The following is a 65,848-nucleotide window of genomic DNA, read 5'->3' as shown; positions in this document are numbered from 1 at the left end:
TTTCTCTTCGCCAATATAAATCAAAAAGAATAATAAAAACAGCTAGTTTTCTTTTTAAAAGAGAAACGCTATATTTGTTAATTAGTTCGATTTTCATGGTTTAGTAATTTACTTTTTTTAAAGCAATTCATGAGCAAACCAACATTAATCAATCACATTTTCATATAATTTAAAAACATGCCTATATACTTTATCAATCAACTTCATTTTGACGAATGATATGCCTTTTAAAAAATATTAATTTTATATTTTTTATACTCTATTTGAATTTTAAAAAATTATTATATTTTTTATATTTCAGTAAATATATATGTATCTTTAACGTTTTTTTCTAAAATATGTATCTTTTTGACGGCATGTATTTAATATTATGCAAGAATCATATCTTAAATTAATTTTTAGAATTTTTTTATAAATAACAATGATTTTATATTTATTCTGAAATATGTCCATTGAAATAAATTATTTTATCGGTCATAGAGATCTGACTAAACAATTATTTTTTTTTGTCTTTTCTTGGTTGAATAGTTATTATATATTTTTATGTTTAATTTTTACGAATAAAAAAAATTAATCAATCCGACCCTACACTTACTTGGATAGTAGTCACACACTACATTTGGACATTTGCAGTAGATCGATCTTTGACAAAAAAAAGTTACGCAAGATTTTAATTTCTATAAAGAAACCATATAATTTTGTTGATTAAATAATAATAAAATTAAATTTACGAAATTCATTTTAAAAATTTAGTTTAATTTTTAAATGTTTACCTTTTGAATTTATAATTGTTTCTTAATTATTATATATTTTTAATTAAAATATAATTAATAACGCAATATATGATTTTTTTAAAATATATAAAAATTAAAAAAAAATTTATATTAACATCGGTTTTTCAAAAACCGATGTTAACTAATGATGTTAACATCGGTTTTCCAAAAAACCGATGTTAACTAATGATGTTAACATCGGTTTTCCAAAAAACCGATGTTAACGTGTATGCATTAACATCGGTTTGTTGGAAAACCGATGTTAACATATTACACGTTAACATCGGTTTTTGAAAAACCGATGTTAACGTGTATGCATTAACATCGGTTTTTTGGAAAACCGATGTTAACATATTATACGTTAACATCGGTTTTTGAAAAACCGATGTTAACAAATGATGTTAACATCGGTTTTCCAAAAAACCGATGTTAACATCATTAGTTAACATCGGTTTTTTGGAAAACCGATGTTAAGAATAATACTTTATTTACAAATATGCCACCGCGTTTAACTTAACATCGGTTTTGTAAAAAACCGATGTTAATAAGCCGATGTTAAAACTACTTTTTGTAATAGTGAAATAACCTGTTAATTGTAGCTTTGATGTTAATATCAGACTTCTTATGCAAAGAACAAAACCAAACAACACTTTTGTCCTATGGACACAGAACAACAAGTTGCCAATGTGCCCTGAAGTCGATGTTTATAATTAGGTACTTATAATGCAAATATTTTTTGAATGTACTACATAATTTTAACTTACTAATTCAAGTAAGCTCCTAAGTACACTTCTCGTTGTGATTCCTTGACCCATGCTTCAATGTAATGCCGACATTCTTGACATCTATCCTTTGCATTGTGTATAGACTGAGGCTCAAGGAAACCATAGACTGAACCATGACCGTTGCTTGTACTCTAGTCATCCATAAACCTATTCGGAACATTTGACATGAATATTGTTAACCATATATCATAACACATTAATTATTAATTAATTAAATAGACACCTTGTAATTCGATTTACTTATATCATCCACAGTTGTAGTATAGATATGTTCAAACATTTTGCCACTTGATATTATTTCATTTACATCTGCATGTGTGACAAAAAAGGATGCTTGTACATTAGGAATCCAAAATTTCATCCCATCCCATGGCTACTCAACAAGCTTTTGGTAAACATCAAACAAGTTCTTCATCAATTCTCCCAACGGATCAACTCCAGCAACTCCAACTGGTTTCGGCACACGATTGTGTGAGTCCTATATAATTTATGAAAATAACAATTAAGCTAATTTGATGAAACAAGTTTTAACAATGTCACATTTATTCATGACATACAGAGGGAAACAAAATACCTCATCAGATACAGCTTTTACAAGATGGGTCAGCCATCCAATGAATGTGTTAACAACCTCCCTCACAAACCTAATCTCAGACGTTGGAAAAGGGATCTGAGCGTCACCATCATAAACTATTACAACACTCACCCTAACCACATTATCTGCATAAGAGACATTGTTTATCATGGTGTCACTATCATACACATTACGCAAGGCCACTAGCCGTGTACACTACTCAACAACTATGTACAAGCCCATAGTAGCCACATCAAATGCAGAAGGCTCTTCACCTAATGGATTTGCAACAACTTCAACACAACTTCCCTTGGTGTTCACCAATGCAGCTAATACATGTACATCTGGCGCCTTAACTGGGGGTGAGTGTTGCGATATCATTTTGGATAACTCAATCTTTATCGCCTCCTTAGACTCTTTCTCATTATCTCCAAATTGCATTTGTTTTCCTCTTCTACTTCTCTCCTCCATGCTTTCTTAAGATTTTTGTTTTCCTCTTCCACTTCTTTCCTCCACTCTTCCTTTAGGTTTCCAATGATGTCAACAATTGTTGTAGACTGATTGATGCTGAGGAAGTGTTGGAGCCATGCGAGGCCTATCCAAAGTACTGACTGATTGTCACACCGGTCCCAATTACATGAACACGACCTAGATGCTCCGGTCGACCAATCGCAATATTCAATATGTCATGACGACCATCGGGAACAAAATTGCTATGCGTCATCTATTCCTGTGAAGAGTCCTGTGACAACCACAACAATAATTTAGATTTCAACTTTGGTCATGGTTTTCATACAACAAATAAGGGCTAAAACTCAGCCTTAACATGAACTCACAATTTTGTCAGAGATTTCTTGTGCCGCCGTAGACGTCATCTGCCCATATCGCTTTGTGCAGGTCGTCTTCCACTTGACATGCCTTGCAATCTGGGATGAAGGGTCTCGATGGTCATTGCTGAATCTTCAGTAAACACAGCTTGATGGAGTCGTGTCTTCTTTTTCTCATCCATAATTTTTTTCCCCAAAAGATCATAACCCCACGAGACAATAAGTGGTGGGTAGTCATTCATTTTTTGAATTTCCTACGCCTTTTTTTGTATTCCCTGTCATCAAGTATAAATAATTTCTACAAATTAATAAATTTAACAAACATAATAAAAATCAAATTTAAAGAAATACCATGGCTACATTAAACCTGCCAACTAGGGGTTTTTCGGCTTTTTGCAAATTCCTCCCAAAGTTTTGGGTCCATACCATACTTAGTAGAAGGATCAACTCTATCTTTATCCTTATTATTAGCATATACTTATTTAGTTGTGATGGAAGACTTAAATTGCCTCCATCTAGTGGCGACCGTTGACATCACCTTCTTCTTGGCATTTGTACCTTGAGTAATATCAAATTTACCTTGCAATCAAAATTGTTATGTAACACTTACTCAACGACGACCTTTTGAAGTAAATAAAACAAAATGAAACCCAGATGGTTAGTTAACTACACTTACCATAATGTCATCCCATATTAGGTTCTTTAGAGATTCTGGGACAACTTTCCAATTTGAATACACAATAGGAATTTTTTCTCGCACTACTAGCCCCAGGTAACTATGGAACTTATCTGTATGGGGGCTTGATTCTCTGCCAGTGGCAGGATTCACGTTAACAGTCGGTCATGGCTGATCCAAGCTTTTGACAGTCAACCTTCTGAGCCGGGTGGTTTGTCTAGTCCTCCTTGACGTAGCCTCCGAAGTAGCATTTGAATATGGAGGGGACCTTGGGAGTGTTGCCATGAGTTTGTGCAAATTAAAAAAAATAGTAAGCATACACCAATTAAAACAACATATAACTATGAAATTGTAAATATCCACACTTAAAAAATGTGTTATAGTTAATTTAATATGATAAACATTACTTTGGTAAACCGTTGTTACGTAGGCGTATTCTCCCATAAACCTTCACCATGATCATTAAGATTTGCATGTACATCATCGTCCTCATTTTTAGCATTTATGGAAGGCATATGTGGGTAGAAAGCAGGCATCTTGTTCACATCAAGTGTTGAAACATCAATTTGGTGACCGATACCACTTGTTTTTCCCCTATAGACACTACTAAAATAAATGTTTTCAACGATAGCAAATCTATGACGATTATACAATAACTGTCTTAAAAAAAGGGCAGTGACATTTTTGTAAATAATTATAACTTTTCAAAGACGGTTTTTTTTTTAAAACTGTCTTTGAAAATGTATTACTACATCGGTTTCATGAAGAACTATCTTTGAAAACACATCTAGCTTATTTAAAAGGCATGTGTCTCTCTCACTCGTGTCTCTCGCTACTGGAAACCCTAAGCCCCAATCCAAACCCCATTCTCCCTCTCTATTCACCGCAAACAACACTTCTCCGGGGCAGCACCAAGATGGTCTCTGAAAAGTGCGAAAACCTCAAAAATACGTTTGTGTGGTCTAAAGGAAGGAGTGAGTGGCAACTCTCAATTTTGCTGATAACCAAGTCATTCATAAATTTGGTTTCATGCGCCCGGATCTACTCGATAATGTCGTTTCCCCTCTCCCTTTTAATTATCCCCATTCACGTTCGCTTCGTGATTGATTCATGACCTCAACCCCAGCTAAAATCTTCTTAAATTTTCACCAACATCCATTCAGATTTCGTATGTCATTATAGTGTATAATATTTTATTCCAGGTTAAGGTATCTTTTCTTATGCCGCCTTTACTTTTGGTTTACTATATAGTACTCGAGGGGTTTGGAGTTTTATTTAATGGAATGAAATGAAGGGATAATTTAATTCTACCCGAATCCCTAAATGGTTGTTTTTGTCTCTTATTCTTCGCTAATTTTGTCTCCATGCCTTGTTTTTTTTACTAAACAATTCTTCTTTTTGATCTCTTGCCGAATGCCTTGAAAATCACAACATGTTTTCCATAATTGCAGTCTATCAGGTTCAAAATGAACCCATAAAACTTGGAGCATGCTCAAATATCCTCTCATCATTTGATTGTTGATGATTCTTGAATCGTAGAAGGTTAGGTCAGTTAAAGTGACTCATTCTTAAAGTTGCATTTCTACTCACTGCACTAGAGCCATTTGATTGCTTTTTGTTCTCTCCTACAGGTGGTGGTCTTAGTGGTAAGAAGGAATCGGGACAACTTCATTTTAGGGGCAAAGAAAAACCATTTTGTGCACCCTTGTAAATTCCAGTCCTCTTATATCTAAGTTATGTATTTTTTTCATTATTTATGATACATCTAATAGCCTACTTTCCAAAGATGTGTGATAATCTTTATTGTGTTTAATGAATAAAGAATATTGAAACCATTATGTCAAGTGATTGATTATTAGAGTCAAATTATATTAACCTCCCTTGAGATTTGCCTAAATTGCTCTTACTGCTTTTTGTGTCTTTTACTTGTATGGAGGGATGTACAAAAGGGGAATAAATTTTGTTCTTGAACTAGTTGGTCTAAAATGAATAAGTTGATAGTGACTTGAATATAAAATAGAAGATGGATAAGAGGATGAGTAGGATTGAAATGTAGGCATCCATAATGGAAATGATTATGACTACATGTGTGTTGAAGTATATATACCTCCCTAAAATGATTTATTGCCTCTACGTGGTGAACTTTGTGATAAAACGGTTGTTTATGCTACCTATCAACTGAAATTCTTGGAAGCTGCAAACCTCATTTTTGTAAGCTATTGTATTGAACACTAATCTTTAGCTGATGAAATTGCTTTACAAGTGTTTTGGCCCTTCACTATTAAAATACTTTTTGGCAGGTAATGAAAGATAAAAAAATAGTGGAGTCAGGAAGCTTATAAAGGATCACTTGTTTCAATTATTCTTCTTTGCCAAATTCTCTTTTAGGTTATGCAGATGGGAAGCAATTATTGGATTTCATAGGCTACAGAGCAGAAAGGCATGGTCAACAACAAACAATTTATAGGAACATTTGCTCTTCTATCTTTTGGTAGCACTATCTTCATACCGGGAAGAACTGTTTTAATGGCAGCTATTGTTATGGAAACTACTCAATGCCTTTTTCTTGGAATGATCACATAAGTTTTAGGGCACCTGTTTCATTTTTTGACACCACACCTTCAAGCCGAATTATGAGTAGGGTCAGTTTCACTATTATTTCTTTATTTGATAGATTATTGCTATCTTTTGATTATTATCAGCTTTAATCAAATTTCAACCATTCTCTTGTTCATGATTACAGTCATCAACGGATCAAAGTACTGTAGACACAGACATACCATACAGATTAGTTGGACGACACAGACATACCATACAGATTAGCTGGACTAGTGTTTGCACTTATCCAGTTATAGAGTATCATTGTGCTAATGTCCCAAGTTGCATGGCAAGTCATTCTACTTGTTTTTTTAGTGCTTGCAATTTCCATTTGGTATCAGGTAAGAACTGTATGAAGCTTTGACAATGTACACAAACTAAATCATATCATTTTCCTGTCAAAGTCTTATCAGCATGAACTAAAAAGATAATAACATTAGCTTGTGTACTTGTCATATCAATTTCCTCTTCAATTTGGTCTTCTATTTTGTACTTGTCGTCTTTGTTACTCTTCCAAGGTCTACCATTGATCTAAGTAAGCTCCTTCTTCCCTTATTCATCTTATCAGTAGTGGTAGCAGTTACATGCATGCATGTGAGAACCACTTTTCTACTGCATTATTTTAAAAAGCTCTAAAGAAGGACACTTACAGATTTTTGATTAAGCTTGGGTTACAACTTTAAAACCAAAAAAGAAAACTAATTTTGCATAAAGTAGCTTGTTTGTATTAGATCCTTCTGGTTGTAATTGTGATGCCATGATACTTACATACTAGTGGTACTTTAAGATTGATGCATCTGGCAGTACTTGGTAATTCACATATGCTTCTTTTTCCTCTCTCACCAGTCTCCGTAATTCCCCCAAACAAGATACACTAACAAGTATATGGAAATGCTAAGTTGCTTCTTCTGATTTTCAGGCTTGGCAGGTCTAGTAGCTACTTATGGTTTGAACTGGAATGTCCTTTAACCTTGAAGGTTATTGATAATGATCGGGTTTTGGTCCTTGATGAAGGTATGTACTTCAATATATTTGGTCATACCATTAATGATAATGAAAACATTATCTCAGATTGAAGGCTATCTTCCAAAAGAATTTTATTACTATTTTTTCTACAGAAATTTTATTACAGCTTATAATATTTCCTACTTAAGTCTTTATACATCAATCAATTGAAATTTATTCTCAACTAGATGCTAAGATTATCACTTAAACAACTCTATTAATTTGATGGACATTAGTCAATATTATACATTAATAAAACAAAGAGTTTGCATATTAGAGGACACAAGCCAGCAAAACGTACATAATATGAAAGTTATATATATTATATGCCATAAATATTATATACTATACTATATTATACGTTACGAGCTTCAACATTTTTATATAATCTATATTTATGCATTTATACATTTTATTAAAAATTCGACTACAAATTTTATATGTGGTTTCTAAAAAAATGTTTTCATTTAACTAATTATGCTTTTGGTCAATAAACTCTTTTTAAAAATTACTTTAGCCCCTAAACAAAATTTTCAACATTTTCGATACCTATATTTTTTTCTTTATCAACCGTTTTAGTCTCTCTTATTAAATCTTAGAAAAATCTTTGAACTAATCAGGGCATTCTAAATATATTTTTTGTACACATTCTAAATAAATTATTAATTTTACTTTTATAATGACTCCATTATTACTATAGTAAAGATAATTTCTAATTAATTAATTAATCAATTAGTAGTATAAAAACTCTTACACACTGACAGTCATACCTTTAAAACGTGTATAACATTATCCATTTCTTAAACTCTTGCAATTCTATTTCCATATTACTTTTGAAGTAGAAAATACTGTGTTCTAAATTTTTGAATCATGACTTACTTTTCAGGACTTGTTGTTAACTTGTTGCAGTGCTGCAATTCAGTTTCTTTGCAAACACAATTGAGGTAGGCTTTCCACCATATTCTCTAAATCTCAAGTTGCAAACAACAAGCATGTTACATGGACTTTTTTTTGTATATGTCATGTATGCTTTTTTTTTTCAATGCTTATTATATAGGTCACTTGTATTTCAAAAGTAATTTACATATTGAGGTTGGTTTGGATTTTCCGTGCATGTAGATTAATGCATATCCTTTTATGCATTGGTTTGCTTAATTTTTGGGGCATAGTGAAAGATTTGGCTTGCCAGCTAAGATTTTAGGGTTAGGGAAAGGAGATTGATCAAATCCTTACAATGTCTAAATTAGTTGTTTTAGTTTGAGGTCTAAAGTTTTTTTTTTCCTTTATTGTTTCTGTCATTGGAATGCTAGGCAAGTTTTCAATTTTGAAAGCCATAATTATGTTTGTCATTTATTTGAGGTTTTGACTAAATTATGCATGTGATTCAATTGTGGTTAATTTTTTTTTAAATTTCTATTTTTTAAAAAAATATTCTAAGACGGTTTTCTGGAAAACCGTCTCAGAATCCTCAAAATATTTTAATTTTTTTTTAAAAAAATATATTTTAAGACGGTCTTTGAAAAATCGTCTATAATGTAAAGACATTCAAAGACGATTCTCTCAAATAACTGTCTTAAAATCATCAAGTATTTTTATTTTTTTAATTTTAATACATTCTAAGATGGTTCTATGAGAAAACCGTCTTAGAATCTTCAAATATATTTTAATTTTTTTAAAAAAATCCACATTCTAAGACAGTTATCTGAAAAATCGTCTTACAAAGTCTACCCTTCTAAGACGATTTTTAACTAACTACCATCTTAGAAATGTATCATTCTTAGACGATTTTTAACTAAGAACTGTCTTAGAAGGGTATCGTTCTTAGACTTTCTACGACGTTGCGTATGATGATGGTTAATAACCATCATAAAAAGTGTCTTTTAACCGACATAAAATAACTTTTTCTAGTAGTGAGAACAACTGACCATCTTAAGTCACACGAATCTTCCATGTAAAAGACCTATCTAGCTTGTGCTGCTATGATGAAAGGCTAATCCTTTTAACCAAACTTTTCAGGATCAACCAAAGTAAATCCCATTTCGTCTTGACATACACCGATATTTCCATTAACCCACAGACACTTGAAGACATGCACTGTAAATTCACCGTAATCAAGCTCCCAAATTTCTTCAATCACTCCAAAATGAGGCATGGATGCTCGAATCGGATTGTTATTTGATGCACTACAAAAGTGATTCAAATGAGCATCAACACTCACCCCATTGTTCTGCACACTACTTTTATCATCTTATGTCTTTGTGTAGAAGGAATAGTTATTGATATCATATCCCTTCCAAGTGGGGACATTGAGATTAGGTCCAACAGCTAACAATTTCAATGTTTTGGAAGCACTGTCATCAGCAATGATAGTTTTTCTAAACCAGTTGATGAAACTTCTATTGTGCTCTTGCAACACCCTCATCATGTTCATTTTTGGGTGACTTGTTGTGACATTTTGTTTGTGAGCATTTATGTATGAGATAATCTCTGTTGTGTTGTTTTAGACATATAGATGCGCTTGTGAGACCTTATGGCGATCCATGATTACAACACTGAATCCTCGTGCACCCTTACCTTCTCGTGTGTAGTCATGGCGACTTTCAGGAAGCCTAACAGGTGTAGCAGTTTCTATATCCTTTGAACAAAACTCAATAGCCTCTTAAGCAACGTACCTTTCAATAATGCTTGCTTTGGGTCTGTATTGATTCTTCGCATAACCTTTCAAGACCTTCATGTAGCGCTTAACCGAATACATCCATCGTAAAAAGATGGACCCACACAACTAGATCTCCCGTACAAGATGAACAAGTAAGTGAATCATAATGTCAAAAAATGATGGTGAAAAATACATCTCTAACTGACAAAGGATAATTGATGCCTCATTCTCCAAATCATCCAACTGTTGAGGGTCAACGACTTTGCTACATATTGCATTAAAGAAATAACACAAGTGAGTTATGGCAACCTTAACTTTGTCACGCAAGATACCGCGAACGGCTACAGGCAATAATTGTTGCATTAACAGTGACAATCAATTTCAGATCATCACATATACAAGGCTCTTGATATTTGAAGAGTATCCTTGTGGGACTTTAACATTTTTTAGACAGTGGCAAAAACTTTTTTTTCTTTCGTTGACATTGTGTGACATGCTGGGGTCAAATATGTTCGACGGCCTTGTGATATCGGATGGAACTGATCTCGTATACCCATTTCAACCAAATATTGTCGAAACATCAAACCAGCCTTTGTCTTGCCTTTAATGTTAAGAAGGGTGTCAATTAAATTATCAAAGACATTTTCTCGACATGAATTATGTCTAGACAATGACGTACATATAGATCACACAGTAAGAAAGATAAAAGAATATTGACCTTTTCTTCCAAATGTTTTTGTCAGACACCTCCTTTTAACGGTTTGGGTGCACTTTCAGTCTACTGGGTTCTATTAAATGTTTTCTTCAATCGTGAATGCGTGTGATAATGTTTTAGAAATCTTCGATGCCTTGTATATACTGTCTTTTTTCCATGTTTTAGTTGGATGTAACTTGTCTCTTTCTCATTTATAGGACATGCGTGGTGTCCTTTGACATTATATCCACTCAAATTGCCATAAGCTGGAAGGTCATTAATGGTGTAAAATATCATTACACATAACCTGAAGGTATGTTGAAGATTCTCATTGTACACATCAACCCTATCTAGCCATAATTTTATCAAGTCTTCAATCAAGGGAGTAAGATAGACATCAATATGATTTCCTAGCAGTCTTGGACTCACTATCATCATACACAACATAATGTATTTTTGCTTCATGCACAATCAAGGAGGAAGGCTGTAAATCATCAACAAAACAAGCCATGAACTATAACTGGTGTTCAAGTTACTAAAAGGATTCATTCTGTTTAAAGCAAGACCAAGCCTTGGGGTTCTATGATCCTATCCAAAATTCGAATACAGGCGATCAATTATCTTCCATTGTGGAGAGAATCAACGGGATGTTGGAGCAATCCATCATTTATTTTGCCATTTGCATATCATGTAAGGTTTTTGCATCATCTGCATTAGCAAACAATCGCTTAAACCTTGGTATTATTGGAAGATACCAACACACCTTTGCTGGATGATCGTTTTTTATGGATGCATCACCACTGTATTCATCATACTTCACTTTATAGCGTGATACCCACATGTTGGGCACTTGCACATTTTGGTAAACTGATTCCTATACAGAATACAATCTTAGGGCATGCATGTATTTTTTGGTATTCCATCCCTAGAGAACATAAAATTTTTTTCGCCTCGTAATGATTCTTGGGTAATGTGTTATCTTCAAGAAGCATATTCTTTAATAGCACAAGCAATTCAGTGAAGCTTTTGTCACTCCACCCAAATCTTGCCTTCAAGTTCACCAAACCTAACACCGCCGGTAACCATGTGAAGGTTGTGCATCCCAAATACAATGGCTTCTTAGAATCAGTTTGTAATTTTTCATAATAAGGTGCATAAGCTTGCCAAAAACCCTCTTGCCCAAGATTGAGTATCATATCTTCTATACGATCTCCGATTTGTACATTAATCGCCTCAGTCTGAGGGATTGTTGACATTTGTGGCAATTCACCATGCCATATCCATTTAGTATAAGTCGGACTGATCCCCTTACATATAAAATATGATCTAATGTCGTTCAATGACTGTCGTCTCCCATTCACACATTTAATACATGGAAAAAAATATTTCCCCCCATTACTCGTGCATTTTGTTGAGCAAATTGCAAAAATCTTTAACCCCCTTCTCATACTCGTCACTTATGCGTGGTGCCTTCATCCAACTTCGATCCATGTTTCATGTTCTGTGATACCAGGTACATTATCTCATATGTGTAAAAATCTCACTTATTTGATAAAAAGGTGTGGCCCTATCCCATTCAGGAAGACATATTTTTACTTCATTCATGCTTACAAGTTAAGTAGATTATGTTAAATTTCATGAAATTTCAGCAGCATTTCGCATTGATCTCCAAGTACACCAAATGAAAGCGGTGACATTAATGCACCATGATCAAGTATGCACCCGAAGAACAAAGCAATATGCACTAAACCAAAAATTCATAAAATTTAACACAACATACTTAACCTATAAGTATGAATAAAGTAAACAAATGACTCTTCCCAAACTGTCCAAATGAACAATTCAAGATTCAATACAATGATTAATCCAAACTGTCTGTATTAATTGATGTATTGAATCTCAAACGAGGAACTATGGTTCACTCACAATGCAGATAAATTTAATATTACACAATACTCATATATGGACAACAAATGTAATAACAACAAGTGTCAGAATGACATACATACCTCGAAAGATGTTAGTAACAAAAACTATAAGTGCAGTGACGGTAGTCATAATTAGACTAGTTTAAGTTGAGTCAAGCAACAAGAAGTTTTCCGGTAGCCTTAACTTCTTAATCAGTCAAATAGTAGTACCTACAAGCAATACAAATTGTTTAAGATAAAAGTAGGAATACAATTGTGATATGAAGATTAATTGAAACACACATTATATCTGTATTTTTAAATGACGAGAAAGATTACATATGGCTTTTAAACGAAAAATATTTGTGTAAATGCTCATTAAAGTACAAGAAATTATCTTAATAAGCAATACAAATGAGCTGGCCATTAGTTGGTTGGCTTTATTATGTACGGTTTGTGATTTTCATCCTAAGGTTACACATTGTTTGTTAACAAAGACAATAAGTATGCATGTTATTTGATTTTTTGTTTGTTTCATTTCATTGACCCATTTCTTTCAAAAGAGAAATTAAAAGAAAAGAGCTTAAGGTCCAATCAACCATTTAGGTATTGTTTTCATGAAACAAATTGTTAAACCAAAGTATCCATCAACCACTACCTTGTATTGATGTTTGTCTTTGATAAAAATAAAGTCTAACCAAATATTACTTGAGCTATTAAAAAACTATGTCCAGTAATGTATCTATACATAAACTTACATTTAAATAAGTAATCAAATATGTTTATGTTAATCTCTAAATGGCTTTCACATTACAAAGGCTATAGTTTTAAAATTTTCTTTTGTAGAGTCTTTCTTGGGGCTATCCTACCTCAAAAGAAGTGTTTTGATGATTATGAATTATATTCTCTTTAAACCCATTTACAATCACAAAAGGACCCTCCATGCATGGTAGATTTGGACAAAGTTACAACATCTAAAATTTTTTATTATTTCAAATTGATTGAAACCCTAAATTTGTTGGGTGACACGGAAAAACTTCAAGAATATGTATAGTAGCTTGCTGTGAAGTGGTTTACAAGTTCCATCCTTGTGATAGACTAACAAACAACTTTGAAAAACCTATTAGAGTATACAAAATGTAACTCATATCTTATTGATAATCAGAGAAAGTATATATAAAACCTAATGAAACAAAAAAAATAACCATCTAACTAAGTCATATTTGGTTGACACTATTAGAACAAAACTCATAGGGATTTTGCATGTAGCTAACAACCCCCACAAGCTATAGTATGAATATCAACCATGGATTCTTGTTGCCATACTTGTGATAGCAACTAAAACTAAATCCATGTATAAGCAAAATTGTCAGACAAAGTGTGATCCAACCAGCGTTCCCATCCATGACCCAGGCTTGTTCCCTGAACACCTTATTTTTAGTCACATGCAACCGTACATATCCAAGATTCATGCCATTATTAAAAAATATTGTCAGAAGAGTGTGGGCGGATGCGCTACACACATGAAATGTGGACTAACATGTCTAGCACACACTTAGATAACTATTTTTCAACAATGCAATGGCTGATGAATAAGTACATGGCTGCAAGTGACTAAAAAAGAGGTGTTGAGGAAACAAGTCTAGTCATACCAAATGGGAAAGGCAATGGTGACTTAACCACATTTCTTGGGCAGTTTGTCTTTGACATATATTGATTTTTAGTTGTTGATGCTTTGACTTGTTTGATCTAAGGAAGAACTCAGAAGTTGTGGGCTGCCATGGGTGGCTGTAGCTAAATGGTTGGGGATATGGGTGATGACCAATGACGGAAGATGATGATTCTTAAATCAAATAAATTATGAATTGGGATTCATGCTTTTGTTGTAATAAACTAGGGCAAAGAAGTTAAGTCAGAAAGGGGAATGTATATAAATTAGGCAATTCAATCTTGGTAGTTGTAGATGATAACTTTTAATTTAAGTTGGCTGGGTAGTGGAGTCTGGATTGGGTAAATTTCTCATTTCAGTTTTACAGAATTTATTTAATTTTAACTTTACCTGTATTTCATGTACTAATTATAACTGAAAAATGTTGTACAAGCATTTCATTTAACTTTCATGATCAGTATGAAAAAAGTGAAAGTTGATAAATTACAACAATGATGACAAGGAGCCTTATTTCATGAATGGAGTCGGTTATATTATTCAGCTGACACCATGATTGACTTCTATCAAAACCAAAAACCAAATCTTTTTAAATAAATAAAATCAACGCAACCATTTTTTTTAAATAGTGATAATAGTATTAAATAAAGGTTAGCATGCTCGCCATTATCTATATGAACTTGTAATATCTAAGCATATGACTTATGTGAGGAAGTAGAGCTACCAATGGTCATGATATATAAATTATAAGATCCACGGTGGCATAGAGAATAGAGACAAAAAGTATTTTTATTATTCTTTCCTACCAGCAATAGGCAAGCAAAGACAATAGAGAAGCTGCCAAATAATACTAAGACACAAAATCAATACTAGAATTAGATACAGGGTAGGCTGGGACAGGAACTTTTTAACAAAAGTTAATTGTCAAATTTAGTAAATCAATGCTATTAATAATTTTTTTTATAAAAATAATTTATTTAAATCTAATGATTTTAAAAGATACATTCTTATAACATAAGTTAACTGTACAAAATTTAAAACAATTCTGACCCTTGGTGTCATTTCATGTAATCTGTATATGTGGGGATCGACAAACTTCAAATAAACGATGTAAAAGAAAAAAAACTTCTTATATAATAAGTTAAAACTAATTTATACCACTCAATTTTTCATAAAAAATTCTTATTTAACTTGATCTTTTTTTTTTTTTGGCAAACTTAGGGTTAAAACAGTTTAAGAGAAGCAACTTTATTAATAACCACGTGAAAAAAAATACCAACAACTTCAGCGAAATCAAAGCTAGAAAAAAATGAAGGTAACCAATCAATAATTATGTCCTGTCCCTCAATGAAAATCCCAAATTTGGCAAGCACATCAGCAAGTTGTTTTGCTTCTCTATAGACATCAGACCAACTGAATTGGCCACCTATAGCAGTAAACCCATTAATATTACCACTTACAAAATTAATTCAGAATTACTAATCATAGTGATTCTTTGACAACCTTATCAATTGAAATGAATGTATAAACCCTTGGTTATTGTTTGACAACCATATCAATTGAAGATCCTACTATTAAACAAATTTAGGCCAACATATTATACATGATAAAAGCATCATATAAATTTCTTCCTCCTTAAAAGGCCTTTCCAGCCAACCTGTCATATCAAGAGAAATGATGTAAATATCCCCATGGATGCCAACATTCTTCGGCCCCAATATTTTTATTAAGCTCTTCCTCCATCTACCTAAACGCATGCTAACAAATAACTTTGAATTAGGATCCCCATTCCTGGGCCAGTGAAGCTTCTATATTTTTTTTTGTGTGTTTAACTTGTTTCTTCCTAACCAAAACTTCTAACCAACTCTCAGTTTCTCCTTCTAACACTATGGTTCTCAAAACACATATTTAACTAGCTCCATTGAAAATGATAATCAAGTAAATGAAGATGAAGCAATCCAATGAGTAACAACAATTACCTTTTAATAACATTGCCAATTAACCTTAAATGTATCAACAATTTTTGTGACTAGCTTTAGTGGTATTAAAGAGGCTAAGTTTATGGCAACGTCAAATCTATGCCACTATTTGGTACAGTTACGTGGACTCCCATATGCAAATGAATTTCTACATGTTATAAATTTCCTATTTTATAAAAAATAATATAACAAAAAACTGTGTTCCTAGCAGGACCATTGGCAGGAGCATGTAAGACAACCACTGCACTTACTCCTAGCTGCTCCACAGACTGATTAGGAGCAAATTTAATCCCTAAATAGGTCTTGTAACCTTCCCAAACTTTACCAACTGGTCAACAATACCATTTACTTGAATATATAAAGCAACAAACATATTAGCGATTTTATACACATTTTAAAGGATATGAAAAACAAGTTTGTGTTTCCATGGAAAGTTGTTTCTTCAAGACACATAGTTTAAAAACAGGTCAAAGTAAAAACTCAGTGTCCACATGAATACAAAATCCAACACCAAAGGATGCACGAGATGGGGAATATATGCTTGTATTTATCCCAATGAGCTTTCCAGAACTATCTTAGAAAGGCCCTCCACTGTTGTAGCAGAACTTAATTCTTTCTGAAGTCCAGTGTTGAGGAACTATATATCACTCCAACCTTTTCCTTCATAATACAGATATACTCATTAATTTAAAAAATAATATTAAGCCACACGTTGACTAAACCATTCCTCTTCTGAAAATGGTGACTAAGCTACATGTTCTTGTTCGGTTTTGTGGGCTCACTTCCTATGAGGAGTACAAACCTAAATGAGAAGTCCCATTTTGTCTCACTTATTTAAGTGAAGATGGGTCAGATTAGAGAGAGAGACACAAAGAGAGAGTGTGCCTCATTTGAAAGGGAAAAATAGTTACAAATCATTGAGAGAGAAAAAAGAGGAAAAATCATTGTGATTTTTGCATATCCATCAGAAAATGTTTTTCAGATTGCAACTGCGAATTTGTTCACCGTTAGATCAGGCAGATTTTTGGACAGCAGGTTCTACACATGTGATTTTTCAAATTGTACGGTTTGATCATGAAATAAATATCTGGGGAGAGAGATAAGTGTTTCGTATTTTATGCTCTATATTTTAGAGTTTCATCTTCTTGTCTCTATTGTACCAATTAAGGGTCTATTTTGATTTGGCTATTTATAGCATATTTTAGTGCACTTGTTGGAGACTCTCTTGTATCTTCATTGATTATAGTGAAGTTATTTCTTTGATCTGGATGACCCGTGGTTTTTACCCTTGCATTGAGGGATTTTCCACGTTAAACAAATTGTGTCTCTGCTTTCTTTAATTTCTATTTTGTGCTCTATACTTCATTGGTGCTCCTCACAGGTTCTTGCAAGTTGGGGAGAATTTATTTCTGCTGCCTATTACTCTATTATAGAGTTTGTTATTGTGTTGGCCTATTTCCCCATCAGAGTGGTATTAGAGCTCTAGGTTAAGGGACTGTTTTTCTACTTGCTTGAAATGTTGGAGGCACATATAAAGGGTGATAGAGATAAGAGTAGAAACAAGTCCAGGTCTCGGTACAAGAATATTGAGTGTCATTATTGTCACAGAACGAGGCATATCTAGAGGAATTTTTTTCTATGGAAGAAGGAGAATAAAGACAAGAAGGGTAAGCCAAAAGAGAAGGATCATGATGATGATTGTGTGACTACTGCTATCGGTGATGATCTTGTTATTCTCCATGACCTTGATTCGCTTAATCATGTATCTGATGAGAGCATGTGGATAATTGATAGTGGTGCTACATTGCATGTTACAACGAGGAAGGAGTTCTTCACATCTTACACTCTAGGTGATTTTGGAGTCTTGAAGATGGGTAATGATGGCATGTCCAAGGTGATTAGTGTTGGTGATGTTTTTTTTTTTGCAAACCAACATGGGAATGTAGTGGCTACTTAGAGGAGTGAAACAGGTTCCAGATGTCCGCTTTAATTTAATCTTTGTGCATGTACTTGATGATGTTGGTTATGATAACCACTTTGGTTATGGAAAGTGGAAACTCACCAAGGGTAACCTGGTTATGGCCAAGGGAAGAAAATTTCAAAGCTGTATTGGATGAAAGCTTTGGTTGCTAGAGATAGTGTGAATGCTATGGATATAGAGGCATTTTTGTGGCATCGAAGGCTTAGTCATATCAGTGAGAAGGGGCTGAAGTTTTTAGCCAAAAAGGATATGCTTTCAAGATTGATAAATGTAGATTTGGAGAAATGTTCTCATTGCATGGTTGGTAAGCAAACCAGAGTATCCTTCAAGAAGCATCCTCCCTCCAGAAAATTTGAATCACTTGAATTGGTGCATTCAGATGTTTGCGGTCCTTTGAAGGTGAAATCCTTTAGTGGTGCACTTTATTTTGTTACCTTCATTGATGTCTGTTCTAGGAAACTTTGGGTCTATGTTTTGAAGACAAAAGACCAAGTTCTTGAGAAGTTCAAGGAGTTTCATGTCTTAGTTGAGAGACAATCACTCAACAAGCTGAAACACATTTGTACTAACAATGGTAGTGAGTATTGGCAGCGATGGCACGGAGGTAGCAATCTTGAACGAAGCCGAAAGCGGAGGCCCAATCGGCACCCTTGTTGTGGGAGAGGGAAGCTTTGGCGGTAACGTCAAAGAGATCGACATCTTCCTTAGTAGGATGTCTTCAAGGAAGGGAGAGGGCATGCGAGAGAGAGTAAAGGCAGAGCCTAGAGTGGCGCTGAGGTGGTGGCTTGGGAACCTTAGAGAGAGAGAGAGAGAGTCGAATGGGAAGTCGAAGAGTGAGAGCACAAGAGTGTGGAGGGAGAAATGAATTAAAAATAATATAAAATATTCTAAGCCAGTTTTATAAAAACCGTCTTCGAATGACAATATTTTAAGACGGTTTCACAAAATCGTCTTAGAATAACAATATTCTAAGACAGTTTTTGAAAAACCATCATAAAACTATTGTATATATTTACAAAAATATCACTGTGTTCTTTCTAAGTCGGTTTTTGATTAACCGACGTAAAAGTAACGTCATAAAAAGTGTTTTTCATGCTAGTATTAGATAATGAAAAACACCTAAAAGTATAAAAATATAAAAGATAATATACTATAAACATTATTTAACAAAAACACCTAACTATGGAGGAGTAACACAATGCAACAACAATAGTGAAAACTAAAACTTTTGGATAAACAATGAGACGGAATCTAATTTATAATTATAAAAAAATAATGTAATCATGTTGCGTGATAAAAATACTTTTTGTAGGTTCCACCACGTGCATGCGTTTTGTAATATGATCTAGGGTAGGTATATATAAACCGTGGGACACACCTGGAAAATGAAATGTGACTAAGTTCCAAAGCAATCTTTCAAAATTCAAACACATCACCGTGTTAAAATAAAACTGAGTTTGGAGTTTTATCCTATCACTCTGCCAAACAAATTAGGCTAATTAGTGCATGTGCGTGTGCGCATTGAGCATGAGTCACTTTCATTTATCCTCTAGTCGGTTATTTTTCTTTGTTCACCAAACGTTAAGAAATTAAATTAACTTTTCCACCGGAATAATTAAGTGCCTAATATTGATATTTTGTGTTTTACTTTTTATAATAATAGATAAATATCTCATTTAGGTAGGTTCTAGAATAAAGTTTTTAAATTTTTGTTTGAATGTGATCGTTATAAATATATTACATCCCTCCATAGTATGAATAAAGAATCAAAATTATTATTTTTATCTTTTTTAGTTGTAGAATTAAGAATAATGAGAAAATAGTTTTTCCTTCACCTATCAATGGTGCTTTTATAGGCCTACTCACCTCTCCCATATACTCTCCCACCTCACATGAACATTCCGGTGCTTCACATTGAAATTTATTGAAAATATTTTTTTTATAGGTCTCACATCTTATGATATTATGCAAGAGGACACATATAAGTATGGTTTTACTTTTTTTCTATCACCTTGTCAAATTAATTAGGGCAAGTGCGTGCACTATGCACATTGATCTTGATCACTTAATTACATTTATCCTCTTCTGGCTACACTTAATTTGCCGGAGCCCCTCATTAAAGTTTACTGTGGCTATTCTTCATGGAAGCATATTTGATGAATGTATATATTATTACGTGAAAATGATAATCATGCACTTGAGATTTATTTTTCTTGCTTGCCAAAGACGAAAAAGCAATTAGTGCACACACCAACCAACTGGTTCGAGAATTCGTAAATGATTTCGTTTTCATTTTCCGCAACAAAAGTGGTCTACGTCTGTTGCATGGGAGGTAAAGCCGTAAAGCTAACTCTATATAAGACCAAGGCAAACTTCAGATTATGGTACATCCTTCACGATCACATAATTAAGCAATTACGTTTAACACTCTAAAACATCTCTCGTTGGCTATATTATATATCCTGAAAAGCTCACTCATGGCAAGTATTTCTACTGTCTCGGTTCTTGATAGAAGGTAAGGAATTGTAACTTCACCTCATTTTTTTCACACATACTTTGACACTTTAGTATATTTTAAGAAAATATCTATAATTATAACTTTAACACATTCATACTAAAAATAAATAAACTAATATTTGTTACATACACATTTCTTTTTTAGTATGAGTAGCTTAACAAATTTTATCTAATGCATTCATACTAAAATAAAGGATTATATACGTTAACAAATACCAATTGTCTTAGATAAAATTATAGAACTGTGACAGCTGTCTTCTTGCTAACCTAACATGTCATACCCAAATATTTATAAGGCTTGAAGGGAAAGTGGCTCTTATCAGTGGTGGTGCTAGCGGTATAGGTGAGGCCACTGCAAGACTCTTCTCTAAGCATGGAGCACACGTTGTGATAGCTGATATTCAAGACGATTTGGGTCTCTCTCTTTGCAAACACTTGGAATCCGCTTCCTATGTCCATTGCGATGTCACAAACGAAAACGACGTTCAAAACGCCGTTAACACAGCGATTTCCAAGTATGGCAATCTAGATATCATGTTTAATAATGCTGGCATAATTGATGAGATAAAAACAAGCATACTTGACAACAGCAAGTTTGATTTTGAGAGAGTGATAAGTGTGAACTTGGTTGGTCCTTTTCTGGGAACAAAGCACGCTGCTAGGGTTATGATTCCTGCTAAAAGGGGAAGCATAATTAACACTGCTAGTGTTGCTGGAACCTTTAGTGGAGGGGCTTCACATGCCTACACAAGTTCAAAGCACGCACTAATTGGACTGATGAAAAACACTGCGGTGGAGCTTGGACAGTTTGGTATTAGGGTAAATTGCTTGTCCCCTTATGTGGTTGCCACACCATTGACTAAGAAATGTTTCAATCTTGATGAAGACCGAAATGGTGAGATTTATTCCAACCTAAAAGGTGTTCATCTTGTGCCAAACGATGTGGCCGAAGCTGCTCTATATTTGGCAGGTGATGAGTCAAAGTATGTTAGTGGTCACAATCTTGTGTTAGATGGAGGGTTCACCAATCTAAATGTAGGATTTTCTGTGTTTGGGCAGTCTGAGTAAAAAATGTCTTTTAATAATTATAGTGTTGGTGTTTTGATGACTGTGTTTAGAGGGCACTGCAGTTCCGAAACTTTATCTGCCAGCGTATGTGAAGAAAAGCAATATAGGGTATTATAAGCCTCATTCCACGTACACTAGCCGTTTTTGTATTTGTATGTAAAAATTGGATGAAATTGGTTTCATATATATGCCTTCCTCCACCCACACGTCAATATATAATCACGCTACTACCTTTTTTATGAATAAAATCGTCTAAAATATTCTAAAGATTTAAAACAAACAACAAATTCTTAAAAGAAATTAAATTATTTTTTTCTAATTAAACTAAAGATATTAAACATATTCTCAATAGGTGATGGAATTATTTATAATAGGCCATCTATATAAGTGTTGAATTTCCGATATATTATCACCCTCTTTTCTTGAAATTTAAGTATTTTACGGTGTGTCGTTTTTCATCGTGGAGTATGTATATAATCCAAATAATTGTAGCTGAACACGCGAGATAAAGACTTAGATTAACCTATCACAGCCAGAAAATTTGTTCGATAATTTTAACTGAGGTTTTTTCTTCTTCCAGAATTATGTTTTATAATTTTATCATGATGGAGAGAATAAATGAATTGGACATGGAAGTAAATTTTTGGCTTATTCTTAATTAAAAAAATGGCATTTAAAAAATAATTATGATATATGCATGGCGAATATATATGTGATCAAGCTTTGAAAATGATTTTATTACGCAAGAGGACAAACTGAGGTTTCAGGATATTTTCCCTATTACCTTGCGAGACCAAGGTTATATTTGATCAAATTGACTTATAAAAACTTATAAATAAGTTAAAAGATCGAGTTAAAAAATTAAAACTAGCTAAGAACTTATAAGTTAATTGATAAAAGTATTTAATAAAATTAATTGATAAATATCAAATGACATATTCAAAAGTGTATAGGTTTGGTTAATAAAAAAAGAAATTTTGTTTTTATGAATTGAGTTGATAAAATAAAAATCATGTAAAAAAGAATTAAGTAATATAATTTTAGAAGAATAATTTAACAATAACTATAAAGTTAATATAATTTAAAGAATTTTTAATAAGGAATGATACAGTGATTGACAATATGTAAAAACATAAAATTATATAGAGTGAATTGAATTAAAGAATAAAATGAAATTTTAAAAAAATAAAGATAAAATTGAGAATAATTAAATAAATTTAATAACTTATAGTTAACTTATTTTTTATAAACTATTTCAAATCACTCATCAAAATAAACTATCTAAAATAATTTATAAAAAAATAAACTATTAAAATAAACTCATATTTCAAACAAATTTATTTTAATCAAATAAGTTTATAAATTAGTCAGAAAAACTTATAAACTCGTCAAATTTTTTACCAAACATAATAGAGTACGAGTCACTTACATTTATCCTTTCTGGCTACAGATGGAGCATGACATCTTCTTGTTATTCTTGGAAAAATAACCCACGGAGGCATTACTTAGACAAAGATAATCATGCACTTCTCATATTTCTTCTTGCTTGCCAAAGACCAAAAAGCAATTAGTGCACAAACCAACCAACCGGTTGAGAATTCGTAAATGATTTTGTTGAGAGATCATAGTATATCATAATACCGTTTGCTAGAAAGTACAAAACCAATATGTATAAGAGAAATTTTAACACGGCTTGCAAACTCTGTTTCTTATCTCAAAAGTGAGAAACTACAACCAGGTGGCTATCTTGTGTTGAATTACGTAACACTTTATAATTGCTTTTTGTAGGGTCCATCACGTTTTGTAGTATGCTCTGGGGTATAAACCGTTGGACACACTTGCAAAATAAATAAAAAATGTTTGATAAACACTTATATGCTATCCTATACTTAGAGATAAAGAGAGCTAGAAAGAAAAAAACAATATAGGTACACTATCTTTGGGTTGGATCGGAATCCGAACCTTATAATTTAGTCTTTGCATATCTTCATTACTACAATAAAGTGTTTTAACGAGGCAAATTTACGGAGGAGGGATGGTTTTAGAAACTATTTACTCAATAGGGTCTAATTTATAAGAAATTACGGGGGGGGGGGGGGGGTTTGTTTTCTACGTGGGTGCCACCATTGACACTGGCGGGAAGCTTGAACCGCCAGTGGCAATGGCGGGATAGGGGCTGACTAGGAGAGAGGGGGAGGGGTGCCGCCAGCAGCAATGGCGGGATGGGAGAGAGAGAGGTCCCGCCCTTGGAGCTGGCGGGACAGGTGAGAGAAGCAGGCGGTACCGCCACTGTTGGTTGCGGGACAGGGGGAGAGAGAGGCTTGTGGGTTACGTGAATGAATGAAGGCTTGGTCTGCACCTTTTTCTGAAAAGCCTGCACACCTATGTTCACGTGAATGAAGGCTTGGTCTGCACCTTGCAAGCAATAGGTTTCAGGTTCTGAAAAGGCTGCATATATAGCATCTTAACGTTAAAAAAAATTTGAACGTTGGGGGTGGGGTTTAAGTTTTGGGCTATAAAAAAAATGTTGAAGTCATTATTCTTTACGTTTACGTTTACACAGCTTCCTTAGTTTGCTTTCTCTTTCTTTCTTCTTCTGGAGTTTGAGAGATTATTGTGTTTGTGTTCTTCTGTGCATTCATCTTTCAAGTGTGCTTCAAGTGTGCTTCAAGTGCCCTTAAATTTCTGGTATGTATTTTCAAAGTAAATATGCTAATATATATTATAAGTTTAAGTTAGTTAGTATTATAAGTTAGTTAGTATGTAAATAGTAGGTTAGTTATTATTAACAAAAGTTCTAAGTTTAAATTAGTTTGTATGAGTAGCTATTGTGTTATTATTTTTTACTTATTAATAAATATTCCAATATTAGGTTAGTTAGTATGAAAATATTATTTGGTTAGTTAGAATTAAAATTTTATTTAGTTATTCTTATTGTATATATTGTTAGATGTTATTTGGTTATTGTGTATAATATTTTAGTATTAGTAGTAATTGTTATTTGGTTAGTTAGAATTAAAATTTTATTTAGTTATTGTTATTGTATATATTGTTAGATGTTATTTGATTATTGTATATAATATTTTAGTATTATTAGTAGTAATTACAGCATAGCATAGAATATTATTATTAATTTTTTTTATCAAAGAATGAGAATTTTATTATGAATTCTAGAAATATCTGTAAAATAAAATATATTCTAACTCAAGAAATATAAAATTTTCTAAAATAATTATTCTTTCTTATCAACTTGTTTCAATTATTTTTGTAAATTTATTTTATTTGTGTACTACATATATAATTAATTGTATTCTTAATTATTCGTAGAATTAAAATATATGATGCAGGGGTTGACAAACTAATTATTCTTATGAGTTTTAAATAAGAAATTATTTTATAACTTAATCTCTAGTAAAAAAAATTGTATGAGTAAGTATAATTGAAAATAATATTATATACTTGTTTAGTTAGTATAAAAATATTACGTGTATATATATTTAGTTGTTGTGTATACTCTTAAATTTTATACATGTGATATTAGCTTTGTAGTATTAGGTATATATTTAGACGGATGATAGTTTAGTCTAATAAATATATATACATGGATGATACTTTAGGATCAAATAAGTAATATTAGATTTTTTAGTATTAGGCACAAGTTAATATTATCTTTAGGTATATATTTATAAATTTTAGACACACCTAAATTTTTAGTTTTTGTAATATTAAATATTTGACACTTAAATAAATAATTGTAATATTAGACACTTGACACACGTAAATCTATCTTTTTAGTATTATAATTTTGTATTTTAAATAAATGAGATCATAATTTAATATTATTTGAGTTAATTATTGTTTAGTTAGAATGATATATATATTATTTGTTAGTTTTAATTTGTACGTTATTATTATTTGTTTTAGAAAATTTAAGTGATTAAATATATGATACATTGTACATTATTATTATTATTTTTGTATATATATTATTGAAAAGATTTTTTGCATTTCAATATTTGTTTGTATTATAAATAATTTGTTAGTCTATATTTTATTCAATTATTTATTTGTTAATTGTAGAAAAAAAATTACTAATAAATTAAAGTTTTCTTCACATATATTTTAATTTATGTATAGAATATATTAAAAATTGCCGAGTTTGATTTTTTACAAATTTATTGTTATATATTTAAAGTTTACTAATAAATTAAAGTTTTCTTCACATGTATTATATTTTATTTTGCAGCAGCAATGGCATCTTCATCATCATCTTCATCACACATTAACATTAAATCTGGCCCCATCGATACTGATGTATTATGGATGCAACCTAAGCATGTTTCAGAACATGTTTAGAATGAGGAAGAAGAAAGGAAATTGCATATCAGACGAGCTGTCCCCACGTATCAAGGGGAAGAACAAATTCCAGAACAAATTTTTCCTTTTCTTCAACAATCTGGTTTCGGGTGGATTATCAAGATGGGTTTCTTAAAAATAAATGCCTCACTAATTAGTGCTCTGATAGAAAGATGGAGGCTGGAAACACATACGTTTCACATGAGATGCGGAGAGTGTACTATCACTCTACAAGACGTCTCTGTGTTGTTAGGTATAAGTGTGGATGGTTTACCATTAATCGGTCCAACAAATCTTGATTGAGCTGATTTATGTGAGGAATTATTGGGAGTCATACCACAAGAAGGTGAAATTAAAGGTAGTGTAGTTAAATTAAGTTGGCTGGCTCACCATTTTGATCAAATTAATAATGACGACGACGAAGAACAAGTACGAAGGTTTGCCCGTGCATGGATACTGAGATTTATTGGAGGTGTCTTGTTCGTTGACAAAACCAGTAACAGAGTTTCGGTAAGGTACCTTCAATTTTTATGTGACTTTGAAGAATGTGGCAGATATGCATGGGGAGCTGCCGTACTTAGTTTTCTATACAGAGAGATGTGCAGTGCCACCGATTATAAAACTAAATCAATCGGAGGTATGTGCATCTTACTACAATTGTGGGCATGGGAACGATGTCCCACCTTGGCTCCAAAGAGGACTCCTTCCCACATAGAAAATACACCACTAGGGCACATGTCAGTCATTTTTAACAGCGTCTTTCATTTTAATAGAATAAATGGTTTTAGGGTATATTAAATTTTATTCTTTGTAGGTGGCTGCGACGTGGAAACCAACATATCGGCAATGATGATGTGAAAGTTTTTTGTCGCAAGTTCGATATTATGAAACGTCATGAGGTAAGAACCATGCTATTGTATTTGTAAAATAAAAAATTATATGTCTTATTTTACTACAATGTTCACAACTATGTTGTTATATGCAGTTTGTGTGGGAGCCTTACCCATCAACCGTTATGTCATTCTTGCCTCCCGTTTGTTTAGTCGGAAGTCTTGCGTGGTATGCGGTGGTGCCACTAATTTGTTTCCAAGTTATTGAGTGACACCAACCGGACAGAGTCTTGAGACAATTTGGGATGCAACAACCAGTTCCAGAGTCTCCTTCACAACCCCTAAACATTCATGGCATAACATTAAAGGGGAAACATGACGAAAATTGGGGGCAATTGTTCGCCCCAATGATTCAGCAGTGGAATAATCGGCATGCATTTAGGGTCGACGCTTATCCCCGACAAGAAGGCCTATTGAGTTTTAACTCGGACTACATGGTCTGGTATAGGCGAAAGACAAAGATGTTTGTTGACCCAGAAAATGCAAAGACGACTACATTGGTATTTTTTAATTTTTTTTCAAATTTTAAGTTGAACTTTTATTTAATGATGGCCATTAATTTTGTTACCGTTACAAATGCAGGGTGAAGTTGCAGAGGCATTACAATACATGGTGTCTCCTCAAGGGAGGAAAACATGCACATTTGATGATCTCGTGCCTTATGTGGAAAAAATTACAATTTTATCCGAAGAGCAAGAGAGAGTCACTGAGCCAGTGTCACATGGTCCCGCATCAGAGCGTCAATTTCCCGCACAACAGTTTCACATGCTTCAGTCAAGTATTGAAACTCAGGGGATAGACAGAAGAAGGGACACTGTTGAAGCAGAAGAATATTCCCAACAAATGGCGGAGCGTGGCCATGGAATGTATTACACGCCACAAACATTTGCTGAGTATCCGACACAGATGTATCAGTATCCTTTTCAGGGTCATGACACTGATACTTCTGCAACCCAGCATTCGTTCGGTGGTTTTGCGGAAACACAAGCTCAATTTTCATGGCCCACAATGACCCCTTCACAGCAATATCATGGGCCAATTCCAACACCTAATGCCCCGTTAGGAACACAATGGAATGTACCGGGACAAATACCTAATACAGGTGACTTATTCGGTGTTGATTTGCGTAACGCATTTTCTGCGGAGGCTGACGAAGAAGAAGCGGGGAGGCATCGGGGCAGAAGAAATCCTGATCGCCAAGCACGAAGATGGGATCGACCATGTGGCACATCCTCACGACATCACGGACACCAAAATGAATGATTTGCATGTCTCTGTTGATTAAGGCTTTGTTGTATATTTGTAATTTGACATTCATGGCGTAATGTATGATATTCAGTTTATTAAGGCTTACTTATGGATAGAATTTATGTCGCGTATCAAACTATAATAATCAATGAACCCTAAACCAAATAACAAAGGTAGCCAAAGGGAAAAAACTAGTGTTTCTAAGTAACGATGAATTTCAATGTGAACTAAACCCTAACCCATAAAACATAAAAAGTATCCCATAACCCTTAAATATGAAACACTAACCCTAACCTATAAAATATAACCACTTAGCCCTCAATTGTTCCGAACTAAACCCTAATCCTAAAATAAAAACCTAACCCTAACCCCTAAACATTAGCCCTAAGTAAAAAATGTTCAGCACTAAACCCTAACCAAAAAATAAAAATAACATAAACCTCACCCATAAAAATTAGTCCAAAACCCTGCTATTTTCATAACTAAACCCTAACCCTAAAATAAAATAACTAAGCCTAACCCTATAAAATAAAAACTAAACCCTAACAATAAAATAAAAAACCTAACCCTAACCCCATAAACATTAGTCATAACCCTAAAATGTTCAGAACTAAACCCTAACCCTAAAATAAAAAACCTAACCCAAACCCCTAAAAATTAGTCCTAGCTCTAAAATTTTCATAACTAAACCCTAACCCTAAAATAAAAAAAACCTAAGCCTAACCCTATAAAATAAGAATTAAACCCTTACCCTTAAAAAAAGTTATTTTATTTCAACTTCTAAATGTAATTGTATTTCCCTAAAAAATAAGAACTAAACCCTAACCCTTCAAATAAATAACTTTGCCCTAACCCTAAAAATGTTCAAAAGTAAACCCTCACCATAAAAAAAACCTAACCCTAACCCCTAAAAAATTAGTCCTAACTCTCTAACTCTGAGATTTTGACAACTAAACCCTAACCCTAAAAACAATAAACCCTAAACCCTAACCCGTAAAAATTAGTCCTAACTCTAAGATTTTCATAACTAAACCCTCACCCTAAAATAAAAAACCTAACCCTAACCCCTAAAAAATAGTCCTAACTCTATAACTCTGAGATTTTGACAACTAAACCCTAACCCTAAAAACAATAAACCCTAAACCCTAACCCATAAAAATTAGTCCTAACTCTAAGATTTTCATAACTAAACCCTCACCCTAAAATAAAAAACCTAACCCTAACCCCTAAAAAATTAGTCCTAACTCTATAACTCTGAGATTTTGACAACTAAACCCTAACCCTAAAAACAATAAACCCTAAACCCTAACCCGTAAAAATTAGTCCTAACTCTAAGATTTTCATAACTAAACCCTCACCCTAAAATAAAAAACCTAACCCTAACCCCTAAAAAATTAGTCCTAACTCTATAACTCTGAGATTTTGACAACTAAACCCTAACCCTACAAACAATAAACCCTAAACCCTAACCCGTAAAAATTAGTCCTAACTCTAAGATTTTCATAACTAAACCCTCACCCTAAAATAAAAAACCTAACCCTAACCCCTAAAAAATTAGTCCTAACTCTATAACTCTGAGATTTTGACAACTAAACCCTAACCCTACAAACAATAAACCCTAAACCCTAACCCGTAAAAATTAGTCCTAACTCTAAGATTTTCATAACTAAACCCTCACCCTAAAATAAAAAACCTAACCCTAACCCCTAAAAATTAGTCCTAGCTCTAAAATTTTCATAACTAAACCCTAACCCTAAAATAAAAAAAAAACTAAGCCTAACCCTATAAAATAAGAACTAAACCCCTTACCCTTAAAACAAAGTAATTTTATTTCAACTTCTAAATGTAATTTTATTTCATTAGAAGTACACATTCAAAAAAAAGTTATTTTATTTCAACTTCTAAATGTAATTGTATTTCCCTAAAAAATAAGAATTAAACCCTTAACCAAATAACAAAGGTAGCCAAAGGGAAAAAACTAATGTTTCTAAGTAACGATGAATTTCAATGTGAACTAAACCCTAACCCCTAAAACATAAAAAGTATCCCATAACCCTTAAAGATGAAACAATAACCCTAACCTATAAAATATAAGCACTTAGCCCTTAACTGTTCCGAAATAAACCCTAATCCTAAAATAAAAACCTACCCTAACCCCTAAAAATTAGCCCTAACCCAAAAATGTTCAGCACTAAACCCTAACCCAAAAAAAACCTAAACCTCACCCATAAAAATTAGTCCTAAACCCTGAAATTTTCATAACTAAACCCTAACCCTAAAATAAAATAACTAAGCCTAACCCTATAAAAAAACTAAACCCTAGCCCTAAAATAAAAAACCTAACCCTAACCCCCTAAACATTAGTCATAACCCTAAAATGTTCATAACTAACCCCTAACACTAAAATAACAAACCTAACCCTAACCCCCTAAACATTAGTCATAACCCTAAAATGTTCATAACTAACCCCTAGCCCTAAAATAAAAAACCTAAACCTAACCCCTAAAAATTAGTCCTAGCTCAAAAATTTTCATAACTAAACCCTACCCCTAAAATAAAAAAACTAAGCCTAACCCTAAAAAATAAGAACTAAACCCTTACCCTTAAAAAAAAGAAATTGTATTTCAACTTCTAAATGTAATTGTATTTCCCTAAAAAATAAGAACTAAACCCTTACCCTTAAAAAAAAGAAATTTTATTTCAACTTCTAAATGTAATTGTATTTCCCTAAAATAAAAAACTAAACCCTAACCGTTATACATGAGTTAGCCCTAACCACTAAAATAAATAAAAAAGTAACCCTAAAACCTAACATAAAAAGAACTTAACATGAACCCCTAAACAATAAGCACTAAACCCTAAAATAAAAAAAAAGAACTGAACCCTAACCCCTAAAATATAAGAACTAAACCCTAACGCTTAAACCAAAAAACTAACCCTATCCATAAAATATTAGAACTAAACCCTAACCCCTAACAAATAAGAAGTAACCCCTAACCCCTAAAAAAATAAGAAGTAACCCTAACCCTTCAAATTCAAAAACATAACCCTAGACCTAAACTAAAAAAAATTAGCCCTAACCCATAACATATAAGAAGTAACCCCTAACCCCTAAAAATAAATAAGAACTAACCCTAACCCTTCAATTTTAAAAAACTTAGCCGTAATCCCATAGTTCTAAACACTAAAACCTAAGGCTTAGACCCTAAACACTAAACCAAAATACTTAGACACTAAACCATAATGACTAAGTCCATAGTTTGTCATTGTAGATAGTTAAAAAAACTAAGGTAGACAAAATACTTACACACTAACGTTTCTAACTAACGATCAACACCAATGTCACTCAACCTCGATTGATCCACTCCATTTATTTCAACTTCTAAATGTAATTTTATTTCATTAGAAGCACACATTCAACAAAAAGTAACTGACGATTTCATTGAAGACCAACAAGTAAATACATTGAACAAAACCTAAAGCAATACAAGATCGTCATGTAACATACATAAATCAATTAAATGAATTACTCCCACGGTCAGATTGCATTGGACATCGACGCCTATTGTGCCCTTCAGCTCCACATCTACTACATTTTTGTCGGTGGTCAGATGGTTCGACCCAATCCATCTCATTCCTTATCCTTGTTGATTTTGGCCGACCTTTCGCACGAATTGTAGTTGGGTCAGGGATTAGTGTCCATGCCTCATCAGAAGGAGGAATTGCCGCTTCATTCCCAAGAGGCCACCACTGTGCGGAGTATGCTTTTAAGATGTGTTCATTGGTGTAAACAACATCTATATATTGGTAGTAGTTCATGCTCACGTAACCACAAGCTGCAATAATGTGTGAACATGGATAGTGAAGCGCAGAATACCTTCCGCATTGACAATAATGGCCATTCAAGTTAACTGCCCATTTTTGTCCGCCACGTTGCGTGATAGGATTGAAGGTCTCCTCTACTTCAAACCTTGTCGAGTGGATATCGTACACACGAACGATGTGCGAACAAGCTTGTTCTTGATTTTTCCTAAGTTCTGTAACAAGCTTAGAACAATAAACTTGGCCTTCTCTTAATTGTCTTTGGGCTTGGCGACCACGATCAACAAAGTACTTTCGGCACCTACTATATGTTGACTTGACCAACGCTGTTATTGGAATGCTGCGACAATCTTTCAACACCTTATTGACACATTCTGATAGGTTGGTTGTCATGTGACCATATCGTCGTCCAGATGTATCGTAAGCCATGCTCCATTTTTCCTTTGAAATGCGATCAATCCATCTTGCTATGGCTGGACTCAGTTGACGAAATTTTTCTAAGTTTTGATCAAACACATGCTTGCAAGGAGTGTACGCTGCATCAAATTTGTTATCATCAAAAGTTGTATGTAGACATCAAACTCAAATTAAATTAATGTATAAAATCAACCTTACCCAATTTCTTGAACATCTCTTTTTGTTTCGCGTTGTTGAATTTGCGATTGAAATTGCTGGCTATGTGTCGGACGCAGTACACATGATAACCGTGGGGAGGTTGCCAACCAAGATGTTCGTTAGCGACAGCAGACTTTATACTCGCGTGACGATCAGATATTAGACAAATTCCATTCTTATCTGTGACGTGTTCACGCAAGTGGGCCAAAAACCATGACCATGCTGTTAGCGTCTCGCCTTCGACCACGGCGAATGCTAGAGGAAGAACACCACCATTTCCATCTTGCGATGTGGCCATTAACAGGGTCCCACGGTATTTGCCGTATAAATGTGTGCTGTCAACTTGTATGATTGGCTTACAGTACTTAAAAGCCTCTTTGCATTGACCAAATGTCCAAAATACTCGATGAAACTGACGATGTTCGCGACTTACCCTATTACCAACAATAAAATCGTCATGTAGTATTTGAAAGTAAGAGCCAGGAGAATGATTTTGCATGTGTGTTAGCCATGACGAGAGTTTCGCATACGACTCTTCCCAATCGCCATGTTCAATTGCAATCGCCTTTTGTTTGGCCATCCATGCTTTTCTGTATGAAACCTTATAGGAAAATTCACTATTTATCCTTTCTTGAATCAAAGAAATTTTTATTGATGGATCTTCTCTGATCATGCCTGTAATTCAAATACTAAAATAAAATTACAAATTAAAATAACAAATAACACAAAAGTAGGATAATATGAACATAAAAAACGTACCTATTACGCAAGTCGCAATTAAATTTGAATCAAGCTTCTCATGGTCTTGTGTCATAGTCATATTTAGACATGTGTGCGGTCCACCCCATTGTGTCACTTTCCATGCATCAGTTTTTTTGGATAAAATTGCCCTCATATAAAAAGGGCAAGGAGACTCTTCGGTGTTGTTGAGACAACAAACGATATATTTGTGTGATTTCGTTTCAACAACCTTAAAAGTTTGATGCACCTTCATCACATATTGTTTCAGTGCATTTTTTACTGCATCTTTACTGTCAAAATCCATGCCAACATACAATTCTTGTCCAACATTAAAAGTCGTTGGCATGTCCAGACCACAAATGTCCTCCTCGTCCGGATGACTCCAATTGATATTATTATAATGCATAGCATCATTCCAAAATGGATTTTGAATTTGTGGTACACCTAATAATTTAAAAAAAAAAATCATGTCAACAAACTACTCCTATTTAGTTACCATTAAATACAATTCTCATAAAAAGATAGATGTATTCAACTAATTTTGTATTTCACAAACATTTACCTTCGGTTGGGTGAACAATTGAAACTGGTTCAACGATGTCAGTGACTTCATCGTCTGTATCAGATATTCCATCATCACTATCATCTTCATTGAAAGACTCTTCAACGTATGAGTTAGATGCAAGGTAATCGTCATCATCATCATCTTCATCATCATGTAAATTACTTATATTTCTTGGCAGTTCCGATTCATGATGAGATACATTACGTCCACATGACGTAACAGAATTTGCAGCATGAAACATCGAACCACCAGCAACATCCTTTTCTACGTACAATTCTAGAACTGACATTTGTTGTTGTTGTTGAAAACTTTCGATCATAGTTTCAACATCTTCGTCATCACAAATTTGCAATGCAACATATTTTCCTGAAACTAAAAATCTACAACTTATAGTAGAAATAATTTCATTATTTTCTAACTTTACCTTATCTCCAATTTTTTTTTCAAAGCATTGAAACTAATTCCGCGTTTAATCTGAATGGCCTTTTTACTGCCTTCAAATATTACACCATCATTGTCTTCATATACTCTTCCATTGAAATACAACACTGTAATAATTGAATTCATGATATACCTACATCATCAAAATTAATAATAATTAATCATAACAATAGGAGTTTTAAAATAAATAATTACTCATACTAATTTTATAATAAAAATTCTAATTAAAAAAATTAATTCACTTAAACTTTGCCTTCAAATATTAGTCTAACAAATAAAATCATTACTTCAATTAAATATCAAATATTTATTTGCTTCCTCTATTAAACTTAAACTTCACATTCATACTTTATTCTAAAAAAAAGTACTCTAATTAAATAATTTATGAAAAATTCCTACTTCAAAAAAATTCCAAACAAACACAAAATGGAAGGGTTATAAATGAAAGGATTACACTTAAAAAAATTTCAGACGGAACATGGCCAACACGCCTAGGCGCCCCCATATTTGTATCTTCCAAGTCGTTTTTCAGTACTAATTAACGAGAACAACTTACTTAACTCAAATGACATATATTCGGTAATGAAGGATATATCATATATATATACATATGACAAAATTAGTAGGAAAGTATACTATCTATATATAGGAATGGAGGACACAGACAAATAAGGCATAATTTTTCCTCCATCTCTACTTAATAGTCTCAATGGTTAATTAATTAAATTACATGCGCGAATATGTAAGGCAAAAAATACTCGGTGAACAACTAATTTGAAACTTAGTGAGACAACAAGATAAAAGAAATATATACAATCCAACTAAACTTCTTTTATGATTACTAAAAATCAATAAATTACTAATAAATATAGTAACAAAAAATTGTTATTCCCATGTTAGTAAATTTAAATGACGGGACTTTTAAAATTGGTAATATTTTTCTTATTGTTTTTATAATTAAAATTAAAATTTCTTTTTGTTAACTTATACTAAATTTTATTACAAGTAAAATAAAACTTCGTACTCAGAACAAACAACAAAATACTTAAGAAATAGCATGTAATTATTTTTTGTCTTAAATTAAATTATATGTCAAATAATAATTCAGACGCAAAAACCATTAACAAAAAGGCTTACAAATAATTACTACTAATATTTTTAATATTTAAAATGTAATTTACAAAATTAATACACTTAAAGTTGAGCTTCAAATTTCATTCTAACCATAATATTTGCTACTTCAAAATAAAAAATTTGTACATCATAAATAAACAAAATGAAAGAAAACTTTAATTAAATAAATATAAAACATCCTTACTTACTATAGAATCAAACTTCAAAACTCTTTCTTCCTCTTTCACAATACTCTGGTCTCAAATTTATGCAAGTGTGCAGAGTGTGATTGAAATTTGCTCTATTTAAAGAATTTTTTTAGCAAAGAGCTACGTACGCAAATTTATACACCATTATTAAAGTAACTCTGTATAGAAGTCACCTCCTACATGCCTAGCTCTTTAAGCTGCCATACATGCATGTGATTTCTGATTTCCCTATCCAATACAGTGCCCTATTCTCCTCCCAAGCCTGTATAAAAAAAATTTCAATGCATGTGAACCGTAGCTGCATCAGGCTTGAGTCTCATCATTCAGGATCACTTTCCAAGCTTCAGTCCCATCAAACCTATCAAGTGGAGTGGTTTAAAATTATTATTATTATATACAAAACTGTATGGTTGATTTATGGGAAAAAAGTGTAAGAAGAGAAAAATAAGGAATAGAAAATATATAAATGATATTTTTTTTTCAAATTGTATGATAAAAAAGAAATAAAAGATAACAAAATTAATAAAAACTGTGTTTAAAATTATAAAAAAGTTTAAAACAAAAAAGATAAAAAAAAATTAGAAAAAATTTGTTTAATTTGTGCCTTGAACCCTAGCTTCAGTGCCATGTACATGAGAATAATTTGTAATTAAATCACATGCATGACTCGGAAATCGGAAATTATATGCGTTGCTTAAACACACAAATGAGATAAGGTTTTAAAAATCTAGCAAATTAAAACACACCAGGTGGATATAAGCGGCTGAGGAAGAATCTTCCATGTATAAAAGAGTGTCCCGCAGGCAGTACTGGCGGCACCAAAGTGTCCCGCAGGCAGTACTTGCGGCACCACCCTCTCTCACCTGTACCCCAGACAGCATTGGCACACTTTGGTGATAATTGCTGTAACAAACTTAATTGGTTCATCTTCATTTTTTGTTTTTAACTAGACTTAATTTAAACGCAATAATTATTACGAGATCAATTATGTTTGTCTACACATTGGATTTGGATTTGAAAGCTACTGAAATGATTTGAATACTTGTTGCACTGAAGTTCATTCAAAAATCGATGAATATACATAATATATAACTAGCCAGCAACTATTTTGATAGTATTTTATGTTCAATATTCTAAGTATTATTTGAAAATTTTCACATACCATTATAAAAAATAACTAACAAAAAAAAATAATTGTTAAACTAAACCACGTTGATAAATAAAATTCATATTGCTTTGCATACATTTTTAATACGTATATAAATTATACAATTAATATTCTTTGGTTAATACAAGGATTCTTTCTAACTGCAAATCCACTGACTAGCTTGTACTTCACCTAATGTTTTATTTGACTAGCTTGTACTTCACCTAATGTTTTATTTCACAGAGTCACAGATATATTAAGCAAGAGTGTCCCGCAGGCAGTACTGGCGGCACCAAGGTGTCCCGCAGGCAGTACTGGCGGCACCAAAGTGTCCCGCAGGCAGTACTTGCGGCACCACCCTCTCTCACCTGTACCGCAAACAGCATTGGCGGCACCCACCCTACCCACCCTCTCTCACCTGTCCCGCAGATGCCATCAGCGGCACACCCTCACCCCTCTCTCCTACTCAGCACATGTCCCGCAACTGGGACTAGCGGTACCCTCCTTACCGCCATTGGCACTGGCGGTTCAAGCTTCCCGCCAGTATCAATGGCGGCACCCACGTCGGAAACAGACCCTGCATGTTATTTGTTTAAAAACGAACCCCCTTTGGTAAATTGTTTGTAAAACAAGCCCTGTACGGTAAATTTTCCGTTTTAACGACACACTAACTAGGACAGTTAAGAAGAAAACGTTGTTGAAAGATACACGGTGACATTATAGTAATTTTGACGAAAATATACAACGATGATCGTTTAATAACCACCTTCATTACTAGCAATAAGGAGTACTATGACGGGTCCCGTGTTGACCATAGTAGTTGTATTGGTAATCCAAAGACAGTCTTTTCATTCTGATTGTCTTTGAATAAGCTTTTTCTCTTCCCTTCAAAATCCAGCTCCTAAGCTCCTCGCATATTATCTCTCTCTCTCTCTAAAATCACAAATTACAAAATTCCTTCCATTCTCTCTCTAAAACCGTCATGACCTCCATTGCGCCTCTTGTCCTCCCTATCTCCAACCCCCAAACCACCGCGGGAACCTCCAGTGCAGGCGGCGGTGCCATCGAGGTTCCGACGAACAACCTGGCCTTCGACGATCATCACCCTCCGCGATTCTCTCTTGGATCCTCTTCGGGGCCCCAACAATGCCGTCGCCAAGTGACGCGCCTCCTCTGCGAAGAAGCGTGTGGTTATTACGGATAAGGCTCGCGTCGGTGTTCAGGAATGACGTGGAGGGGTTATATGAGAAGCTTCTCGCTGGTGAGAGCAGCATCACCCCCATCGACCGCTTCGACGCCTCCAAGTTCCGCACGTGCTTTGGCAGCCAAATCCGCGGCTTCTCCGCCGAGGGCTACATCAACGACAAGAACGATCGCCGCTTCAACGACTGCCTCCACTACTGCATTGTCGCCGGCAAAAAGGCCCTCGAAAATGCCGACCTCACCCCAAACAAGCACTCCAAGGTCTCAGATCTATTCTCTCTTCCCACATTTCCTTCTTATTTTGTTAGTTTACATTTCCGTGAGACAATCCTTTTTGAGGCACTGTGAGAGCGTGGGTTTGGTTGATTAACTTTTTTAATTGCTTGATTCATTGCATCGTATGGTGTTATGTTGAAGGATTGAAGTTTTGCTGCTCTGGTACGGCGTTTGTTGGTATGTAATTATTTGTACTTCGAATTTTTATAGAGTTGAAACAATAGGTATGTTATTTGAATTAGTGCAGAGAATTTTATTTTATGCAGACATGGAAAGGGGGAGAGGATGCCAACCATACCTATTTTAACAGCAAGGTATTCAAGCTTTTGCCAACCATACCTATTTTTATTTGGACTGAAATTGGTCCTAAAAGTATTCCTATTGAAGTTTACTGGTGCCAGCTTTGCAAGTTTTGAAAGCTGGAAGCTTTTGTTTGAACGTTAGATTATTAAATACGCTAACGCTATTTGTTTTGGGTTAGGCTATGCTATGTTATGAGTTTAATGCAGAGGCAAATCATGATTTGTGTCCCAAGTGTATATATGCGTATGTCCCATCGGTGATACTGATAAGTATAACTCTTTCTGCTTGCTTTGTCTCTCTCTCTCTCTCTTGTTGCTATAAGTTGATTTCTACTTTTTTGGTGGTTAATTTGCTATGCAATTGTTATTTTGCTATGCAGTTGTTTCCAAAATTAATGTTCTTGACATTTAAATTTTGTTTAGCCTTTCTTTCTTGTTACATTCAAATACTTTTTTAGCTTTGATCTTCACTAAGGAATTTTTCGTATGAACTATATATATATATATAGAGGCTGATTAGATCTGGAAGTTTTTGTTACTGTTGAGTCTTCAGCTGTTCATAATTATTCTTAGTTTCTTTTGATGAATTATATGCGAAGCATGACGTGAATTCTTAGTACCCACGAACAATAACTAGTCCAAACTCTAATTACTTAAAAAGAGGTTGATTGACCACACTGAAACACCTCTTGAAATTAAATGGAATTGTTTTTAATTATTAATTAAATTATGTTATTAGCATGTGACTGTTTTGACTGTTAATTGAGTAAGTTCGTTAATGAAACTACTTAGTTGATTCAGTTAATGATAAAAAAAAACCTCATATTAATAATATTTAAAACAATCCAATTTTGATATTTAATTTTTAAAAGTGCTTTAATTTGAAAAAGAAAAAAGCTCTTAATAAGATAGAGAAAGAAAAAAAAAATAGATCCAACATTAAGGAACCCAAATAGAGACGAGGTCAATTAGACTATAGCATTTGCAAGGAATATAAATAAATAAGATAGCTACATAATAAGATGAAAATAGATGCCCACAAAATGGAATATATACACATTTTTTTTCAATATCCCAAAAATAGAGATAAACCAAAAACAAGCGGCCAATTTTAGCCATAAATAAAATCGTAACATAACACAATATATCTTATGAAAGTAGTATAATTGTTGGATGCTCGAGCTGTGGCATTCATAATTATATAAAAAGGGATTCTCAAGTTTATTATTTTGGGGGGCTATTTCTTGGGGAAAGTTTATTCCAGAAATTCCCAAGTTCAAAGAAAAAAGAGACGACCAAGTAACGATATAAGAAAATTTTATGCTTAAGAAAATTTTACTTGTATTATTGGCCCACCCATACTGGTTATATTCTCAGTCATTAAATGTTTATTATTGTCTTATAATTTTGTAATTGCTTTATTTTAGAGCGTCCTCCATATGAAGAACCCCTGGATTGGCCAACTCGGAAAAGAGTAGCTTTGGGATCTGCAATGGGTCTTTCATATTTGCATGATCATTGTGACCCAAAGATTATTCATCGTGATGTGAAGGCTGCCAACATATTGCTGGATGAAGAGTTTGAGGCTGTTGTTGGGGACTTTGGATTGGCCAAACTTATGGATTACAAGGACACGGTAGGTGGCTATTTACTATTGCATTTCATTTAATATTTTATGATGCACTTATTACTAGTTATTTCATTGTTTGTTTCTACTATTTTATGACTTTTGTATGCAAATGCATTTCATTGTTTTTTAAGAACAATTCACATTATCATTAAGGCACGTGATTTCTGCATTAAGTATTTAGTTTTATTTGTATTTCTTATAGGTGTTATTTCTCAATTTTAATTTTAATTTTAAATCTAAATCGTAACACAAAGTTAAATTGATTGTGTTTTACCTTTTCAGATAAACTAAAATTTAAAATTATTGAAATTTTAATTAATCCTAAGTTAAATAAAATTAATTGATATATATATATATATATATATATATATATATTTAGTATAATAGAAGAGCCATTATTAAAAATGAAAAATATTTACTGTTTTTTGTAATTTTTTTATTCTGTTTAAATTTTAAAAGTATTGCTTCCACAAGGTGAAAATTCAAAAAAACCTGGGGCTGCTCATAATGTTCGACTATATTCAATTGCTTCCACAAGGTATGGGGACTTTTTTGATGGAAAAACTGCCAGCTTGTGTGTGCGTCGTGCTGTTTATTATGATCCTGTGACAGGAAAGGAAGATCCTTCCAAGAATGGCATTTGTAGCAATTTTTTGTGTAACTCAAAGCCATGAAACAAAATTCAGATCACAGGTAAGAGCTAGCTCTTTTTACTCCACCGAAGATTGACATAATTTCTGATATCTTTTATAACTTCTCAAAATTTGTATTCCAACAAAGTGATGCCTTGGTGAACCTTGCTCAGTTGGGAGAATGTCTTGCTCAGTTGTTTCTTGTTATTCCTGTTGCCATAGGTGTGTTCTATGTACTTCACTAGAGGGTGGGTTTGCAAAGTAATACTTGAATGTGCCTTGCTCTAGGAACTTCTTTACTATTTGAAATCTGCATTGTTGATTGCTATTTATTTGCTGGTTAATCAATTGGAATTTATACTATGCATGGTGTGCTCTGCATGTGAAAGTAGCAACTTACTTAAATAATAGATGAGGCAATTGAGGGTACAAAAAATATTTTTTAAAAAAATAATACATTTTAAGACAGTTGTCTTTATAACCGTCTTAGAATGTAACACATTTTACATCGGTCGTGTGAATAGGACCGACGTAGAATATATTACATTCTAAAATGGTCATAGAGACAACCGTCTTAGAAAGTTCACACATTCTAAGACGGTTGTTAAAAACCATCGTCGTAAACATGTTCTTTTCTATGATATCTGTTACGACAACAGTTAATAATCGATGTTGTATGTATCAAATAACTGATGTACAATAACGTTTATGCAGTAGTGGTTGTGTTTGAAGATTGAGGGCTATATATCTTTTGGGTCGAATTATAATTCGATCCTCATAACTTAGCATTGATGCATGTTGTGCTTGAGGTTCAAGGACTATTTATCCTTCCGATCGGATCACAATTTGATCTCACAATTTAGCCTCTACGCACCTTATGCTTAAGACTTGAAGGTTGTGTATCCTTCGGATTGAATTATGCGACCATGCATTTCCTTGGTTAGACTTTATTTGATCTGTTTGTTTTAGTATATAAGTGTTTGATCCATTTAGTCTCGGAATAATAAATGTGTCGTAAGACTAACATTGGAGACAATCATGTATCCAAATCCTTCATATATGAGAGAATATTTTGATATGTCATAATGACTCAATCCATAAATATTAGAAATAATATGCATAATAGACTAAGATAAAAAAAAAGGCCCTCTCATTAACCTAGAAAGATAGATTAAAGAATACATTTTATTTAAGTGTTTTAAAATAGGTCACTTTCAGAAACCTTTTCTAATTATGAAGTACAAATACACACCCACACACACCCACGCACGCACGCACATATATATATATATATATAAATCAAAGGTTAAAAATACATAATTAAGAATTATGATAAGGAATCACAATCAATAGCAATAACGAAACCGACCAAATCAATTAAATAATTGTTGCTATTAATTATTTAATCATTGTTATACGATTCAAAATTATTAAAAATCAATCATTTAAAGAAAAGGCTCACAAAAAAAAATCAAATTTTACTAATTTCAGGAATAAGTTTTTGCCAAATAAATAATTAAATAATACATCTAATGTATCCATCTACAGTGTTTTTTGACAAATAAAAACACATCAAATCATATGAATTATGAAAGCAATGGCAATACTAGGTGGGGTTAATCTTCAGGCAACTGCATTCCATGATTAAGTTTCTAAATAAATGTAAAGTAAACTTAGAAAAGAAAATTTCCAAAAGATTATAAAACTAATTTATTTGCCCACATGCACTGCAAAATGCAAAAATACTCCCTCCGGTATGGTTGCAAGCAATAAAAATCTTTTATTTTTTTTCTTAAATATAAATTAATTTCACTTACGTCTTATTTTTTTTAAAAAAAAACTCTCTAAAATAGTTTTCATTTAATAAGGCTAAGAATTATTTTAGGATAAATAGTCATTTTCGTCCGTAAATGTATAGAACAGTAACAGATTCATCTCCAAACAACGGAAATTCAAATTTTAGTCTCTGAAAGTGAAAAAAGTGCGACAAATCCATTCATCCGTTAACTTCCATTTATTACCATTAATGAAAGAGCCTATGTGGCTCGGAGGGATGAAAATGCGACAAAAATGATTGCCAACATGTCTGTTGAATCAATTTAACCAAAATGTAAGTAAGTTTTTATTAGACCAAAATGTTAATAAGTTTCCATTGGAATAATTTGTTAAAAAAAAATTTCATTTAAGAATAAAATATATTTTAATCTTCATCTTTCCACTCCCCTTTTTATCGTTGCAAATATAACCTTAATAATGAACATACTATTTATTAATAAGCATAATTTGTCCATTGCTCTTAAATTTTTAATGTAATAATACCTTATATAAAATATGAGACTAAAACAAAAATACACAACCATTAAGTTAATTCTTACAAAAAATGAGATCCAACTTAATTTTATCACTACCTAATGTTGTCGCAATAGAAATTTTAGAGCAACAGATACGTTATGCTTATTAACCAATATTATGTTTATTGTTATGTTTTGTCTAACTTATGCTTGTTTTTCTATTTTTTAAAGTACTTATTGTAATGTTATACTTGAAACGATAAAAAGTGGGGAGGGACGGGGAGGAAAAATGAAGATTAAATTATATGTTACCCTTAAATGAAATGAAATTTGGAGTCTGACAAATTAGTTCAATGAAAACTCACATTTTGGTCTAATGGAAACTTAGTGACATTTTGGTTCAATATATTCATCAACTATGTAGGCTCTTTCATTAACGGTGACAGATGAAAATTAACGAATGAATGAATTTGTCGCACTTTTTCACTTTCGGGGACTAAAATTTGAATTTTAATATTTTAAAAACGAATTTTGTAACGCTTTATACATTAAGAGACAAAAATGATTATTTATCCATTATTTTATGTTTGATATCAAATTTCAATAAATGATAGTTTAGAAAAAATGTTTATTTTTAATTGAAAATAACAAAATTTAATGAAGCTAACTAATCTTAACAAATATAAAATGTCTTTTTTTTCTTCCTTATAATCAATACCAAAGGTATTATTTAACAAGCTTTATGAGAATCCGCATTCAAAAGCACCATGAAGATTCAATTATATGATTTTTAATCATTAATTAATAATATAATTAATTAACTTTTTAAACATTATTTTTAATTTTTTTTTTCACAAACTAAAAGAGAGATAAAAGATAATAGAAGGCTTTGAGATGAAAGAAACATATACTTTTAATTGTGGAGTAATTTTAAAAAAAAAATTGATTATTCTATTACTTTTAATTGTTTGATACCATTTGTCATTAAGATATCCTTCAATAGGAACTTTCTTATTTCCAACCATGGAGAGATTACCCTCGTTGGCCAATGAGAAGAAAGGCAAAATCAAAGTTTGTTTTTGGTTTTAATACCCCGTTTAGATATGGAGACGAGAAAAAGGTAAAATGATTAAAATCACGTTGAAATTACAATTATAATTACAAATCTGTGGTCTAGCAAAATCTTCGGCGCCTGAGAAGGCGACGTAGGAATGTGGGGATTTGTCCATAACCAAACGAGCGAGCGAGATCGGGTTCTTAACGGTGGTAAGACCCGAAATAGCGCAGCATCGTCGTTTTGGACCATCCATTATGTTAGCTTCCATCTCCACCATTCCTTTTTCTGTCAGGGCAGATCCATCGCCGGAGTTGAATAGCGGTTTCGTTTCCAATTCCCTCACCTCAGTTTTATAACCGTCCGCAACCTATTAATTTTGGAGATCGTGGTGGTGATGACGCGGGCCTCGATATCCACCTTGAACGACCACTCTTAGATCTCGTGTAATAGAGACCAGATCCTTAATCAAAATAAAAAGATAAAGTGTACGTATCAAAGAAAATGGTAAAATCAACTCTCACTTAATTTATATGTATTCAAAAGAAAGTGTACGTATCAAAGTTATCGATTGAGAGATCAGAGAATGCTTATCTTAATGCTCAGAGTGATGAATCGATTGATTAGTAATGATCACAGTGGATATTGTGTTGTTTGAGATCAACCGAGAGGTGGAAGGCCTAGGTTTGATGCTTTGACTATGAATGAGCGGTAGAGTGGCTACCTCATCGTAGTTCTCATCATTGTTGTTCATCGTTTAGAACACGAAAGACACAAAGCAACAAAGGGTGTTGGGAAATGTTTCACCCATTCCCATAGTGGGTGCCAAAGTGTTCCAGAAAAGGCTTCCTTATATCGGAGATGACCTAATCCAAAACACTCGTGAGGTGTAAAGCTTAACTTGTTTTCCTAGATTAGAGAGGGAAGTCATTTATTATTGTCTTATAACACGTATTTTCCCATATTCAATGGTCGGGTCATTTATGGCATTTCAAAACCTTCCATCATATCCTGAAAAGCTTATTTATATGATTATGTGTGCTAGTTAATTGTGATCGGATGCAAATCACTCAATGTCAATTGACTTAGGCCAAGGCCCATTTTGATGGAGGGGATCAGAATACGATTTGATCCGATCCGAAAGTTGCACAACCCCTTAACCTCAAACACTAGGTGTGTAGAGGATAATTTGTATGGATCAAAATATGATTTGATTTAGAGGGTACACAACCCTCTAGCCTTAAGCACTAGCTGCGTAGAGGCTAATTTGTATGGATCAGAATACGATCCAATTTGGAGGGTACAAGTACATTTCATCACTAATGTGCCTATTCATATCATCAATTAAGGTAGTTTCTATGGTTCATATGTTGATCAAGGAATTTTGTTTAACTCATACATTAGCTTCTTTACACTACTACGCTTGAGGCTACGGGATTGGTATCCTCTCGATAATAGGTCGAGACATACACATGTCAACAATTCCCAATGCTTTAGCCTCTTTGCACTACTACGTTTGAGGCCAGGGGGGCCTATGTGTACCTTTCGGTCGTCTTTGGCTTGACCTCAGCCCTTGGCCCATCACATCATATGCCAACCAACCTAACCTATGTGTAACCTTTAGGTCGGTATTTTGAATTATATTTATATCTAATTCATTGTTGATCCTAATTTAGCCTCTTTTCCTTTTAGGCTTGAGGGCTATGTACTCTTGGGTTAGATCATAATCTGAATCTCGCAACTTAGCCTCTATGCACCTTGTGTTTATGGTTAGTTGGTTGTGTACCCTCTGGGTTGGATCGTAATCTGATCCTCGCAACTTAGGCTCTACGCATCTTGTTCTTGAGGCTCGAGGGCTATCACTACTATAAAACAATGCTATTACGACACTACATCAAGGGCGGTCCAAGAAAAATCGTCGTCTTCCAAAATGCGTGGTATTTTTGTAAATAATCACAATCTTTCAAGGACGGTCATTGTAAAACCGTATTTAAAATATTTTTCAAAGGCGGTTTTTTCAAACCCGTCTTTAAGATATGATATTCAAAGTCATTCTTTACAAAGGGACTGTCGTAAACTTCATTTTTTTCTCGCGCCCCTTTCTCTTCTTTGGAGTAAACTTTTTTTTTCTCATGCCCCTTCCTCTTCTCATCGCGCCCCTTACTCTTCTCTAGAGTAAACTTTTTTTTTTCTCGCGCCCCTTACTCTTCTCATCGTGCCCCTTCCTCTTCGCTGGAGTTTACATACCTAACTAGGTAGTGCACCTTCCTCATTCCCCTTCTTCTTCTCAAACCCTCACTTCTTCATCGTCCAAAACGTGAACCCTAGTGTCTCATTTCGTGAACCGCTTGAACCCTAGTGTGCGTTTCGTGAAACACTGTAGCTTCTTCTTCATTATCCTCGAGGTGTCAAATACTGTGCTCCAACAACTGAATATGCCATCAGAGAAACTTTTTTTGATTATCCTGAGAGGACAAGGCCTTGTGGTAGAGGTCCTTGTTCTGGAACTCGTCGTAGACGTTGTAACAGATGGGATGGCCTTCTCTGCCGTGTCCGTGCATGAACACCACCTTCTCCAAGTCGTCACCCAGATCTTCATCCAAAAGGGCATTGATGTTGAAGTCCTTCCTCCATCGGAGAGTGTTTTGAGCTCCCACGCTCTAACAAACTTGAGGAGAATGACATCAGTCCTATCATCCTTCAAGAGAGGGACGCCCCAGATGGAAACCTCCTCATCCTCTAATTCCTCTTTCAGGAGCTTCTTCAGCTCATCAATGGAATTTTTCTTGGAATCAGAAACCCTATTGCTATTTGGATTTGTAGGTATTGTTTGTATATGTTCATACATTTTCCCCATTCTTTCAAAGTTGTGATTATGCTCTATGCTTCGCAATCGAATGCTGGTTGATCCCGCATTTCTTTTCAAAATTGGCTCAGAGGTTGGTTGGGCTTGTCTTATAGTAATCCTAATTTTGTCTGTTCATATTATTTAATGGCAGGACTGCATGTAGTGCCTTGAGTTATCCAATTTTTGTGTCTGTTCTATACAACATATGTCAGAAGAGCTATTTACCTTCTCAGTCGATTTCTTATCACTTATAAGTGTCTGGCCATTGTTTAAGTTCTGTTATGGTGTTGGGAGTAAAATTGATTTGTTGGTTAACATGCAGGTCTATCCTGAAGGAACTCACTTCATAATTTCGTGGTTTGAAAGGCCAGTTATCTATGATATTCGTGCACGACCCCATCTAGTTGAGAGTACATCTGGGAGTCGTGATCTACAGATGGTAAATAATACATGTTGCTAGGATTTGCGTGTAGTCACAGAGAAATGGTTTTGGTATCAAATTCGTAGAACCCTAAAAAAGAATTATGACCTTAATCATATTGTATTATTGGAAATGAAATTGATTTGAGCATCTTTGTGTCTTTCCTCTTTATTTGCAGGACTTTTTGCATTAGTTTCTCTACTTTGTCCCTTAATTCCTTTTTTGATGGTTTGTTTGTGTGGACATTATCTTGTCCTTCTGTTACATACATCATTGTTATTGGGCCAAACTTTAGCTAACTAAGTAATATTCTCAACTGAGATTTGTCCCTAATCTGAAATGATGTAAACAAATTTACATCTATCTCAATTTTAATATCAGCTTAGCAGCTTTAGAACCTGATAGATGCCACTAATCTAAAATGATGTAAACACATTTACATCACCTCCCATTTGGTGTTTTAAAATAATTTATTTATGAATTTTGAAGCTGTTAGACATCTGATATTTGGCTTTGCAGTATAAATATCTTATGCAAATGCTTCATCAGTATCGAATACTCTAATCTACAATTTGCCTTTTCAAGTTTAGCCTTTGTTTCTAATGGGTGAAGGTATCTGCATCCATACTCTTTTCCATCACTATCTTCATATTGGCAGGGGATATTTACTTTTTTTTATTTTATGGAATGGGATAAGCAAACTAGATGTTTATTATAATCACCTATTTTAATTTCTTCAATTCATTTAGTTGCAATGAAAGTTATAATGATTGTAATCTGGATCTTCATGCATTGATCTCAACTTCAGTGAAGACATCAAAATCACAAGAAAACTTAATTGGAAATTAGGGAATTAAGCAAATCATGAAAAAATCGTTTTTGTAACCAGTTATGACTTTTGTGATGAATAGGTTTAAGTGCAATAGTGCAGTAATTCCAAGATGTTCCTTCACACTTTATTCAGGGGCTGAACATACTGCTTCATGTTAACTTTCAGTGACTTTATTTCTTTTTTCAAATAAATTTATCTCAGATACTTAGCTTATTACAAAACATTCAATTTTATTAAACTCAATTTATTAAAATACATTTTTGTTAACATAAACTTTGTGTAGAATTTTTTAAAGAAGTGAATAAGACCACGTGCATTCTTTATTATACAATTTTTCTTCTAAATATTTAGTGGATTTAAAATTAAACTTCAGATTATGGATTAAAAGAATAAGAGTGATTGCTCTTAGAGTGTTACTTTGTGTGTTTTTATGTTATGCCACTTAACACTTCCATGTTGCAATTTTCTAAAAGCAATTTTTGATGTATTTTTTATATTCCTGCCATTGATATCCACTTGAACGATGGTGATAAGTGGATGTTTGCTGGCCATAAGGTGCGTGTAATGGACACTCCTGGTCACACCCAAGGTCACATTCATGCCCTATTTGCATTAGTAATTCTTCTTAATATTGTGAAGTATTAAAAATATCTGGTTTCTTTTATGTGGCTCATTTTTCTAGTGTTCTTTTTATTTATACTGTATGCAAGCCATATAAGCTTCTATTTTCCTGGATCTGGGGAAATTTTTACTGGAGACACTTTTTTCAGCTTATCATGTGGCAAGCTCTTTGAAGGAACCCCACAGCAGGTTGTTTTAAATTGTACTTGTCCTTTTTTCTTTTTTTTTTCTTTTAAGGTTTGAGATTTCTATCCAGTAATAGGTTGTTGCATCTTCGGACGTGCCTTATTTTTATATCTTGTTTTATCCCCTTGCCAGAAGTGCTTGAAATTTTAAGTACCCGCACAAAGCAACTTGTTATTGAAATTACTATTAGATGAGGACTTTGTAAAATATGGTATAATTATTTGACTAATTTTTGGAACGCCTTATCTAAAATCAGGTTAGGACTTAGGAAAGTATTTTTCATAACTGATATATATATATATATATATATATATATATATATATATATATATATATATATATATATATATATATATATATGTTTGACTTTTAGAAGTTTATGTGCTATATTGGGTGTGACCCTTATGGTTTTGTTTGACTTTTAGAAGTTTTGGATTGGTAACATAAGTTTTTGGTATATCTACTGATAGGAGAGTGTTCCTCAAAGTATCTGCCTCTTTCTGCAGGTACAACTTGAAGAAGCTGACCTATGAGGATAGAAAGCCTAAGTTCATTTCACGCGTGGCGGCTCTCAACTCTAGATGCTGCCAATAACGATGAAGATGATGAGTGAAAGTTCATTGCAGATGCCATCTCATGGCTGCACAAGTAGAAACTATCTTATTTGGTGTCTACATAATCATTTTCTTGAATGCTTAATTATCTACACTTTTTGTGCATATAGAAACTATTATTGCATATTTTATAATTATATTTGTTGATTATTACTAATATAGATAATGTTGTAATTATAAATACAACTTTTCATATTATGTAATTATATTTATTGATTATTAGTAACATATATAATATTGTAATTATAAATATTGATTTTCTTATTATATAATAATATTTATTGATTATTAGCAATATTGATAATATTGTAATATTGATTTAATTAACCTAAAATTTAATTGCAGGTAATTCAACATTTAACATCGGTGTTGACGTAAGCACCGATGTAGAAATATGTAATTTCTAAGACGGTACTGACGTAAGCAATGTTATAGAAATTACATATTTCTACATTGGTGCTTACCTCAACACCGATGTGGAAACACGTGTTTGTTACATCGGTGGTCAAGGTAGCAATGTTGTAGATTGTACATTTTCTAAGTCGTTGATGACATCAGCAACGTTGTCAATAATGACTTTTCAAAGACGGTGGCTTGCTTAGGACCGATGTAGAAAACAATGTGTTTTCTACATCTAGAGGAATTCTCATTACCTTTTAATACCATTTTGAACATGCATTGAACTATAAGTGACATCATTTTGTAAACCAAGAAGATAAAGATCATCATACAAGATATCATTACCAACACATTCAGAATTATAAAATAACTCAAATGATGTGTCTTTAAAATTAAAGGAATATCCAAAAGGTACGAGTCTAGAAACATAAATCAAGTTTGGGGAAAAACTTGGCACATAAAAAGTCCTTGCTAATTTCAAAATAAAGTCATTACTTAAAGTTAAAATGCAAGTTCCAATAGCCTGCACAGGTAAGCCTAGCTTATTGCCTGATAAAATGTTTTGCTCACTCCCCACTGGTTTCCTTAGGTTTTGCATACCTTGTAAATAATTTGCAATATGGATTGTAGATCCAAAATCAATCCACTTGGTGTTAATATTAACACTAGCCATATTAGATTCATAAGATACTGATGAAATTGATTTACCTTTCTTCTCAAGCCATTTCTGGAATTTGGGGCAATTCTTCTTCGTGTGTCCCTTCTTCTTACTAAAGAAACACTTTGTCACCTTCTTAATATCATCTTGAGGTGGTATTTTATCATTCCCCTTCTTATTAGCTTGAGACCTAGTTGTTTTATTCTTCCTACAAGCAGTTGTAAGCAATGCACTCTCACCCATCTCCATTACAAGCTTTTCTTCTTCCTGAACACACATGGTCATTAATTCATTTATAGACCATTTTTCCTTATGTGTATTGTAGGAAATCTTAAATAGCCCATATTCCAGTGGAAGGGTGTTCAAAATGAAGTGCACCAAGAAGGACTGAAACATATCAACTTCCAGTTTCTTAAGTTGAGTTAAAATATCTTGCATTTGTATTATGTACTAATGCACACCTTTCTCACTAGTGAGCTAGAGAGAGGAGAACTTCATGATCAGGGTGCTTTCCTTGCTAAAGCCTTATCTGAAGTGATGAACTGGTTATCAATAGCCTTAAGCAAGTCTTAGACTTTTTATGTTGGTCAATAGAACCACATATCCTAGTCGAGATTTCGGTCTTAATGAACATCACGCTTAGTCGGTTGGATCGCTCCCACCACTCATATAGCACAACAACAACTGGGCTACTTTCATCAATGATTTCAGGTGGTTCATCTTTCCTTATAGCATAGTCTATGTCTATCCACCCCAATTGTAGAAGAATTCTCTCCTTCCATATCTTATAGTTATCTCCTCTGAGTTCGGGAACATCACATTGAATATCATAAAAGCTAACCATTTGAGAAGTTGCAAAAATCCAAAGGCTTATGTCAAAATTTGAGGCATATTAATCTTAATTGTATGTTTTCCCAATGTAAACATACCAAAAAATTGAATCTTGTGACATAAAAATTATCTGTGTGCTAAATTTTTAATTCAATAAGATACAATTAAACTTTATGATAGAATAATCAAATTACATATTCAAATTCATACTTTATAGGTACAACATGAAAATAATTTGATTTTTCTATTGCAAATATTTACTTTATGATAAAAGTACCAAATTATACATCACCTCATGATCCCTATGGGTAAACCTTGAAAAATAATATGACATTTTATCCTAGTTAATTATACAAATATAATAAAAATTCTCGTGGGATAAAATTCATTATATAAAGTATAACTAATCACAATATTATGACTAATTCCTTATATGATCTTTAAACAACTTAATATATAATTTTAATCAAATTATAGATGTTGTGGCTAATCCATAATTAATCAAAATTATAAAGATTACTTAGACATAAAACTTAATCATATGAGAATAAATCATATTATGCACTTCAAGATCAAGATATAATACAATGATGAATAAAATTCTCATATATAATTGCATAATTGAAGCATAATATTATGCATTTGATTTCATATATATATATATATGCACAAAATAAAATTTTCCAGAATATATTCATGCATAAAATAAATCAAAATTGCACAAATTGCAAAAGTAAACAAAAGCGCATAAGGGTATAAGTTACATGAAAACGAATAAATATCAAAGAACCTAAAAATGACCCTGTGTCTCATGCGATATCCTGGAAGCTATAGGTTGCTAGTTTGAGACCCAACCAGTGTCGAAATGGTCCATTTTCTTTTAAACGAACAAAAATTCACTATTCATCATCTTCAACCTCCAGCAGGTCAATCCACCTATATATAGACCCGGTTGGTTATCACTCATTTGGGCATCATTTTACACTATTCAAAAGCTAGAAACCAGGAAATAAACCAAAATAAAATACTTCTAATCTTATTTTTAACAAACATGGCTCTAAACACCAAAACGAAATTAGATCGGAAAAATACCGAAAACCAAAAATGGACAAGGCAGAGGCAATTGAGGCTCTAATATCAAATGTAAGACTAAAATATCAAACCTGTGATGTTACAAACAACAAAATGAAACACATGTCATTAAAAAATGTGAAAAACAAAATCTAAATATACCTCCAACCATTGTCATGAAGAGCTACTTTGTTTTGGTTCTTCTAAGCTCTCTCTCTCTCTGTAGATGGTGTATTAGACGAAAATGAAAGATGTGAGCTCAGGGATCAAACACATGTGCTATATATAGGCATTCTACCATCAAGAATGCATTTAGTAGCCATTACCACCAATTGATGTCATTCAATATTTGGTTTTTCAACTCCAAAACTAATGGAGCACATGACCTTCTCAGCCTAAAACGTTTAGACCACTATTAAAGAGTTAATCAAAGCTTTTAATAAAAATTATTACACATCGAACATGCTTATTTCAAAGTTCGGTAAACTAGACATCATGCACAACAATGTTGGTATAATTGGTGTGTGGAACCCTAGCATACTGCATAACAAGAAGTTTCACTTTTAGCAAGTTATCATTGTCAACCTGGACGAAGTGTTCTTAGGAATGAAGCTCACTGTGAGGGTGATGATCCCTTCTCGGTATGGCAGCATAGTTGCAATGGCTAGCATTTGTGGACGCATAGGCAGCGTGGCTTTGCAAACCTACATGAGCTCGAAACACAACATCGTGGAGCTTGTGCGAAACGCTGTCGTGGACCTTGGACCCTTAAGGATTCGAGTGAATATTGTTTCTCCTTATGAGTAAAACATTCCTCAACACTGATGATGAGGGGATTGATGCAATGTATTCCCATCTTAAGGGTACTATTTTTAAGCCCCAAGATGTGGCTGAAGTTGTTCTTTACTTGGGAAGGTGTGAGTCTAAGTATGTTAGTAGGCATGACCTTACAGTGGATGAGGGGTTCACTGTTGTAAATACTGGTTTATGTGTGTTTAGGCAATCAATGTAGGTTTTTAATTTGTACTTTAAGTCGTTTCAAGTGTTTTGAATTATAACATCAGCTAAATATTCATTAATAAGGCATAAGTTTAATTAAGTTGTGTGCTTGTAAAATGGAATGAATACAAGACTACAAACTAATAAAACTTTTGATATATTGTTTGGGCGTGTTATGATGGAATAATACAAAATTTCTATTCTATATTTTTTTATCCAATTTCTATTCTATTTTATTTCTCCTAAATTAGGAAGGGGGGAATATCGATAAATATTGAAATAGATTGGAATTTGTTACTAAACTAAATGGGAGGAAAGAGTGAAAAGTTGGAAAAAAAAAATAATTTCACAAAATATGGAACATCTATTACAAAACACAAAGGAAAGAACAAAAAGAATTGGACAATGTAAAATGATATATGGACACCCATATATCATAAACACCTATTTTGACACATTTTTTTTAATTATTTTTTTTTTATTAAATCATATCATAATCATAATTATATTTCTCTCTCAAGGATTCTAATAGCATATGGATTTCTAGAGATAGAAGAAGAAGAAGAAGAAGAAGAAGAAGAAGATGATATCAAATAGGTGTTTATGATATATGGATATCCATCCATATATCTTACTCATTCATGTCTAAAGATCAATCAGCCAAATTCCATAATACAAACGAAGAAGAGTTAAAGTTGTCCCAATAAGCAATTAGCCGTAGTTAGATTGAAAAGGTGAGTCAAAATATAAAATTGGGTCAACCTAGTCCAACTCACATTCTTTTTGGAAAGTCATTTTATTGGCTCAATCTAGAGGGCATCAGATTGAATTTGTCTTTTTTTCTTATTAGTCAATTTTAATTGTTAGGGGATGAATAAGTCTTACGAAATATAAAGATGGGCTTTGCTTCTTAAATCAAGTGAATTTCTTCTACACCCAACATTTTTTCATTAATTCCTAGTTTACCCTTCTTCATTCTTCTTATTTGTTTGTTCCTGTTTCATTTTGTTGTTACACCATTCATTGGTTTGTTAGAGGCTGGGGTCTTCGTTCCATTGTGGCTGGTTTTGTTGACGTGCATTGTCATAGTGGTTGGTTACATGTTGCATTTAATGTAATATATTTGTATAAATATTATTACATTAAATAGTTTATTAAGTGTAAAAAAATATGAAAATTTAGATATAAATTATTATATATATGCTTATCAATTTCAATGTAATATATTAGTATAGATAATAAAAAAAATAATAAAATTGTGTCATACAATATGTTAGAAAAATATATTTATTGGCGTATCTACATAAATGTTAGAGTAGTATCTTTAATTGTTACATTAATAGTTTTTGTCAAGTGTAGAAGATTTTAAAATAAATTTTAACGTTTAAGTTTTTTAAAATCAATATATTTATTTATAAATAATTAGAATTAATTAAAAGTAATAACAATTCAAATATTTTATTAAGAGATAAATTATTATTATATGTATGTAGAGGTATGAATTATTATATGTCAATCTGTATAGGCTATACATATGAAATTTCATTAGTTTGTCATTGAAAGTTTTTTAATGTTTTGTTAAGATGGACGAAGATGAGTGGATATATGAGAGCATTATGTCTGAATAAATTAATATTAATGAAGACAATGGAGAGAAACCAATTGTGTTTGAAAATAGTGATTGTTTTGATGCCTTCAATACTTACCAGGTATTGATATGATTTTGTATTTGGTTAAAGTAAGTAAATGAATGTCTTAAGAAGAATAAACATGTATTACCCCTTTTGTAGGTGTTTGCTACCGGTGAGGATGTATTGCATTGGGCTCATACTATTGTGTATGATATTGGTTTTGTGGCTATAATGATGAGGTTAGACACATCAACTAGAAAGAGAGGAAGAACCTCATTTGTTTTAATTGGTTATGAGATGAGTGAAAAATATAGAACATATAAGAAAGATTTAGTAGGAATGGTGACTAATACTAGAAATTGTGGGTGCCCCTTTAAGTTGTGAGCGAAACCAATCTTGGGAGGTGAATGGTGGATGGTCAACTTAATATGTGAGACTCACATGCATTTGCTAAGTCATTCACTGAACATCCATATGTTGGTTGACTAACTAAGGATGAGAAGATTATTATTGGTGATATGACAAAATCAATGGTCCAACCCAAGAATATTCTTCTCACTTTGAAGTAGCACAATACTAACAATTGTACCACAATGAAGCAAGTATACAATATAAGATATGTGTGCTGTTCTTCTATAAGAGGCAATAATAGTGAAATGCAACAATTAAGCAATGTCTGTCATTTGGTATTCTTCATAGATAGTACATACAAAACAAACAGATTATAGGCTACCTTTACTTGACATTGTTGGTGTGACACCTATTGGGATGACATTTTCAGTTGCATTTGCCTATTTGCAAGGCAAACGTATAAACAATGTTGTATGAGCTCTTGAATAATTTAAAGGTATTTTTATGAGACGTGATGCAATACCTCAAGTTATTGTTACTAATAGAGATTCAACATTGATGAATGCAGTGAAAATTGTGTTCCTTGAGGCAACTAACTTGTTGTGTCAGTTTCACATTGAAAAGAATGAGAAGACAAAATGTAAAACCCTTGTAGGAAAAAAAAACGCATGAGACTTTGTGATGGAAGCATGGGGGAGTCTTGGGGATTGTCCTACTAAGATACAATATGATGACTGTCTTATGAAGTTTGAATTTGCTCACCATGATCAATTTTTGTTGACTATGTGAAACAAACATGGTCGATTCCCTACAAACAAATATTTGTTAAAGCATGGACGAATAAGGTGATGCATCGAGGAAACACAACAACAAAAAGGTATGAAAATGGTAAATGTATATTGGTTTTAATAAGAACACATTTATGGATAAAACTAATTGTTTGTGTTTTTCAAATACAGGGTTGAGTCTGCACATTGGGCCTTAAAGAGACTATTGTGTAATAGCCTTGGAGACCTATGTAGTATTTGCGAAGCCATGAACAACATGATCACTTTGCAACACACTAAAGTTAAGGCGTCTTTTGAGACAAGCACAAATGTGGTCGAACATGTTTTTAAAGTTACCTTATACGAGAGACTAATTGACATGGTATTTAGATATGCGTTAAACCAAATTGCTATTGAGTTTGAGTGAGTGAATTATGTTGGCATTGACAGTTCTCGTTATGGATGTATTATGAGAACTACTCATGGTATCCCATGTGCATGTGAGCTAGCTAGATATGTTGTTGGTAGCATACCACTTGACACGTGTTCTTAAAAGAAACAGATGACCAAACAAGAAATATCAATGAATGATGATCTGTCTTACGGGGAGTATGTGGATGCATTACATTCGGTGCAAAATAGCTCATCCGCACTGAAACATTATGCATCATCATCTGAACAAACAAAACCAAATACGAAGTGTCGTAACCTATCCTTCGACGGGAGGGCGAGGCGAAATAAAAAGGGGTGTCTTCCAAAAAGGAAAATGTGCGGGAGTCGCCACCAACGTTTATTCGAGGAAAACATTAGAAAAACCAAAAAGAGGTCTGCAAATTTTTAAAATAAGGGTTCATGAGTTGTTTACGCATAGGGAAGGTATTAGTACCCCACGCGCCCGTCCCAAGGGAAGACAACCTTTAATCGAGTGTGCAAAAAATGTGACTTCAATATTATTTGGTTTCCCTTTTTATATTTTTATTTTTTTAGGGTCGACAAGGGTGTTGCCTTTGCTCCTACGTACGCTCAGGTGCAATGAGGAATTCAGACCTACGTAGTTCTTTAAAGTGAGAAAGTTGTGTGTTGAATTGGTTTTAGGTTTTTAAAAGATTAATTTTAATTAACAAAAACAAGAAGAGGTGGTTAAGGTATTGGACCTTGAACGATCTCAAGTGACTTTAATGGAGAGAAATTCATTTATATGTTGATTTTATCTTGGTTTTGTTCATTAACTTTCAATCTCTTTAAAAGACGATTTACAACACTAATGATCAATTAAAATTTACTTTACAAAAGAAAAGAGGTTACCGATGATAGATGAAGATGCACAAAACAACAAAGAGGACCCCTAAGGGTGCATAGATCATGTTCAAATCTCTAAGAACAACCACTAACCGAATGGCGAACGAAGAACACAGAGTGAGAAACGGCGTAGGGACTGATTACAGTCGTGATTCGGCAGCACTTCGACCTCATTTTCCTCTTCTTCCTTCTTCTTCTCTCTAATTTCTCTCAATTCCTTCAATACTCAATGCTGGAACCCTTCCTCAGCCCTCCTTCACGCCTATAGAAAAAGATGGCATTTGGGACCATGGCAGCTCCCTCAGGCGAGCTGATGCTTCATCCTGAAGTAATTGGCTTGCCCAAGCAAGCTGGTTCCTTTAGCCCTAAGCAATTTAGGGACCCAGGCGAGTCAGACGCTGGCTTGGGCGAGCCAGGGTCCAAAAAACTCCCTGAAATGACCCTTTTTCCCCTCCCTTTCGGTATCTTTCGCATCCTTGACCAAAACATAGAACGATCTTTTGTCTTGTGCGGTAACTGGTGTTGAACAACACAATTCGGTTAGCGAGAATAAAAAAATCAGTGAATGATAGTCCCCAGATGAAATTAGGGTCTGACAAGAAGATGCTAACGTTTGATCAAATTCATCCATGCATTTAGGATTTCATTGAAAACATTATCGATGTCAAAGCTGATGGTAATTATGGATATCGTGTAATTTCTGCCTTATTAGGTATGGGTAAAGATTCATGGTCTTTGGTTTGTAATCATTTGTTGAAAGAACTTGGACAAATGGTCTGATGAGTATATAGACTTACTTTGTGGCATAGATAGATATGAGCAGTTAAAGCAGTCCCTACTTATTGATGGGTTATCCATAATATATTAGTTTTTTGTGATGTATTCATGGATAAATATTTTTTGAATAATACTGATTAAAATAGTTGTGTGCAGGTAACCATGAATAAGTGGATGAATATTATCGATATGGGTTATGTGATCGCATCAAGGTATAACGTAATCCTTGTCTCTCTTTCTCTCCAACAAAGCATACCGTTTTTCTCTCTGAAAAGTCAATCACCAAGAGATAGTTTTGTTCATTGCATTATATGTATTGGTCATATGTATATCAATCATTTTGTTCAAGTATAGCAATGATAATGACGTTCATTAATTTTTGTATTATAACATGTGTTATGAACATTTGAATGTGTACTTGTCATTGTAACGTGTATTTTTAAGAGATGGTCATCCCATACCATCAACAACTTTGTTGTGGTCAACACATTGTCATTATCAAGCAAAACAATGGTCTACTCCTTATATTAGTCAAATGCACCAGTATACCAATTACATGAGGTTGATCAAACAACATGATTTAGGAGAAGATTGAACATTTTTGTTATTGTTTAATTGTTTGTAACTTACATAGTTGTAATGCCATGGATAATGCATGTAACACTTTCTTATCATATTTGTGTAATGAACACAGTGTTTGTTTTTGATCGAACATAATAGTCAAATACAAAATAAACACATATGTTAACCATAGTCATATACATAGTCAATCAAATAATACAAATATTAAACAATGCTCAGTCATAGTGTATACAAATATTAAACAGTTCTCAGCCAATCCCAACTATCACGATCGTTTTCCACCACCATCTCTGTCCTATGCATCCCTCTTTTGTCTTGAATGAACATAAACATTTCCTTGCTCAGTGACAGCCCTGACTAATGTAAATAGTGCTTTGTTATAGCTTATGCATCAGTTGTAGTAATGACCATCCTCATATTTATCATGTGTTCCAAGCTTCCTGCTATCTTTTGGCAAGCGGCCTACAATATTAACAACAATGTCAATATAATTACCTGGATTATGTAACAAAAATTATATTAGTGGAATTGTAAAAATATTATACCGCTGCATGTCAAGGCATGTCTATATCAACAACTATAGTTGTTGTGTGAACGGGTAACACAGGTGGATCTGGTATAATATATGTATCATCATGCAACATGGGTGGATGTCTAGAAGGCTCCCCAAGTTGTGGCATACTCATGAATGGGTGAGATATCATATAAAATCACTCTATGTAGCCTGCTTCACACTGACCAGGAAAACTACAAATCTCTCCAACTTGTACAAGGTATTAAGAAAACTAAGTCATCTATAATCAATCTCCTTTGTGGATAGAGATGAAGCAGTAGGGAGTGGAGGAATGGACTAAATATAACCAAACTATTGTAATACACTCTCTGGTTGGTGTCTAACAATAGAGGAACCCCATCTAATATGTCCAAAAAATAGTGAAAAGAGATCAAATTATTTGAAAGCATGGTGATCACCATAAGGTATCTAGCAAACAACATCTGATGTCAGCTTATCCAAGTGCTTACTATAGGTCATCGCAAGTAATGTCTTCTCACACTTCCAGCGACAAGCACATGGTTTCCTCTCATAGTAATCCTCATCAGCAATAATATTTCCAAATTTAGGGAAATGCTCATAGATCCTAGACTACACACATTAAAAAATACCAATAAGAATTCTAATTAATAGTACATATAAAGTTTAAAAGAAATAACAATGATAAAAATCAATATAATTACCTGCAAGATGTTTAGTCGAATGCTTGGATGCGACATTTAGATTCTCATACATATGGACTAGTCCAACCACTCCCCATGAAAACTCTCCAAACTGATTAAGGACACAAAATGTGTCCAAGAATATCACACTAATATGTGTGACACTCTTGTTAGCGAATAGTGTGCAACCTACAAGATGCAACAAATATGCTTGAGCAGTTAGTGTTCATTGGCTTGCGTCACATTTGCTATGATAAACGTCTTCCAGCCAGGCTAGGTGAACATATGTCCCTCTACATTGCTCAATCTCATCTTTTGCGTCTTGTATACTCATTTCAAGAAACTAAACTAACAAGTCAACAACCTGCTCTTCATTAATTGCATCAAAGGTATGGAAGGCACTTGTGATGGGTAGATGTAATAACAATGCCACATCATCGAGGGTTATACTCAGCTCTCTTATGGGTAAATGGAAATTGCTAGTTTTATTGTTCCACCTCTCCGCAAAAGCAGATAAAAGTCCTCTGTCACCTGTCTCCAATGAACATATAATCAAAGAACTTAATCATGTAGCAGCCACTATGACTTCAATCTCGGGTGCAGGCCTTCCAAATTTCTCCACCTTCCTTCCATGAGAGGCCAAATTCAACTCAGTATGGTTTTAAAAATAATTAAAATTTATTTATGTAAATTAAAATGATAAATAGTTATTTAAATAAGTTTTAATTAAACAAATAACTACCTCTCCTATCCACACTTTGGCTACCACATGATCAACATATGACATCAACATTGATGTATCTTGGGACCCGCCTGGAAAACCCTGTGAATCACCACCTACATCCTTTGTAACTAGATTATGAGGCTCCTCATGAGGCTCATCAGCAACATTATCCACATTCTCAACATCCTTTGCAACATCTATAGTTGTTTGTTGTCTACGTGTCAATGTAGCTAGCCTTCGATGCTGAGGGACTTTTTCCTCATCACCACTAACATATCTACCTAAGGCTCCTCCTAAAACTCTGTCTAAAGCCCAACACAATCATTTGGTTTTAACCATAGTAGAGTTTCATATTTCATAACAAGAATGTTTTCATTCTGTTACTCAAAAACTAATTAAAAAGTAACTAATAAATCTTCTAAAACCCTACCATATTATTAAATGTAGTATATTTTAACAAATGTAATAAATAAAATTTAAATTAACTTCAAATGATTAATCTAGCAAACTAAAATATATCATCAAAATCAAACTACAATTTTATTTTAAATATTTTATAAATTACCATTTAATAATTCATAAATAAGTATTTAATTATTTTATAAATAACTATATTAATACTTTTATATATTCATAAACAAATGTAGAAATTCATTTTTAAAATTTTTAAACTTCAAATCACTATTTCTAGCAAACTAAAATATATGATCAAAATCAAAGCACCATTTTTTTAAATTTTTTTATAAAAAAATATTTTAATCCTTTTATATATGTATAAATGAATGAAGAAATTCATTTTCATATTTTTTTATACTTCAAATCTCTATTTATATACATATTTAATAGTATTAATGTAATAATATTTATACAAATATATTAATAAATAAAATTTTTCTTATACAATATTACCTATTTTTTTTAAATAAATACATTATAAAAATCTGGAATTTTTTATTTAATTATTTTATAAATAACTATTTTAAATATACAAAATTATAAAAATAATTATTTGTAAAATAATTAAATAACAAAAAAATTTATACATTGATTTTTAAACCAACAAAATTATTAAATAAAATTTTTAAAATTAACAAACTTACGAATTGACAATCTATATTGTGCATATGCAGTCCAAAAAATAAAAACTCATCATCGATGACACAATGCTACTCATGGCAGTGGAGGAAATGAGACTCATGGAGGAGAAGAGCATTGCAGAGGAGAAACCACAAAAAATGCAAATGAACAACACTTGGATGGTGTATTTGAGCTTTTAAGTAAAGGGCAAAACTGGTATTTCACTTATTTAGCGAGGTGTAGAAGAAAATTGAATAGTGCATGAAGAATATCCTTAAAAATTTACGGCTAATGTCCGAAATAAATTCAATAGAAAACAAAATTACTATAAAAAAGGACCTTGCTATTTACACTCCCATTTTTTAAATTCACCTCTATACCCTCCTTTTTACCTCCCAACTACCCATTATACCATTTTCCCTTACATATGTACACTTCTTTTACTTTCCAAAAATATATTTGTACAATTAAATATACCTATTATGAAAACATATATCTGGAACAATATTTTATAGTTCCAGAGATGCACTTTTGAAATGGTATATGTTATTCTAGAAAGACATTTTCAATAATAACAAATCATATCTCAATCAAAGTACTTAAGATTTGTTGATGGTTGAGATCTGAATCGTTGATGTTGACTTGGATTAGAAAATGAATGAACACACTTAAAGGAAAAAAAATCATCCTCAAAAGCTTTACTTTACAACTAAGGTCTATAATAGATGAAGTTAGTCATGAACATACCTTGAAACATAGTATCATATGAAAGAAAACACAAAATATTGTGTGCTATTGATAAAAACACGGTATTATATAATGAATATATGGTGAAAATGGTTTAAAATTAGGGTTTAAAGAATAATAAAAATATGATTTTAGATAGGATTTAAAAAATCTTAATAATAGAATAAAAATAAGACTAGCAAACATGAGTGTAAGATAAGTGTTTGTCTTGTCAATGATTTTTTTTTGTATTTCTCATCAACAATCTTGATTCCTAAGTGATATTTTATTAAAAAAACATATACCTATTCTAGAAGTATATCTCTAAAACTATAATTTTTGGAAATATATATCTTGAGAACTATAAATTATAATTTTGGAGATATATTTTTGAAATATGTATATTTAATTTTGGAAATACATTTCCAGAAAGCAAAGGGGTGTACACATCTTTAAGGGAAATGTAATAATGGGTAGTTGGGAGGTAGAAAGGAGAATGGGGATGTACTTAGAAAATGGGGGTATAAATAGCAAGAGCCTAAAACAATTGCATAGTTGACGTCTAGAATGGAAATTAGTAGGGAGTTGCTAGGTGCACCCAGCATTATTGCTGGTGCACCCAACATCCATAAAAAATGCCGAAACTGCCCCTGCCTTCTTTCTCCTTTTAAAAGCTGTTTTCTTTTTAAAAAACCACACCAGCCATTTTTGTGCACTCTTCTTCTCGCTTTTCTCTCTTCGGTGCCGTATTTTCTTCGGTTCCTTGGCAACGATTAGGTTCGGTGAAGGTGAAGGTACCGGTGTTCAGTGTTGCAGTGGTCGTCAGCGGCATACGAGGTACGCATTTGTGTTGGGTATGCATTCTGATGTACCATAGATCGTGCGGATCAAGTTGATCCGTAAAAGATTTACGGATCAACTTGATCCTCATGTTGATTTTAAAGCTGCGGATCAAGTTGATTGTTACGGATCAACTTGATCCGTAAAAGACTTGCTGATCAACTTGATCCGTAAGTCTTTTTTTCTTCATCTGCAAGTCTTTTACAGATCAACTTGATCAGTAACAGGCTATATTTTTGAAATTTTAACCTTTATTTATGTTTAATTTTGTTTTTTAATTATTACTTTATTTGTATTGTCATTTTTTATTTGAATTGTTTATATGTGTAGAATGATATAGGGTTTTGGCTTTTTAATAATGATGAGTTATTATGTATAGTTTTGTATGTTATGTATAGTTCGTTAGGTGTTGTATGCCTGTGTTGAAATTTTTGATTTATTGTTAAGATGGACGAAGATCAGTGGATGTATGAAAGTATAATGTTTGAAGAAGTGGATATGGATTATTAAAATGAAGAAGAATGTGGTGTGAATGAACCACATGTTGATTGTTTGGATGCGCTCAATACTTCTCAGGTAATAATGTTCATGATTGTGAGTGATTTAATAAAATAAATATGTTGTAGGAAACTGAAATTATATGTACTGGTTTGTAGGTGTTTGACAGCCGAGAGGATGTTTTGCGGTGGGCTTGATCCGTTGCTCATAAAAATGGATTTGTGGCAGTGATTATAAGGTCTGACACAAACGCTGGTAATAGAGGAAGGATTTCGTTTGTGTTAATTGGCTGTGAAAGGAGTGCCGAGTATAGGTGTAGGAAGAAAGAATTTGTTAGAAGAGATATTGGGACTAGGATATGTGGGTTTCCCTTCAAGCTTCATGGCAAGCCAGTGGTTGGAGGACAAGGCTGGATGGTGAAGTTGATGTGTGGGATTCATAATCATGAATTTGCCAAGTCATTAGTTGGACATCCATATGTTAGGCGATTGAGTAAAGCTAAAAAGACACTTATTGCTGATATGACGAAGTGAATGGTCAAACCAAGAAACATTCTGCTAACTCTGAAGGAGCACAATGTCAATAGTTGTACGACCATCAAACAAATATACAATGCAAGAAGTTCATACCGTTCTTCCATAAGAGGAAGTGATACCGAAATGCAACATCTAATGAAGTTTCTTGAACGGGATCGATATATTCATTTGCACAAATTAAAGGATGAAGATGTGGTTTGTGATATCTTTTGGTGTCACCCTGATGCAGTGAAGTTAGTCAATGCATGTAATTTGGTATTTTTGATAGACAGTACCTACAAAACAAATAGGTACAGACTCCAACTGCTCGATTTTGTTGGGGTGACACCAACTGAGATGATATTTTCTGCCGGTTTTGCATATTTGGAGGATGAACGTCTTAATAATGTGGTTTGGGCTTTAGAACGCTTCTGAGGTATATTTTTAAGATGTGATGTCCTATCTGGAGTTATTGTGACTGATAGAGACGTAACATTGATGAATGCAGTGAAAACTATATTTCCTGAGTGTACAAATTTGTTGTGCAGCTTTCACATAAACAAGAATGTGAAGGCCAAATGTAAATCGTTAATTGTTCAAAGAAATGCTTGGGAGTATGTCATGGATGCCTGGGGAACTCTTGTGGATTGTCCTTTAGAGCAGCAGTTTGATGAGTGCCTGAAGAAGTTTGAAATGATTTGTTCACCTTGTTTGTTGACTATGTCAAGGAAACATTTATAATCCCACACAAGGAAAAATTTGTTTCCGCCTGGACGAATAAGGTGATGCACTTAGGAAACACAACAACAAACAAGTATGAAATTGTTCAATTATTTCTATTAACGTTGATGAATTGATGGAATTCTATTGTTGTATATTTGTATTGTTATTTGTGTAATTGAAATGTAGGGTTGAATCTGCTCACTGGGCTTTAAAAAGAGTGTTACAGAATAGCCTTGGAGACTTATGCAATGTCTGGGATGCCATGAATAACATGATGATGCTACAACACACGGAAACAAGTACACATGTCGTTGGACATGTCTTCAAAAAAACCTTATACAAGAGGCTTCTTGGAATGATTTTAAGGTATGCTTTAAATTAGATTGCTGTTGAATTTGAGCG

At 33.2% G+C, this 65,848-nt stretch overlaps 3 protein-coding genes and 1 pseudogene across 11 annotated transcripts; all 4 read left to right on the top strand.

Moving 5' to 3' along the window:
- Positions 1-20,334: 20,334 nt before the first annotated feature.
- LOC114374942 (secoisolariciresinol dehydrogenase-like) lies at positions 20,335-21,892 on the top strand. Its single transcript, XM_028332669.1, has 2 exons — positions 20,335-20,636; positions 20,935-21,892. The coding sequence occupies exons 1-2, from the start codon at positions 20,599-20,601 to the stop codon at positions 21,704-21,706; spliced, it is 810 nt and encodes a 269-aa protein (XP_028188470.1). The 5' UTR covers positions 20,335-20,598; the 3' UTR covers positions 21,707-21,892.
- A 4,478-nt stretch (positions 21,893-26,370) lies between these two features.
- LOC114375877 (serine/threonine-protein phosphatase 7 long form homolog) lies at positions 26,371-28,299 on the top strand. The gene is made up of 3 exons (XM_028333742.1): positions 26,371-26,799; positions 26,877-26,961; positions 27,048-28,299. The coding sequence occupies exons 1-3, from the start codon at positions 26,660-26,662 to the stop codon at positions 27,162-27,164; spliced, it is 342 nt and encodes a 113-aa protein (XP_028189543.1). The 5' UTR covers positions 26,371-26,659; the 3' UTR covers positions 27,165-28,299.
- A 9,688-nt stretch (positions 28,300-37,987) lies between these two features.
- Positions 37,988-41,982, top strand: LOC114374963 (somatic embryogenesis receptor kinase 1-like). 9 transcript variants are annotated; one of them, XR_003658663.1, is made up of 6 exons: positions 37,988-38,317; positions 38,474-38,509; positions 38,599-38,646; positions 40,062-40,270; positions 40,739-40,957; positions 41,045-41,979. XR_003658663.1 is itself a non-coding variant. In XM_028332693.1 (6 exons), exons 3-6 carry the CDS (start codon positions 38,593-38,595, stop codon positions 40,871-40,873), a joined length of 489 nt encoding a protein of 162 aa, XP_028188494.1. In that variant the 5' UTR covers positions 38,178-38,317; positions 38,474-38,509; positions 38,580-38,592; the 3' UTR covers positions 40,874-41,979. The 9 variants fall into 9 exon arrangements, 2 of the variants coding, with proteins under 2 accessions (XP_028188494.1, XP_028188495.1); XR_003658662.1 differs by adding an exon at positions 38,814-38,904 and having other exon boundaries at positions 38,178-38,317; positions 38,474-38,646; positions 41,611-41,982; XR_003658661.1 differs by adding an exon at positions 38,814-38,904 and having other exon boundaries at positions 38,178-38,317; positions 38,474-38,646.
- Positions 41,983-53,184: 11,202 nt separating this feature from the next.
- LOC114372957 lies at positions 53,185-53,734 on the top strand (annotated as a pseudogene).
- Positions 53,735-65,848: the final 12,114 nt, after the last annotated feature.

This window comes from Glycine soja, chromosome 11, assembly GCF_004193775.1.
Source record: "Glycine soja cultivar W05 chromosome 11, ASM419377v2, whole genome shotgun sequence".
Classification (NCBI taxonomy): domain Eukaryota; kingdom Viridiplantae; phylum Streptophyta; class Magnoliopsida; order Fabales; family Fabaceae; genus Glycine; species Glycine soja.
This window is presented reverse-complemented; position numbering and strand designations above follow the sequence as displayed.

Coding starts and splice junctions, on each gene's coding strand:
- LOC114374942 (XM_028332669.1), top strand. CDS start 20,599: ATGGCAAGTATTTCTACTGTCTCGGTTCTTGATAGAAG. Junction 20,637..20,934: donor GTCTCGGTTCTTGATAGAAG/GTAAGGAATTGT, acceptor AATATTTATAAG/GCTTGAAGGGAAAGTGGCTC.
- LOC114375877 (XM_028333742.1), top strand. CDS start 26,660: ATGTGCAGTGCCACCGATTATAAAACTAAATCAATCGGAGGTATGTGC. Junction 26,800..26,876: donor AATACACCACTAGGGCACAT/GTCAGTCATTTT, acceptor TATTCTTTGTAG/GTGGCTGCGACGTGGAAACC. Junction 26,962..27,047: donor ATATTATGAAACGTCATGAG/GTAAGAACCATG, acceptor TGTTATATGCAG/TTTGTGTGGGAGCCTTACCC.
- LOC114374963 (XM_028332693.1), top strand. CDS start 38,593: ATGCAGACATGGAAAGGGGGAGAGGATGCCAACCATACCTATTTTAAC. Junction 38,905..40,061: donor CCCATCGGTGATACTGATAA/GTATAACTCTTT, acceptor GCTTTATTTTAG/AGCGTCCTCCATATGAAGAA. Junction 40,271..40,738: donor TTATGGATTACAAGGACACG/GTAGGTGGCTAT, acceptor TGCTTCCACAAG/GTGAAAATTCAAAAAAACCT.